The 72,089-nt window shown below is 40.9% G+C and overlaps 2 protein-coding genes across 3 annotated transcripts; both read left to right on the plus strand.

Annotated features, from left to right (window-relative positions):
* The first annotated feature begins 1,420 nt into the window (after window positions 1-1,420).
* On the plus strand, window positions 1,421-58,903 carry LOC139472333 (LIM/homeobox protein Lhx5-like). 2 transcript variants are annotated; one of them, XM_071254786.1, is made up of 6 exons: window positions 1,421-1,927; window positions 2,952-3,154; window positions 15,639-16,237; window positions 34,488-34,656; window positions 49,706-49,846; window positions 56,370-58,903. In XM_071254786.1, the coding sequence occupies exons 1-6, from the start codon at window positions 1,758-1,760 to the stop codon at window positions 56,552-56,554; spliced, it is 1,467 nt and encodes a 488-aa protein (XP_071110887.1). In that variant the 5' UTR covers window positions 1,421-1,757; the 3' UTR covers window positions 56,555-58,903. The 2 variants fall into 2 exon arrangements, with proteins under 2 accessions (XP_071110887.1, XP_071110889.1); XM_071254788.1 differs by having other exon boundaries at window positions 49,706-49,804.
* Window positions 58,904-68,300: 9,397 nt separating this feature from the next.
* On the plus strand, window positions 68,301-71,859 carry LOC139472162 (cylicin-2-like). The gene is made up of 3 exons (XM_071254540.1): window positions 68,301-68,315; window positions 70,023-71,165; window positions 71,248-71,859. The coding sequence occupies exons 1-3, from the start codon at window positions 68,301-68,303 to the stop codon at window positions 71,857-71,859; spliced, it is 1,770 nt and encodes a 589-aa protein (XP_071110641.1).
* The last annotated feature ends 230 nt before the right edge of the window (window positions 71,860-72,089 follow it).

Genomic DNA, 72,089 nt, shown 5'->3' on the forward strand with positions numbered 1-72,089 from the left:
GCAGTTTTGCTAGCTTTAACCACATTTTGTAGATAGCGCTTGAATTATACAATTCATTAATTTTCTGTTTCAAGTTGATACAATGTGCATAATTAAACCATCAGTCCACAAATGCACAGTTTTAGATTGGAAATATTTGATCTTATTTAACTAAATGTTAAATATTTCTGAAATTTATTTCAACAAATACATAGATATTAAAATTGCGCCATGTTAGATAGCTTGTGAAACATCTGTCTCCGTTGTTTGTGGATTTTGTTGCAAGGGTCGCGTCAGTTCTTGACAAGTTTTGCTGTATCCGGATTACACGTCGTTGACACTTAGCAGATACAAACATGGCGGGAGAAGTGGTCAACTCACGTGGTCACCAGCGTGCAGTGAGCCAGCACGAGATGACCATCTGCCAGCTGACACCCGGAAACTACCCACACTGAGACTTGGGGTGGGTGACCAATGGTCACCCTGCTTACTTCGAAATGTCAAAGACGTCATTTGTAGCAATCAGACCGAGTGATATGATTCACAATGATAATAATAAATTTGTTTCTCTCTCTTCCAAGGCGATACTTATTCTTGAAGACAATTTATTTTTTAAACTGAATGATATTTATATTACTGCCAATAATATTATAAGTTTATAACACATGTGCAGCCTACGGAAGTATCTTTGATTTGATTTCTCTCGTTCGAGTAAGATGCGTTTAGTGTCCGTAGTGTACTTTTTTAAATTGAAACTGTAATAGGGTTACAAACGTTTACAAGTGGACGTTATGTAAATGAGGGTACGAGAAACGCTCCCAGCCACCGCGACAATGGGGTAACTGTTTATATTAAAGCTATACTAATGGCCGGTACAAACGTATGTGAAATGGAATCTGCATTAACTTGCTTTTAACAGGGTTTTGATCACAGCCATGTAACGAATGTTGCACTTTGAATTTGTAGGAGATTCTCACTAAAACAGCACTTCCATACTGAAATGTTTGCTTGGGGATTTATGGGTAAATATTTCGTTTTCAGCAGTGCGTTGGAAATCCGATCCCGGTTCTTCAAGAATATATATACAATGACGCGAGAGTGAGAATGTACATGCTGCATAAGCCCTACTCATGACACTACTGAGGGTAGGGTGTCGAGGGGTCTGTCTGCCGCAGGGGACAGGCTCACTACTACCCTATGAGAGATCCTTGTTCAATCTCTAAGAGCTCGCTCAGTGAGTGGCTGGTGCAGCGATCGCCTGTCACAACAATGCTGAGCTCTGATTGGTCGATGCATGTGAGTGTGGCGTGTTCAATGGGCGATCAGCGTGAGGGTTTCTATGGAGACTGTGAAGGTGATTGGCAGGTATTGGCTCCGCCCCTTCAGCGTGTCATGATGTTATGGTACACGAAAACTTTCAGCACATATTCCGAATAAGAGGACGGGGGATCGTGTGTGGAGTTTCAGGGGCAGACATGCAAACCCGGACGTGAATGAACAATATAGGATTCTACCCTAATCTTCGGACGTGCGTTACATGTTATAGGGATAGTCTAACACAAGACGGGACCTAGTACCACAGCCAACAGCCTGACATTCGGATTGCAGTACCTCTCGCTGTGTGTAAGTGGTATACCCGCTACACATTTTTATCTTTGGCGTACTTGTAAGTTAAAAGGCTGGCACTGTCAGTTGACCCGCGGGCTTTGATCCCGACCCTCAAGTTGGAGCCTGTGTCACGGCCCGTGGGGTGCGTCAGTGATTGTGAGGGTGGAGCGATGGTTCAGTGCGCTGGGTGTGACCGACCCATCTTGGACAGATTTCTATTGAATGTTTTGGACCGAGCGTGGCATGCCAAATGTGTTCAGTGCAGCGACTGCAAAAGTAATTTGACAGAAAAATGTTTCTATAGGGACGGGAAGTTGTACTGCAGAACAGATTTTTTCAGGTAAGAAACTGTATTATAGTAACAGTAAATTCTATTGGACTGACACGGCAATATTGATAGGTATTGCCGGCGGTCGGCTGTCGTATTACGTGACATATATTAACACATTAAAGTTCAAAATTGTGTGAACTTTACATAGCTATTTGATGTAATTTCAACGGCTTCGCGTGTCAATAATGCCATGACTACAGTTGATCATCACCCACTCACGTTGTCGTGATGAAACGGCTTAAACATAAACACAGTGTCTGTTAAAAATAATTGTCAATATCTTCAGTTTATCTTTGTTCTATAACTCTGTTACAGTTTTTAAACACTCAAAAATATTTCATCAAAGTTAAATTGAACTGGTACTTAAGTTTTTAATTTCAAGCTCGAGTGGCGCCGAGAGATAGCTATTTGAAATAGTCTTAATTACACATGTGGGCTATTTGTATTTTCAATAGAGTAGATTAATTATTTAGCCAGGTCTATTGGGAGTTTATCCATAACCTGTTATAACTCAACGGGGTCATTTCCTCAAAGGTGAGATGTGGAAACATCGCCGTGATCGATGCTCTGGTTAGACCACCTTAAATTACTTTTACACAGGTGAAACACGGTAGGTATATAGGCATGACAAGATACATATGTATATCTAATTAACGTTCATTTCACAGAATATGTACTTATAAAATAACGTTCTTGTTGAATTTACATGTTCAATGGGAATGTAAGTGTTAAACAAGAATTCTCGATAGAACAACACATACAGATGTTAGATTTTACTCTAATACAAACTACACAAAAGCGGACTTTTTCGATAAAAAAAGAACATGTCAGTCAATCGTATTAAAACATTTCCTTGTTTAATAACAAATCATCAGACCTTTGTCCACATACCAAGGAGGAACATTTGAGAGCCTATACAATTGTACAATACAATGTGAACGTATAACAACAAGGAAACTGTTCATCTAATATTTGTTTTCAATACAACGCCCAGTTTGTCATTAAATAATTGTTTAATTTTTATTTTTTTCAGACGATACGGAACAAAGTGTGCCGGGTGTACTCAAGGTATATCTCCTAACGATCTTGTTCGCAGGGCGAGAAACAAGGTGTTTCATTTAAAGTGTTTTACGTGCATGGTGTGTCGAAAACAGTTATCTACAGGAGAGGAACTCTATATATTAGATGAGAATAAATTCATCTGCAAGGACGATTACATCAACAGCAAGTTTTCAGGTAAGAGAGAGAACACGGTTTATGTTTTTGCATACCTTAATACCAAGTTTTACCAATAATACAAACTATTTGCACATTGAAGACCCCTCCCTAACAAAGCATCCCTTTAAGAAATATTTATTTCAGCCGTCTCTGTATTTTGCCACTTTAGCATCCCCCTCATACATAACCCCCACAGCCGTTTGATACAAATTGCCGGTAACCGGATTGTTTGTCAGAAGTTCTCGCAAATTAACTTAATTTTATTCTAGGCGATAATCGGCTCACATTTTAGCATGCGGTCTTCGTAAACCTGTATCTCTCGTGCTAATTGGCTCGTGTTTAAAAGCCGGATAGACCGGCGCGTGCCGAAACCATTAAATTCGATCAGCGCCTCGTCAAATAGATAAGTGCCTATATTCACGATTCAAGTGGGGATTGTATACATACCAAATAAATAAACAATCTGACCCGATATCTGTCTTATTACTAAAGATTAGTCGTATGTTTGTTGTGTTGAAACATAAACCCTAATATTCTTATTGTTAGGGTTGTGAGTACATGAATAAGACCGTATTCAAATACAACAACATAGAACACGATAGTGGTATGACGAACCTCACTTAAACTCGCATATACTCATATTTCTCAAGCGCTGAGCGCTTCAATATGAATAGTTCTCAACATTTTTTTAAATTTTATCTTTGAAGCCTTTTTCTAAAGGAATTCTTGTCATGCACAAGTCAAGCTATATTGTTGCTTAGAAGGATGATCAAAGCTGTCTATATCCTCAAGGTTGCGGTAATGACACAGAACATCTCGCTGATGTAATACACTCTCCTCCGTCGGATCCCAATCTATGTAAGGCACTGTGGTACGCTCACTTACAATGCCTGAAATATTTTTCATAGCCTTGTTGAAATCAAGATGCTAAAACACATTGCGCTGACTCGATATCAGATTAAACGGGGTGGCGAATAGGGGTTAGTTCGTCTGGGTGTTAAAAATGATGACTTTATAACAAATTCAAACAGTAAGATGTATTTCGCTTTGGTCCGTAATTCAAGAGACCTTGGAAATAAGTCTCGATATTGTATATAATAACATAATTACCTTCTTTAGTTCGTTTGTTTACTTTGGGTGACGTACATCTTTAATTTGAAATAAAACGGCAAATGATTCTTCTTTTTATATTGATTTAAATATTGATAACATTTTCGAAACTTTGGAGAATTAGGAGTTCATCATTATAGTTAAATGCAAAACAATACTTGGTTGATATCCCCCGCGAACGCGGCAGACAATGTTACACTGTGTCTCCTCGTTGTTCCGACGTCTAACTCGATGTGACGGTGCCGGGGAGAGGCGAGGAACTGTGACACCAACAGATCCCTCGCCCCTCCTTACAGGCGCGGTGACACCGACGATCGAACTGAAGAACTTGCAACAATAGGACTTGTGTCGACAATGTACTCTGAGCCCCTACAATAGCAAGTGGGGCGGACTTCTGTTAGATTCTTTGGTCAAGTGCTTCCATCGATTGAATCTATTCTGAAATCAGAAAGCAGGACTACCCAGAGGCACTGTCTGAATATCTAAACGTACAAAATGTCGAGAGTCGTTCCTGGCATGCTGTTACTCTGCACCGTTTCTAAACTATCCCTCAATCTTGCCCCGATATGCTATCATATTAAGGCTGCGCATGGAAAAGCGTTTAGAAATATTTGACGATTTTTTTTCTAAATATCATTCCCCCATTTTGAAAACTGCGTCCCATTCACGGCATCCGTCGGTCACATTGCGTGGTCGTGAATAAGCATTTACTCTGCGGCGACAATGCCCGTATAGAAACATCCCCGGCCATCAACGTCCGTATCGCCAACAATGAGGTACATTGATAACTCATTGGCATATTGAACGCCAAATGGATTATATCACTGATAAGGGAAACGCTAAGATAACATCGCCACGGTCTGGTGGATGTCACTACTTTCTCTATGTTCCGTCAACACAGCATAATAGTCACATCGAATAACGCGGACTGCTCGCCTGATGAGAAATCGAATCTGTTTTAGCTATCAATCAGATATGTTTCTGTTTGGTTTAGTGGAAAATACTTGAGAAAAATACTAGGATGTGCTTGCAGTGTTTTAACATTCACTGAATAAACAATGCGAGCTGGAATTGTTTAGGAGTGGACATATCTGATGTCACTTATACTGATAGCAGTTTGAATATAATCACCGTCGCCGTGTTCCGTGCAAATCTTGCGTCATAACAATAGGGGCTGGGAAAAAAGGGTAATCGTTTAAACTTTAGTCTTTGACATGTTTCATAAATAATGTGACACGTACAAAATTGTATTGAGATGTCTGCAGCGGGGAAAAATAATTGTTTTTTAACGAGATTTCTGAAACATTTATTCCGGAACAATAGCGTCAAAAATTAGTGGATTGCAAATCGTTTAACTCGGAGAATGGTTCAGCTTAGAAAGTATAGGTATCGTGGGGAGATGAATTTAGATCCTGTTGAATTATAGCGTTCTGTGTTTAGACCAAAGGATACCAAACCCTTCAAGCTTATTTTCAAAACAAACCACAGGCTAGTAGAACAAGGTGGTCATTGAACACATGGATGTACGTGGAGCCCCATCCACGCTAAAGCCTGGTAAAGGTGCCATGCGGTAGTACGATAAACAACATAAATATTCCCCATCAGCTGCTCGTGTGAGTTTGATGCCGTTGTACACATAGGGGCCCAGTCTACGGGTGGTATCCCTAGCCCTTTTAAGTTGCCCCTCTCACAGCGTTTGTGAACGGGAAACATGTATATGGGGCTTTTACAACTGCAGTGAACGTGTCCGGCATTGTTGCATTATGGCCGAGCGACAAATTTACCCGTGTTTTCGCCTTAGCGTTCTCTGTCCGCTTCTTTTTAAGCACCGAACCAAGAACGAATAAAACTTTACGACATCTGCGTACAAGTTCGGACAAAGAGATGCATCTATGTCGAGAGTTTAGTTCCTAAACGTTTATGTTACTTCTAGAACGCAAGGGGGTACACTCTATAGACAACCCATTGCTTCTCATAAAGAAATCACAGAGGAGTTTATACCACTGAAAACAATACAGTTGCGCTAGATAAAAGCGAAGTCTGTGAGATGGTACGTATTTTTAATGAATCGAGAAATTTTGGGCCTCTAAATAACACCGAAATCTTGAACACAAACGATGTGCCGCTTCGGCGGTTCCTCTAACAACCGGAGCACGTAAACAAGGAAATAAAAGTTATGTTCATTGAATAAACTTTTAGAAATTTATTAAAGGAAGCTTGTGCAATGGTAGATAATTTTACTTTGATCTCGGGCTATTTGAAAACATACATGCTGAGACTGAAACTCGCTATCTGTGCGGATTGTTGTGTTGAACATGTGCTTCGGGCCATTTGCCGTATGAATATCGATGCATGGCTGGGATCGATGCGTGATATACCTAGATGCACAACCAGGGTTCTGAGACATACATAGTGGTCCACCACGAATATTTCACATGTAGAATTGAAAGATGTAAATATGTATATCATTATCAATACAAGTTCCTGAAAATCTGTGATATATATTTTATTTTGTGATGTTTATTTAATTATTGTTTACGGTAATCTGTTTTATTACACTTCAATGAATTGATCGGAAATAAATATACGATTTAAAAATGTTAATTCAACCGAGTTGCCATTTCGTTATAATACGCGCGTGAAAATATACCCATAAATGATATTTAACAAGAATGATAAGCACAAAAGAATTGAACCGATGCAGGCATTGTGATAGCTGTCAACAAACGCGTAAACGGTTATGGCAGAAATGCGAAATTCTGGCTTATTAAAACACTCACCTGTCTGATGTCCTAACCAGCGAACACGGAGTTAGCCCCATCAAACTACTCGCCCTATGATGAACGAGGGGAGAAGAGATGTTCTCATCAAACAAGTGACTTGGGAATATTTTCCAAATATCCTTCCCTAACAGAATTTTAATGACCGTAGTTGAGGGGTTCCCCCATCCCCTGAAGCGGCTGGCTTGCCGTTTAGCTGCCCGAGAACGGGTTTACAGAATTGATGAGTGAAAAGTGCCATTTACTGCGAGTTTTAGCACTAAACACATTTATTTTCCCGACTGGTGAAAGTACTTATGTAAATATAGGCCACAAATAGCGAGTCTCGTGCAGCATTTTCATCACGTGTCAACTTATCGTTTTCCGTTTTTTGAACGTTCCGTCTTTTCTTTTTTCCATTACTATCGCAGATATACCGCATGTATATTTTTGTTTAATATAACGCTCAATGAGCTGATCATTATCAGAAGTTTCATTTTAATGTTTTGCGGGATTTCATGTTTTTAATGTGATGGAAATTATCACGTTAACATGTTTAATGACGTATAATTCCTACATTTGCCTCGCATTACTGTTTTATTGAACAGGTTTTAAAAATACCCACAAACAAACTCCGACGTGAGTTCAGTAACTGATGAGTGATGCGAGAAAAGAACCACCTAATTGGATATTTCAGTAGTTAAAATACGAAAATTAGTGCAAAATGTCTTTGAAAAATTCATGAGTATTTCGCCATAGTTGTGTGAAATATGGGCAGAGAGAAGATAGCACGTGCAAATTGTCACATTTCTCGCGGATGATCAAACGTTGTCAGTCTGTTAGTCCTGTTCGTGCTCGAATCTCTTTCACAACACACTTAACACTCATTTAATAAAATTAACTTACACAACTCAATCCTCCCATCTGTAATGTAAATTTAATTGGCACTGTAAATTGATGCGCGCGTTTAGAATCGTAATCAGATTGAATGCACCTTGTCACCAAAAGCGCTCTAATGTGTACTCCGTCTGATTCCTAGCGCGTGCATTGTAACGCGCCGTGGCACGTGCGAAAAACGCTATCTTTGCTTCAAATTGTTCATACGTGTATGGAGTTTCATTTCAAATTTCCACTATGACAGACGAAACGATTTAGTTGAATTGTTGTCATTAGGAAACATAGGGGATTCGCGACTATTGATAACAATCAGCCTAGTGACACCTCTCCTACCATAGGTTACTGTGTAGAGAGCAATAGTTTTTATTTCCTTTACATCGATCGATCTGTCGGTGATACTTGATGTCTTTGTTTTGTATAATATTTGAAAATCATATTTCAAAACCGATCGACCGAAATGAACCCTAGATAGTTAGGTCGTTGCTTGTCAATGTTTCTGTTTATGATTCCACATTTTATATACACCATTTTTATGAAACAACAATATTTAATTGATTATCATTCCATCTTTTCACCAACTTTTCAATCAATATGTACATTAATATGCAAATATTAGAAACAGTATAACCGAACTATTATATGGCTCACAACCATCTAAAACGTGCGCTTGTTTGGTTTAACTACCTATTTCCCTATCTGTTCATAAATTAATGTAATCCAAGCAGTGGTTTTCTTATCGCTAACAGCAGAGTGTTCACTTGTCCAATGCAGGCAAACTTAATGTTTGTTGGAATGGCATTTAAGTTTGAGTTATTTTGGGTTATTTCCCGAGGAATCATGCCCCCACGAACGCGACCGTAATTCCTATTTTACGTCCCTCGCCCCGGCCCGGGGTTGTGGCGTATGTGCGGTCTCCTAGAGGCAGCAACTCTATCGAACTGGAGCGAGGCACACCGTATTCTGTGAGATGTCGAGCGAGAGTCTTTGAAAGAAATTAAAGATCAAGTTTAAAGAATTCAAAGAAAAAGACAAGGGTTTGTTCGGTGAAGGCTTTGGAGTCAAAATCGTCCTAGGAATGGATTTTCTGATTGATTTCCCATTGAAAAAGGAGCGTCTCACGCGAGCGGGACTTGTTATCGAATTTGATAGGGGAATTGTCTTCCGATATTGGACGGGCCGGACCTGATTTACGCCAACATGGGCCCCTGTTTGCTTTAACCTCTCACGTTTGTTTGTCGTATTAAATTGTCGATTCGTGTCAAGTAGATAATACAAAATCAATGGGTCCATAATGGCCCTGCCTCCGAATTTGTGAGCCTCAATCCCCTCCCCTGCCCACAAGGCCCTGATCAGTCGTGTCCAAGACGTCTCCTGGACATGTGACTTGGACCACGAATCTAATTACAGGGGGGTGTTCACACTCGCCCGACCGGAGGCATTGTTAGCCCTGTGGGGGTTAAACTAACTTGGCCCAAGACACCTTGTTCAACGTCCTTGGTGCTAGGAACAGATTGAGAGTACAAATGTCAAGTTTAAAGTTGGTTTAAGCACAAGACCTGCATACTTCATGAATGTGGAGGTGTCGGGGTTTATGGGGCGGGTGGGGTGTATGGGGCGGGTGGGGACACGGTGTCTATGAGAGGACATAAAGCGGACACGGGAGGACATAGGGATCTTGGGATCAAATCGCTGGATTGTGCGTGGGTGTAACAAATCATAATAAAGTGTTATATAAAGGGTATATAATTTATATTCATGAGACGCAAATTAAAAAATAATCAAAAAGAAATTACATTATCAAAATGCATCATTTCTAATTCACCGAATCGCTACGAAGCTTAAGAATGCTACTCACTCACTCACTCATACATTGAAACTTACGTGTCTCATTCCCATCTATCTGATTCTGATTGAACCAATTTAACAGATTTGTTATTGGCGAAGCTCTTTGCAAAGCTGTTATCTAATATGGCGTAATGGCCGTGTTTCGGCAGTTAAGTAAATGAATGGATCTCGAATGTTTAATTACACATTATATGAATGAAGCTCTAATAATAGTCATGTATAGGTAATGGCTGATGTGCAATGTCCATCAAATACGGCTAGCCGGCTCCCAATAGGTGTGTATTTACATTCAAATACACAATCACAGGTAACGTATCCATTAACAGACGTGCCACGTGCGGCCATATTGACAATACACACAGAACTCTCCTGCGATTGTCCCACCGTTTTATCTATATAAATATTTGTCTAGTACAGTTTTACCCTAGTGTCCTTCCCAAATGCGTAGAGAGCCTGCCTGCGATAGACTGTTTGCATTGCCTCGCCATTTAGGCGATAATCTGATCATGTTTGCTTGTCATAGTTGTTGAATGAAACTGAATACTTGAATCGGACGCTTGCAGATGGTTTAATTGGTAATTCAAGAAGTTATTGTGAAAATTGTACGTTGTTATTATTGTAGATAATATCAGTTGGTTGTGATGTAATATTTCTAAAATTACAAAGTCAATTTTAAAGTCAGTTTGACCTGACAGATTTTACCGACTTTTGAAATATAAACTTCCATAGGATACTTCTGGAAATGAGTGTGAATATTTTATTGGGAATGATAACTACGGGGGTACTCGTGAATATTTCACTATTCTCCTCTTCTGTGTGTTGACAGTCGTGTTTCCTCACGTGAATATTTAATTCGTCTCAATATTTTCTTTATTGACCAATTATTGTTATTTGGTTCCGTGACTTCTGCTTTGGGATGCGTCTGCGGTCCTGTGTTTGTTTTCCAGTTCCGGTGAGGGTTTTATTCAAATTCTGTCCCTTAAGACGGAACGGGAATATTTTTCTTTGAGCCTCGGACGACAGCAATGGCGTGCTACAGAGGAAATATTGACTACTCCTGGAGAAGCGGCCCGTCTGTCGGACCGGGATCTCCCGATTTGAATGGCGGACTCTCCCTGTCGACTTTCTGACTCATCCACTTCTTTGTTTCGTCGTCATGTTAAACCTTTGTCAAAGGACGAAAAGAAGATCAAAATAACGCCCGTGTTGCCTCATTTCAAAGGCTACTGCTCTGGACTAAAAGAAACTAGGCAAACAAACTGTATCTTACTTTCCCGCCTTTTTCAAAATGTCGTCTGCCCAAATCTCGACCCTTCCCTCGTCTCTATCCAATTATTCTTCCAATCTTATGACATTTGGCTGGTCGGTTTGTACGTTATTCAATTTACAGCATCACTTAAAGACAATCATTCATAGGGGACTCGGTCTTCATTCAATAACACATCGGCCCCTTGGTTCCAGCCGTAGGCAGAAGCCCTGTGGGGTCCTCGCTTCAACCGTCATCAGGCTAACCAAATCTGTGCAGCACCCCGGGGCAGCAGCTACCATCTTGTCAAACTCCATCTGTCGCCATCCCTGTCACAGATTTATAAACAAACTTGCATGTTCTGCATAGTGCAACTCATCGATCCTAAATACATTCCAGTCGTCAGTGTGATATAACGTGAAGATACGACCACTAATGCTTGTATGTCAGTGTGATATGACGTGAAGATACGATAACTAATGCTTGTATGTCAGTGTGATATGACGTGAAGATACGACCACTAAGGCTTGTATGTCAGTGTGATATAACGTGAAGATACGACCACTAAGGCGTGTAAGTCAGTGTGATATAACGTGAAGATACGACCACTAATGCTTGTATGTCAGTGTGATATGACGTGAAGATACGACCACTAATGCTTGTATGTCAGTGTGATATGACGTGAAGATACGACCACAAATGCTTGTATGTTAATACATAATCCTCCTACAACTTGATATACCTTTATAATATCTTAAGGACATGAGTCTAACATAAGTCGTCTCAAAGGATTCGATAGTACGAACATGTATCTTGGTTATTACGCTATTTATCATTACTTGGACAGATCCACGGTATATATGTATAACTATATTTACTAAACATTGCCTGTTTACTCCAGTGTATAACAGTAGGTTATGTGAGCGACACTTCTGGCAATGGTTTATAACCTAGATGGTGAATTTACATGCATTACGATCAACAAACCATTCGCTTTTTTAAGATTAACACCCTTTTCGCTTTTTTAAAGATTAACACCCCATTCCCCCTCGTTAAAGCTGAGCTGGGTGTCCATCAGTCACGGAGTAGGATAAAACCGAAATCGCTGTGCGAACTGTTGGATAAAGCTAGATACACAAATTCGCTGCGTTTATTTCATGCTAACTAATTTCCCATTAACAAACCATTGTTTCATCCCACAATGGTGCTTAAGCATAAATAATTGAACAGATTTAAAAAGATATTCCGTGTTTTAGTGACAACTCGCAAGTCCGGAGAGGCGAGGCCAGAGCCGATTGCCTTGTCCACGTGTTTCCTCATTGTCATTCTCACACAATTACTTAAGCGACGATGGTAAACTGTGGTTTGGGGACACTGAGACAATAATTTGTGACTAATTTGTCAAATCGTGGACACCGATAACTGGATTTGGGCACGATACTGCTCTCAATTCGTCCCAAATTGAACACCTTGGGGGCTCGGTAATCGCGTTAGCTCGTAACAAGCATTTCATCCATAGCGCTGGGCCTCACCAAGCGACTAGACAATATATAGCGAACAAGTCAGCTATTTTACTGGGGGTTTATCAGTCAATTTCCGTTCGTTTCTCTTCCTTCTGAAGCTTTTGATACTGTTGTTTGATGCCGCAATCGCTAACGTCATTCCTGTAATTTCGTTTCGTTTTATTTTCCTTGTGATGAACGCATAATATGCAGTATTACCCCATTTGCGCTTCTGTGTTGTTGCAAAAGTGATCACGATTTTCTAAATTGATATAAAAACGAATTATGATTTAATGTTGCGCTTATTGAGAACGAAAATTGAACGCCATGTTTTTCACGGATATTATTGCGTTCGGTGCAAAGCTGACAATTCTGAAGACACAAAATCGTATTTGACAAGTACTGTGAACCCAAACCTACAGTTTTAATGACCATTTCAGTCCCATGGGTAGAATCACCACACGGTTAATGAACATAACTGTTATGTTCACGAAGTAGTTTATAACAAACACTTTGAAGTCAGACTTCTCTGAAACTAACAAATTATTAACTTGAATGTCGCAGACGAAAAAAAACAAAACCCGTAGTGAACCGAGAATTTCCGATTGACTGATGTTTAAATGTATATAACGCTACTGTTTATGCTTGTTTTCAGCGAGCGATCGATGTTTTCGTTTATATTTTTTCTCATCAACAATGCTATTGGCCTACTTCATTAAAACTTCATGGATCTCATTAAAACTAACTGATATCCAATTTGGCCCTCTCAAAGGATGAGACTCGGTCGACACGGGTGAAACTCTCGGACAATACGGACAAAACGATATTTCAAGATTGGCTTTGATTTGTCTCGTTGAGGGAGAGTTTACGTTAAGTTGTTGTGACACGCTTCTTATTTATTATGTATGGGTTGTTTCAACTGTCTCGTAGTGCTCCGCTGGTAGGGGCCTTGATTTATTCAAACACGTATATCAAAGACACATTTTCTTTAATGCTGCACATTGAATTAAACCAGTGACCTGATCGGTATGACGACAGTCTCAGTTGATTTACAACGAAATCAAATTTATAGGCATTTGTACGAAATTAATAAATTATGGGATTTGCATAATTTATCATTTCACTACATGTGAGATTTAACCTGGCTATCATCAATAAACAGTTGTATGAAACTGAAAGAAAAATATTTTTTTAATAATTTAAAAAACCCGCTAATGCTTCTCATACTGGAATCAGTAGCAATCAGCTACAGTAGCGTTATCATGATTATGTGTGTAACGATAATAACAATAATTATTTGTTAGCATATTTACTAAATCGACATCGTTTCATGCTGTTTTAATTGTCTGTAATCTCCATTCAACCACAGCCTTCATTTGTGGTGTACACGGACACATAGTCACACTAAACATTGGCTTTGTCCACAGCTACCCCTTTATTTGTAAACTCGCCGATTAGCCAAGGGAACCAAGTATCAAGCTGGAATAGCCCACTTAGGGGGTCTACCATTAACTTTCCGTCAAACGCAAAGTGAGAAAAAATATCATACTTCGTTTAAGAAATTCAATAGAAATTCGAAAATTGGAATTCGTTTTGAATAGATAGCACACTGTTAGTGTTATATTTTGTTAAATTTGCGAAAAGCACGTGTTCACGATGCGTAGTGGCCTGTGAGAGATAATCACCTAACAGTTGGTTATGCGATATTTTGATTACACTTTCTCTTCCCTGTGATTATCCTTTGTGGCAAATCACCTAAAATGTATCGATCTTGTTCAATCATAATTTCCTTCCTTCCTGAACCAACCCGTTCATAATCATGTTTTTTCCTAATTAATAATTAATTTACTCCTGGGATTTTTTTCATGTCATAAAACAGCGGGATTTTATTGATTTTTTTATAGATATTAGCCACTAAAAACAAACTATTATATTATCCTTTCAAGCTTCCTAAAAACACTTTTCCTTTTCGTGTTTTTTTTATACGCAGGCATTGCATTCTGGATTTGTTTCCTCGGTTTTCTCGTCATAACTGGTATGCGAGCGTCGTTGTTAAGATACGCCGTTAGCCCCACATACTCAATTCAAGCATTAAAGAAAACAAACTTTGAGGAAAGAATTCGCGATACTTTGAGAGTGATATAGTGGAGGCGAGAGAATGCTTTTTACCGAATCCTTCGCCATATTTCACTTTCCGCATCAGCTGGTGCCTGTATCTGTGACAGGCTGCAACCGAGCAGCATCGTGTTCGGCTACTAAAACACCGTCATTGGGGAATAAGTAACATTTTTTTACCAGTCCAACAAAACGCATCAACAATCCGTCCCCGCGATGTTGTATATTGTGACGTTGACACAGTAGGGTTGGCCACTTTCTCTCCATCACACTGACTAACGACAAAAGTATGTGAATCATCGCCCACGGATTGTTTGCGTGATGTGGTCGAATGGATTCAACATGACTTGATTTCCCGTCGTGTGCGCTGGCCCATTTTAATTTCTATAAAGCTGTGATTTAATATTAAATATATGACACGTCTCTTGTCAAGTAGTATGCATTCCTTAAATGTTTGGACTGCGATGTTTCAGCTTGGAAGGATGAAGATGGCTATACGTATTTAATATACGCTGGGTTTTTTCAATTACAGCGACACTGTTTAGACACCTGTACTGCTGATTAACGGTCGTGTGTATTTATTAATGCCAAATGGGATTTGAAGGCGCTGTTAGAGCTATTTAAAAAAGTGTTTAATAAAAGGCTATGCTTGTGTGATTTTACATATTTCAATACACTCCAGCATATAAATCAATAAAAACAGGTTAACGTTATGATGTGTTTTTTAAAGTGTGATGGAATTTGCGGTTTGTTCAGAACAGAATTATCATTCGTCGGGAATTTTGGAATTCCATTAATTTGGGGAAGCTGAATATTAACGAATATTATATTCAGATCTTTAGGCAGAGGCTAGAGGTATTACTGATAATAAATAATAACATTCAATTCAGTGGGTGTAGAGTAGTTGCAGTTTGGGGCTCAGCATTGAGAAACTGCTGCTGTGCTAACGCGAAATATCATACTGTTGGTGTTGGTGTTGCTGTTGGTGTTGAAGAGGTTCAGATTAACAATTCCTTCTGTTGTTTCAGGTTCAGACGGCGAGGACGAGGGCGACCCTGACAGCGGCATCGACACACAGGGCAACATCTCCGACAAAGACTTCGCTCTAGAAACCGATAATAGCAAAGAAGAGAAAGAAAATATCATGTCGGGTATTGGGAATAATAACAACACTAACTTCATGAACAATAACAACAGCAGCAGCATCGGGTCCAACCCCGTGTTGTCTCCGACCCTAAATAGCCCAGCGCCTATTAAGGAGGAACCTCTACGGCCGGACAGCTGTCCTCTGGACGCTAGTCCAGCATCTGTGGACTCCAATGCGTCTGTGGGTTCGAATCTTGGACTAGACACATCCAGTGGTAATATTAAATGTAACGAAAGTACAGGAAGCGGAAGTCCTCAGAGCGGTACCCAGGGGAGTGGGGGGCTCGGGGGGTCGACCGGATCCGGAAATGGCGGTGGCGGAAACACACAGGTTGGGGCAAAAAGACGGGGCCCAAGAACCACCATTAAGGCGAAGCAGTTGGAGACTCTTAAAGCAGCATTCGCTGCCACCCCAAAACCTACCCGGCATATACGTGAACAGCTTGCTCAAGAGACAGGGCTCAACATGAGGGTGATTCAGGTAAGAGTAGGTCTTGCATTAATCTCTGACTACGATCTTTGTATTCCAGAAAGGCCTCGAGTCGCTCAATTCGGGGGTGACGGGCTTGGCATTGTCAGCGCTATTGTCGCGAGTGTCAGCTGAATTGAGGGTGTCTCGGTCTACCGTAGTGGCCCCGGGGTTGGGGGCAAGAAACGACCTTCTGTGCCATCCTGGGGGACATGCTTAGATGTCACATCTCGTCACGCCTTGGTTCACGGGACTCGTTTCTATACGAAGATACACTGGTTATTTTGATAAGAAAAAAAAATCAAAGCTATTCCAAATAGTAAACCCTGTAACCAAATTTCTTTGACCAGTATTTGTGTTGGAAGTGTCGTCACTATGCGAAAGGCTTGAGTCTATCACAGGCCAATCCGCAGTTTCCTTTAGTGCTTTTAATAATGTCACTTTTCAAGTGCATTGTCGGACTTTCTATTGCTTTTGTGGGCTGAAGGGTATCACGAATTTCGAGTGATTGTACGCTTATTCCTTGCCTGCTACATGTATGTGTGCCCACTGTCTCTTTTATCACGATAATACCTTATAATTTGTAATCCCATTTCCATTTCGCTCCCAGTATTGTCCTACTGAAGGGCTTGGATGTAAGAATGATAAACCAGATGTATAGACATACAGATTCTCTTTATAACCTCTTGACGCTCGAGAACTCACACCTCTGTTGAGACTTTTAAGGTGAAGAGCCCAGCGCCTCTTTCAAATTTTTCACGCGAGGGTGTTCAACAAAAGCTTACACTCCTTTTTGAATTTTATGGTAGAAGCTACGCCAGTCTTTTCAACCTTCTTTCTTCGAGAGTGAGAAAGGGGAGAGTATCGCGTCATATTGTAACCTTGTAATCATTTTTTCCTAAGGTCGCGGCCCGCTGCATAAATGTTTGTGAATATTCCGAGATTAGCAGAAACAGTACCGCGAAGCGTACACGTTGTTTCATTTTAGGGTGTCAGGTTTCCCCCTCACTCGGTTTGCTGTTGAGCTACATCCTACACTGTCGTAAAAGCCGTTTCTAACGCGATTTCACCTCCTCGCGGAGACGATACGAATTAAGAAAACGGTCATTCTGCTAGAAACCGGCCGAACTCATTAACCCTAAATATAAACTCCGTTTGATGTAAACTTATGTCGTCTAAGGAAAGAATTCTTTCCAAATGTTCCGTTTCTTTTTGGACCTCTCGGGGCTTTTAATATGAGTTGCCCTCTGGGTGGTATAGTTGGTAGATTGCTAGAGCCGAGGTTCTTTAGCATAACCTACACCGGGCTTTGTTTTCGTACAAAGACACGCGTACAAGTCTTGTTCACGGAGAAATCAGCGCGGAAATTACATCAAATTTTATGACGGTGATTCTGCTGTAAGATAGGTTTTATTGTCTCCCTTGGCTTGTTTATTTTCCGTTACAATGCCTGTAGGGATGGCAGGCATATACCGACATTGTGTAGTCTGCTAGGGGATATCAAAGTGTCTCCATGCGAGTTCAAGTGAAGGAGCCCTCTTCGGTTGTACAATAGAATGTATGTCTAATGCATGTAAAATGAGATCAAAGAAAACAACTCTGTGGCAAGTTATGGCAAGGCAAAGTCCTGAAAGAAGTTAGATACTAGTTTTTAGACTCCATACATTTTTAAGTTTCATATTGACGTCCCGCACATCTTGCTATTTGGGTGGGCTGGGTGCAAGACATGGTTTATATCATAGCATTTTCTCTGTTAAATAGAACTTTTTATACCTGCCTGTGTATGTCTGGTGTTCTAGCAAAGTTGCCAAACCCGGAATATCATGGTTGTTTTTATTAATTATTTGATCACTGCTCCATAATATCATCTGGAGTGTTTAGGGAAAATATTTTTAATCTAAATTGAAACTTATTCGAAGAACATGGTTACAATTCATAGAAGAAATACCAATTCAATTGCGTACAATGATGTTTGAGTACATGGGTTACAATGATGTTTGAGTACATGGGTTACAATGGTGTTTGAGTATGTGGATTACAATGGTGTTTGAGTATGTGGATTACAATGATTTAACACGTAATAAGAATCAAACTACAATACAATGTATAGTAGGAGGTGGGAATGCTGTAGTGGGGGCTCTTCATGGTCTGATCTCGGCTTGATTACCGAACAACGGAGAATCAAAAGCGCTTGAGTTGATTTCCAATTCCAAGACTTCCTTTCCAGCGAGCGGTGGCGGCCTGTGTTTGAGCATTCTAGCAAGATTGTTTAATTTCATCGCCCCAGGCGTGATGTATGAAGAGGGAAGGCGATATGTTTTTCGAATCAAAGGAAATGGGGAAAATTTGGTCCTATTTATGGTACGAGCGATGTGTATGACAACCATTTCCTTTAGGGACGCACACGAGAAGCCATACACATAGACTCCGTTTCGCGGACGCGCAAATTCGGAATCCGCACGTTCGGCCCTAATGGCGGACTGAATGTGAGCAGGCGAGGGATCGTGGCTCGTCGTTGGCCAATAGACTTTGAAAAACGATCTGGAAAACAGGACAGAGACTTTATTTGCGTTAATTACTGTCAAACGTTTTGTGTGAGGCGAGCTAACAGTCTTGAGTTAACGGTATGGCACGCACCAGTAGGCCCTAGTTTCATGAGTGCTGTTAATTGCAACTATTAATCACCAATGGTTCGATAAGGTCGCCAATTAGGGAACAAAAATCGCGCTACTTTCACTTGTGGTGTGTTCTTCTTTCGATTAGGTCAAGTATTCTTAATTTACGGACGTATGGCAGCAGATTAGTGTAAACTCCCCGTCATCATCAATCTGTCCTCGCCCCGACTCTCCCTCTAAACACGCTGAGAGATTAAATGAATCTCTGACAACAATCCTAAAGATACGGGAAGGAAGCCACCATTACGATAATTTGTCTTTTCGGCCGATACCATGGCAGGATAATGGTGCCATTAACTCTGCAAGGATCTCTGGGTTCCAGAGAGGATGCAGACCCTTGTCTGGATCAGACTGTAAAAGATCATCGGGTTTACTGTTAAGACAGCGTGATGTATATCTTTAATATTGTACAAATGGACATTTTGTAGATAGCGTATTGTCAACACACATTTGGCTGCATATTGTTGCTTAATTTCGTGAGGTTAAGATGTGCATGTTATCTTGAATTGATAGAGTGGTTTTCTCACAGGAAGGTTAATAGTTTCTCAGTTTCTTAGTTTCTGTGATAAGGGGTATGTTTTGTCGGTTTATCTTGAACGAATAATGGATGAAATACGACCATCCATACTATTCCGACGACATCATAAGTATGTGTTTATGAATCACTATCCAGTCGATGATACCAGGTGTTCACGAAAAGTTAAGCGCATCCTGCCCCACCGGCGGCACCTGTCACAAACACATGCAGAGGCAAGTCAAGCATTCAGAACAAACAAGGGGACACATGGTACAGGTTATAGATTCTGAATTTCGCAATGAAGGCTATGAACCTGTTTCTTTAACGTGAGAATGATAGAACGATAAAGGTTGTGAAAAGTTAGCACACGTGATATTAAAAGGAGTGACGAAGAATGGCACTAAACATGGGCTATTTTAGAAACTATATGTCAATGAAAAAACTGAGATGTCGCTGCGTCTAGTCATGGGGCGAGATGCTGGCTAAGTGGGGCATAAACATGTCACTGTTTTGGGGGAATTAAACATACTACATGATGACAGAGCAGTCGAAGTCAAGACTGTGGAGGCGACGATTCCCACACTCAAAACTCGATAACTGTCCACTCGTGAAAACGTAGCGGAGAGTATAGACACAGTGCGCATTTGTGGAAAATAAGATATAAATAACCGTCTCAAGTTAAATTGGGGGGAAAGGCAGATAGGAGATAGGCAAGATATCCCTAAGCCTTGTTGCAGGGTCCACCAGTAACTACGGTTTATCTCACACTGTAAACAAATGCCGGCGATAGTCCACGCCAGGCTTTCATGTCGTCTCATGTGAATCGACCAAGGTCATCCAAGTTAAAAATCATAAATTTGAGAGTTTTGGCGTATAACACCATTGGTACGTAGTCTTGATGGAATCGCGGAGCGATACCTCGGTGATACGGCCAAAGATAGTGCGCGTAACGCTGTTTGCCGTCCCATTACTGCTGCCCTCCGCGCGGAGAGATACGTAAATTTGACTCGCGGAGGGTCTCATGGGAATAGGCCTATCTTGGTTCCAACGAGGCTATCTCAGTGCGAATATCATAGAAGGAAACAATAATCGCTTGTTCTTTCACACCATGTGGCAAGAAAAGGATATTTATGAGAGATAAGGGTGGAGTTGAATTTCGGCGAAGCTCGAATTTAACACACGAATGTGATCTATGCTTCGACACATTGACTAAGACAAAGGCAGGGGTACTAAAGCATACCCCTGCCAACGCCCCCTTCACACGCTGATCCCCTTTGTCCCTTATTAAGTGTCCTCGTACCCCCTTTCATCAGCGACTGCTATAATGACCGCATACTCCCTATCGCTTTAAACGCTGGGCGAATTACATAGTGGACAAATTGATCTTCAATGGAACGTGTAAATGGCGGAAGCTTTAAATCACCGCGGATGAAAGGGATGGGGTGGAAGTACGGCGTTCTCTTCTCGTATTCAGGTCGACTTTTCACACATACTTAACCCAGGCTATATATTTCGACATGAAGTGACTATTCTCTTATCCTAAATGTTCTTAGATTAGGGGGATGATGGCGTTAATCTTTCCATATATTTCGCATTATATACTCAAGTGAACTACAGTACCAGGTGTAGAAACATCAGTGTAAACATAGGAGACACGTGTGTGTGCGCTTAAGTATTATTTATCAAGAGGACGAGGATCACTATGCGGGTTAAACTGTAATACATATCTCACATATAAGTGAGTATTGTTTTATACCGCTTTTTGCACTGTCCAGCAGTATCACGACTTCCACACATTAACAAGCTCCAGTCGTACACGAGGGCTGTATCTGAAAGGGGTTTAATTTTACTAAATAAAAACATGGCTCACTTTGTAGGATGATTGTAACATATATTGATATCCCTATCAGTACAGGAAACAATTTGCGTCTCTTATAAAACCAACTGTAAAGAAACTAGATGGTCGTGCAGGGACATCAGTATACGAAGCAAGTTACCGCGAGGATTGCCCTGTGAGTTGTAGGGTTGTGTGCAGGGTAGGTAAATACACGTCGCGGGGATTCTAACGTGACGGGTCATTCAGTTTACTCCGCGACGTAGAACCTGACCCCTGACCCCTGACCTTCAAACTATGTCCTCTGTTGACACAAACCGACATACGTACACGAGTTCTAGGCAAATACGGATGATGTTTGCAGATTGTATGCTTGTACCATTTGCTATCGATTTCCCTCAATGCAACCATACACACGGAAGCTGACACGGTGCTCTAATACAATGCGCATTTCTCTTGTCAGAATTTTAGTTTGAAACTTATCAATCAGATTTTGATAGAAATGACTTCACAATGAAAAACCTCAAAAAATGGATTAAACGTTTAATGCCAATGGGTGCTGAAGTCATCTTAAATAGTGTTGGTGAAAGGAAAAACGCTGTGCGCTAACCGACGAAAACTCAAACATCATTTCCGTACCTTTAAGAAATAAATGTTAAAACTGAATGTATTCATCCACATTAAACTTTATGATACATACATTGCCTGTTAAAATAAATAGAGCTTTATACTATTTTGTTAGAATTACATACTTCGCCAGTTGTGTACACAATTTTGTCTAGCCAGGGAAGAAAGCTAGTTATGTCATGGTTTGTTATTTATACATTAAATAGGTTCGCGTGTTCTTCAAAGCGTCAAAAATTAAACATAATATCGTAAAATGATATTAAAGTGTGGTTTTGTCTAATTAACTTATTGAGGCTTTGATCAGCTGCTTTATGGGCGGTATATCTGTTCTGTCGGGTTAGGTATCGCATTAACATACACTTATACACGGAGGTTACACACGTTTATGACGTCTACGGGTACAGATGTCAGTGGAAGGCACCCGAGCATGGTATATAATCTGTCGCAAACAGTTCACCCGACAGATCGACAGAGCAAGCAGTCAAGCACAGCTTTGCCGAGACCTTTGATTCGGAACAAAGATCATCGATGTGTCAAACTCACCTGAAGATATGTCGGCCAATTTGAGAGGCGCGGACTGTGATATTCTAATCACTGAATAATTGTAAATTATCAATTTACTGAATCATAAATATGGTTTATTATGAATATATTATTGACAGGAACGGACAAGTTATTTCTCGTTTCGATCATGTTGAGTTTGTTGGTTTAATTTATTTACATTTGAAAGCGAATGGTGATGATGATTAAGATACATTTTCTTAAAATATTACCTGGTGATGCAAACAGTTTTATGACACAAACATAAACGAATTCTTAGAGAAAGTACAACCAAATTTGTTCTGTAAATCCATAATATAGTATCAAATATGCTAAAATTGTGTTTTGTGGAAAAAGGTGAGAAGTGAATGCTTGTTTCGGCTATCGAGGAGCCGTGTTTCGATCGATCTGGAGAGTTTACTCTCAGTCGCACACTGTAAAACACACCTGTTGTAATCTCGGATTCAAAAGCTCAACCAAAAAAACTCCAGGCAGGGCTTGCACTTCTATTTCCCCCCAAACGATTACCACCAATGCAAGTTCAATTTTCAAGTGACTTGATCCGACTTGACGAAGGCTCAACAATCTTAGAAGAGGCTTTGTGTGAATGTCGAAAATCACGTGACTCCTTCACGTGCATTGATTTGCGCATGCGCGGCTATTTCCGACATCGATTCTGGCGCTGATGGTGTCAAACTTTAATTGATTTGAATTGGAAGTTTTCGAAATTCGATCAGAGCCGTCCAGAGCGAAGTGAACAGTATCTTATCAAGTTTTCTTTCGGGTCTGATTTGTTCACCTCGATGTTCTGTAGAAATCATGTCCTTTTCACCCGATGGTATTTTCTAAACGAATATATAGTTTCGATATGGATTTTTGCAAAATGAATATACCCTCACTTATGAAGGTTCTGGTTTATAAAGGTCATTAATTCACATTTGTAAAGTACAGCGTCCAGTATTGTACAATATAGTTTATAACAAGATGCCAAGAGATGAAGATTGAAACGCATGCCTATTAACGTACATTTTTAATGTAGCGAAGTTACCATGGGTTGAATAAACAATATGATTTCTATTCTTCTCCCAGCGCGAGTCGTACGGGGTCACCCCGGGATCAGACGAGGTGTGGCAATCGTTTGTTTAATGCTTGTAGAGCCAATTCTATTTATTGAAATATTAACTAGAAGTTTATTGTATTCACTGCAGAATAGGATTTCAAGGAGTAGTGATTTTTTAAATTATTCACTGGGATTCTTTTGTAGGGTTAAATGTGAAAGTATTTTGAATGTGAATCTGACTGAAGCGTTCACGGTCATGCCTGCTTACATCTTTTGTGTTTCTAATACTTTGGCAGATTTATTAATTGCTTACGGAGTTATCACTGACGTTAATGATGTCAGGACCTAATGAAATATCTCCTTTAAAATAGACCACGTCCGTTTTATAATTCCATTAATTATTTCTATGTATTATGGAAACAGTTCTGAATGCAACAGAACTGAAATGTTTCACGCAATGATTTTGAAAAAAATAGTTCCTGTCGTTGTGGAAGTCATTATGGCAAATAGAAAACCAATCAACCAGTTTGACGCACCGAAATCCTGCCACCATGGCCCGTACATACCTCCATGTGAAACATCGAACATGTTTACGACATCTAGACCCCTTTACGGCATGTGTATGCGGATAACGCCGTTTCAACGCCGTCTCAGGGCAAGGTTGTATGGCCGTCTGCAGTTTCCACATACCACATGGGTATATGCAGAAACATATATATTTAGTTTGCAAGGTACATACGACCAGAGCAGAGGAATACTATGCGTTATAAATCAGACCTGCGCTTCCGAACGACTCGGAACGGCGATTGAAACATCGTGTATTCCCGTCTTGGCCCTTTGATGTCCTTTTTAGAATGTGTGCGAATATGTTTGTGTTGTTTTACGGCAAGATTCCCAACACTGGATAGGCATGCACGGGTTTGCACTACAACCGGCGTCAACGTAACTTCACGCCTTGCACGTGCGTTACGCGAGGTCCGTGCCGACTCTCGTGCACGAGGCGAGTGTGACATATGGACCCAAAGGCTGTTGTATATTTCCTATCAAATTGCCTCTGGTCATTGTCTCGCATCCCTGGCTCACAAGCTCCGCTCTTGCTTCAAAGCCCTCAACACTAACACACGCTTCAACATTTTTAAACAGAGTTTGGTTTCTGTAAACCGTTCCTACTGCACAGCGGAAACGTGTTATAATCCTGCCAGCCTCGTAGTCACAGCTGTGGTAGAGCTCGGGTCTCTTCCAACGTTTGTGCATGACTTGATGAAAAGGGATGTGGTCTCTGGTCGAAGCGATTCACTCTCAGCCCTCCATCTTTTGTCGTAAGTATACGGCGTTACAGAATCGTTTAGCGGATTCGCATCCCTGTGTGATATAGAGATGTCCAATATAGGGTGTCGCTTACTCCACCAGGGGTATTAAAATACCGGCAACCCGCCGTTGACAGTTCGCGAGGGTGTTGGGTAGCTCCACATCTTGTCACAGTTGCAACTGGGGTGTTGAGAAAGGGATCTTTTCTTGACGCATTCAACTTTTTAGGAGGAGAATTTCAAGTATTTTCATGAAAAGCACGAATTGCTTGTACTGCCGTCGTATTGTCACAACTCGGGTCAGCGAATGCGCGGCGTTTGCGGTAACGATGTCCGACGTTCAAATATGTTGTTTATCATATAAGAATTTTTTTTAAAAGTCAAATTATATTTTTTTTAAACTGTAATTGTGAATGTAACATTGTTTGGAATAAAAAAATGAAATATAACTGATGTATCACAGGATATATTTAAGATCAAATATATTGCTCTTGGGTTGAAGCTGTAGTCTGGTTCCCAGTTGCATGGACTGACAGGGTGACTGTGCTGTGTGAGGGGTCGAACTGGTAAAAGTTATTCAACGATAAATGGGGTATGGACTCCACCGATCCTGTCCTACTGGTGAACGTCACAGGGGGATCCTTCACTTCATGAATGTATTGTTAGCTGGAGTTTGTCATTGAGAGAGCCCCGTGTGTTTGCTAATGAAGGGACAATGCATGTCTGTTGCCTTGTAAGCGGGACGGACGAACTCGACTGTTGGAACCATCCAGCGAAAAATCGAATTATTCCCCTCGAGACAACGGTCATACTATTGTCGCCATGGCAACACTGAAACGAATGACACCCCTTTGACCGGACAGTCTGTCATGGAAAAAGTAGCTGACATTCCATGTCGAAATTGCTAATTTGCAAATAAAATATGTTCTCATCTTTTGCCCTTTAGAATAAAGCCCTTTGGTTTTAGCTTGTGTACGTCACTCGAAGATATCTGATGTTACGTTCCTGGGCAGGTTATGTGAAAGTTTTACAGAAATCTAGTTCTTGTCTGTTCTGCTTCAGTTACAAACATCATTTCCAGTCTAATACTTTAGCGCTGACACAGATTCCAAAATAATGACTCGTTTAAACAGCAAATCACGAACATAGTTGAGTTATCCCCCCTTCCCAGAGAATTGTAGAGATTCGATTAGCTTCTACCCTGCGGCGGTCGAGCAGAGCTGACGTGAGACAGTCGGTCTCGTACGGGTTCGATCCCCATATGCCCTTGGGAGGGAAATCGCATTTATGTGTCTTCTCTCTGATCGCGCTGGTCACCGCTAGAGGGGTTTCTTTCAAATAGTCGTGTTTTTTCTTCTGTGGAGAAACAAGAATTGACGTTTTTGACCTTTTGGCCTTCAAATAAATCAATGTTTTCTCTTTTGAGTCGAGGGTTTGAAGGGCGGGAACGGGATAAGGTAAAATATTGATGGAACTGAACCTATTCAAGAGATTTCATTAAAGTGGCCAGATCAGCCTGAGCGGAGGAAACTATAATTAATGCAATATAAATGCAATTAGAAAAATATACAATTTTTTCAGTTTCAATTGAACTTGGTGTCATGGAAATGAGCAGAATGCATCATCATGTAAATTTCACTGACTTTGAAATATTTTCCTGAATAATATTTTCTAGTTCTTCTATTATTCCATCGCAGTCGCTGTTCTCCAATCGTCATATCGCATGATGAAAGACGGAAAGTCCATCGGAGCATATCTGCTTGTAGGCGGCCGCCATCTTTGTTTTTCAAATTACCTCAGTTCGATGTCGCCTTAAATTCTCTTGAGGGGTCAATGAACAAAAATATTTTTTAGAAAATGTGTTAGAACACGATTCCCGTGGCTACCTCCCGGACAAAGGCTAGATACAGGATCCATCATTGGCTATGCAACATGAGACTTGAGCGTGCCGAACAGACGACATCTTTGACCTTTCCCGCCATTTCTTGCTCTCTCCTCTCCACTAACGGCCTGTTTACAAGACCGTGTCTTATTCGGTTTCCAGATCCGGTTGTGACTTGCCATCATGTCAGTTACCATTGTTTTCCGTATTAATCATGATATTTTCATTGCTAAGGTTTCTGATGAACATCTTGCAGCGTGTCCAAATGTGAAAATTATTCATATATTTTGAAATAATACCATGTCTTTCTCCTTTATCAACGAATGACCTTAACGAGTGGTTGTCAGATGTTTGCGGATTGTTCAACACATAATTTCCAGTATAAATGGTGTTGTACTTGATGTCAATTTTATTTATAACTCAAACACGAGAATTGGATTTGAAGCGGTTGAGACCAAAAAACTTTCGCATTAGTATCTTTTTCTCAGATTTTCTAACAGCAATTATCCTGGTTTCGAATAGGTGAACTTCAGTAATGTCCAAAGACTGTTTTAAATTGAGATGCCGCCAAGGTGTCTTAAAACCTTAAAGCTCTTTCCTTTTCTATTTTCGTTTTAACACTTCTTAAAGAGCAGAGCCTCATTTGCATATTTCCAATCAGAACGTTGTTTGAAGTGGTGATAGAGTATTGATTGGCTGGACCGGACGAGTGTTATCTCATGCACAATCGAACGGACTGCCTATGTTTTCTGAGTAGAACAGTGTGTCAGTCTCTTTAAGGCAATTCGCAATTAAAAAGCAGTTGATTTCTCTTGTGTGGAGAAATTACCAACACAGAACTACTTAGGCGGAGCGTTTTCCGGCGTAGAGGAGTAAATCGCCGTACGCGTGCGCATTTGTCTATCAATTACAGCCATTCCCCTTTGAAAGGCGACGACAGAACCTCCATAATAGAATTGCCGTTCGTCAACAAACTACAAACACGTAGGTAACAGAATTGGCAAGTTTGAAGCGTAATGGCCGGCTGATTTGGTTTCCAGGCATAACATTGCCACAACGTTTGCCGACGGTTCGGCCAGAGCTGCGAGATCGTTAATAAATGGTTTTCTAACGCTACTGGTCCCACTCGCGTGGAAGCTGAGACCGCGCGGTTTGGTCCCCAGGGTCTCTAGTTCTCATTTCACCAGTAACTGAAGCATTTAGGACACTTAATTCCCAGCATCTGAGTCCGCTTACTCGACGCCGGTGAGCGTCTGTCGTACTGAATATGAATGTGTCTTTAGCTGGCGTTTGTGAGCGGGACCCTGATCCGTCAAGGCAGTTAGTTAATCCTCCAGATCTGAGACGGGAGGGGGAAGGGAAACTTTTGCATTTCCCCTAAGATCGCCATTTGAATATTCCGTGTATGATAACTACAATGTCTGGTTCGTGACGTCAGCGTTCTCATACCGTGTAAAAAATAAATAAAAGTGGGTAAAAAAATCAAACTGAGCTCCATACTTTAAAGAACGTTTTCATTTCGGAGTAATTTGATATCTTGATTTAGCTAGCCATAACATCAAACATCAGCTTACCAGCGGAACAAAAAACGTCAACACTGACCCATTTTGCCAAAGTAGGTCACGGCGGAGCAACGTCAAGAGGCTTGACTATTTCTCAATCTTACCGGTAGGACATGTGTACAAATCCCATCTGAACATTTTACCATGTGAAACAGGGTCAACTTTCTCTTTGAAGCGTCACACATCTTCAGATACTTTTATTCTTCCGCTGGAACTACTTTGCCCCTTGTTCTCGGGATTTCCTCACCTTTTCAACTCGAACGCTCCCTCCTGCTCCCCCTCCTCATCCCCTGTCACCGCTCTCACGGTGTTATCGCCAGATATATTCCTTCCAGCTTTGATCTCAGCCCTCCTCAAAGAGAAGGGCCTAGAATCATGGGTCTCCCACTTGTCTTTGTTTTGTAATCCTACGCCTAGCGTTGCTAGCCTTTCACGCATGCAATGGTTCTCCTAACCACGGCTGCAAGATGCGAATAAGGTTTCACCTTTTCGGATACGAAACCATAACATAAATACAGAGGTGGAGAAGTTTCGTCGGTAGAGGCACTCCTTAGTATAACGAAGTGCTGTTTGCAGCCATTTGGAATGTATCAGCGAACAGGGAAGGTCCACGTATGGAAAAAAAGAACTTCTTCGGATTAAATTTAACGATACATCGCGTTAATTTAGTTTAAGATCGAAATTGAGAATTAAACATTGTGGATTTATGTTCGTAAAATGTGTATTTGGTAAATATGTTAATTTTATTACTATTTTACACATCGGCTTTACACATTCAGACACAAAATAAACAAGAAAACGTGACGGGTAATAAATATGATATCTCGAAAAGACGATGAACCTTTTTGAATTTTGAGAATGTTACGCAGGGCGGAAAAGAAACTGAAGAGGGCATGTTGGATGTAGTTATATAGGGGTAACAAGTTTGTTTCCAAGGATGCAAAGACTTAACAGAAAGATGCAAGAGACATCTATTGCCGACCCGTGCACTGAAAATGTCCCCCACCGAGTTGAGGTCTATTGGCACATTTAGAAACCCCACCCCTCCTCCCGGAGTCTCCCCAGGGGCCATTGTGGTTCCCGACAGGGGGTGCGAGATGCGAAGACAGGGGTAAAACGACCCCGAAAACCGAGCCAGACTGCCACACACGATCTCGACAAATAATGTACCTTCACATCGCACTTTAAACAACTGGATCTTGAGTTAGACTACTCCGGGCTGAGAACAGTGGCGGTGGTGAGGGGCTATCTTTGTTATGTGTCGTTTTCAATTTGAAGCTTTGATGTACAAAGAGGAAGCGAAATGGTTCTCTCCATCACGGGGGTACATTCAAAGACCCCCTCCTGCTGGAGCAGCAGCCGTAGCCTGCCACATACTAGTCCCCCGCCACCTACCGCGGGCAGTGTATCTGCCTTAACTCACTGGCGCGGATCACACCTCGGTCCTAATCCACCTTGTTTAACATGATCAACTCCCCTATATGGAATTGGAATTTAATGAATTTCACAAATGAATTAATAGTTTTTGTGCGAAATCTTTTTAAATGTCAATCACTCAAAAATAATACACCCCCCAGAAAATGATATGCCAATCAACAGTGCCAAACAATTGCAAATTATTGGCTAACCTATATATTAATTCTGTTGGTTCGAATTTGTTTCTCAGAATGATACAATTGTTGACTTACCTATTCTAAAAGGTGTTTTTTTTAATTATTGTCAACATTTAATTTCACGAAATATTGTCAATAACGAACTTAATGATAATAAATAGTAGATATAATGGTAATGTTTCATGAAAGGCATTGATTGTAAAGATCACTGATCATATAACAGTTATATACCCTTCAGAAAGGGTATATGACAATGTTGAACCCATTATCCCTCTTGCATTAGGCGGTATATAGCAATGCCCCAATGATGCCCTATAGTTCATGCTTAAACCCCAGTGTTAAATCTGTATTGATATCTGTCTTAAACCCCATTTCACAGCGTATTGATATTCGATATAATCATGCTGTTGTCCTGATATTTGTTTTAAACAACTAAAACGTATCACCTATTAAAGACAGAGGATATTATTTGCTAGCGGGGAATTAACACTACGGGATTGTTGAGATCAAAGCAATCGTTTCTGAGCAGCTCATAATGTTAAAAGGTCTTCAATACGATTTATGATTCTTAAACCAACTTTTATCGCTTGATTCTGCTACCCTACTGCTAGTTTTAAGCCTAACCCGGGAGGGGGCTGGGAGAAGGGGATGCGACAGGGGGGATGAGCGTTAATTTTACTGATTAGCCGTTTAATACTTTGCCAAGCGCTGCAACTGTCGCCTAGTGTAGGCCTGATTTAAGACAAGGGCTGGCAAGAGGGGTTCGTAGTGGGTAGCTTGCTGAACAAATACCCCCAAGGCATATCCAGGCAGAAATAATTCCGTGGTGGAGCCATTCTATAACCTCAACTCACACACGCACTGGCGGGGGTTTGTTCTTGTAGAATCGCCCTAGGGAGCGTTCCGTGGTGTAGGGAGACCCTTTCCCCCTTTTCTTCAACTGTAGAAAGCTGAACGAGCAACAATGGCAGCAGGATGACAATCGCGGGTTTGGCTCATGGCCTATGCCAATTCAGCTGCTCTCTCTCGCAGAGAGAATCGCAAGGAAATTCTATCTGGGAAACTGCGACAATGGGCTGAGAGAGTGTAAATATGTTATTCTTGGGATTAACGCTGTCGAAACAGGTCTCGGCTATGAAACCGAGCCAACATGGCCCCTAGGAAAGTGCTGGTCAGTGTTACATGTTTGTAACTCGAGATGACTGCAAAGAAAAGGCAAATTTGTATTGTGAATTGACGCTCCAGCCGGGAGCTCATTCCACACGTGACGGAGTGGCATGACACTTTAAAGATGTAGTTGGAAGCATGTCGTGGGTGGGGGAACTCAATAATTGATCGGGAATCGCAGGATAACTGTCATTAACCAAATAGACACCAATAGCTGCTCTGATAAACCCTTTCCTCTCATCTTCAGAAAGGCTTTTGTCTAAGAATTACATTTATTTGATATTTAAACCTGTCTTCATTACACGGCCCGGTGAGCATGTATGCCGGCTTGGCACGGTAATACCTGGTTATGACATACAGGGTTCGTAAACATAGGGCTGCTAATTTTCACTCCCATAAACATTCAATTCAGAGGTATTACAAAAGATTTGAAATCACGGATGCTACGTGAGCAGGATCGGCAGATTCCGGGTACGGAGTTCAGATCAGTTGTTATGCTTCACCCTTGTCTTGGTCCAATCTGTAGTCATCTCTGATTGCCGGCATGAATAGACTTTGGTAATGTAGTGATTGAAAACGATCTGAATGGGAAGTCAACTGTTTTGTACAGGGCAGTTCAGCAGTTTAACTGTTGAAAGGACCTGTAATTGGCAGTAGTTGTGTGTGAAAGGGTCGGCCTAGGTGACACCGGGTAACGGTGTAATGATAGACTTTGGATATTACAATCCCCGTTAAACTGTCTCCTCTCCTGTCTTCCCTGTGATAAGCCTGCGAGTCCTGTCTCAGTTTCGTGGTCGTGGTGGCTGGGGACATCTACAGCTGTAGAGTCATCAGAAAGCCTGACTTTGCTGCAACATATACATTATCTGCAATGCTTCAACGTGGTCGAACTGTAATTACATTGAGAGAACATTCCTTCACCAAACCGTGAAGTCTGTGCCTGCCCTTTACGTGTAATTAGGAGTCAGTTCATCTTGCACAGTTCCAGAGAGGCAATTTGGCGAACCAGCAGGCTGACGTGTTCTTGTCCCAGGGGTGGAATGAGAGATGGGAAAATTACCCTGAAATTTTCAGTTATCTTGGAATCGGAACATATATCCATGGATCTATATCCCCGTGTTATAACTAATACGCTTTGAACACAGGGGCCATGGAACCACTACAGTCTAAATTACTTGGGTCGGGGTTTTTCGACTGAATTGAAACGTAGCTCTGACGGTCAGTGATAAGAAAGATGACGGGTTCTTTGTCAATGAGTCTTTGGGGGTCAGTGTCTTAGGGTGGAGGGACAATTGTTGAGGGGCAGATGTGTGGTCAAGATCGGGCGAGGGGGAAAGGGGTAGGGACAAGTAGGTGTGGAGAGGGGACACGGTTTGTCGAGGAGGGGACGAGAGGGTAGGGCGAGAAAGGAACAGGGGGTCGAAAGATAATAATAGTGGAAGACGATGTGAGAATATCGGCTTCCATTGTTACCTAGTTGATATTCGAACAAACGGCACGGGGATGCCGACAAGATTATGGTCAATTGATGTGAGAAGTTTTATAGTTGCATTGTTGAGACTTTTATGGACATTTAGATCGAATAGCTTTGAAATAGGTCTTTATATTATATTATTCACAAACGATCATTCATGCACTGTGTGTCTGTCCAAGCGTGAGACTAGCCAAGCGATCCAACTCTCGCTAGTATATTACACTGACGGTTCAGCCTAACCCGGAGTGACGGTAATTACAAAGTCCGTCTGAAACGCCTGCAATATATGCATACGGACTCCGTTAACGAAACATATTTGGTAGAGCTTTTGATGTGTTTTTAAAATTATTTTTAATATGTTAAAAGTGCAGTGGTTCACTACTTTGGCAATTTTGGTTTGAAAAACTTCTTGTGTGTAAATAGGAACTTTATATGACTATCCAGCATGTTTTAAAAACTTTTTTTTTCAATAGATCTTTAACTGTATTAGTGTTTGACATCAAATATCTTATAACAACCTGAAGAAATGTTTGGAACAAAGATATATTTCGTGTTCATCCAACATCTAGTGACTGTCGTACCAGCCAGCACGTAATTATGACACCGAATTCCAAATTAACAAATGATGATTTTACCAATTTATGTTAAGAATGGCGAATACTGCAGCCAAATGACAAGTTCTTAGCCATCTGTTCGGCGTCACAAAAACACCTGTTGTTGCATGCGTCAGTTCATGTCAAGAAGGCGATTGCGTTCAATAATTAACTCTGTGTCAAAGAGGCTCCTGCACAATCCTTTGCAGATAAAAATAACATGAGTTTTTATATTGCCCAATCAAGGCAGTTCATTTCACTCTGACTAGCGCACCTGGTTGTTGCATTGTCACAAAAGTTGTGCGGTTTTCTGATAGTTACACCACGCCGATTACGACAACGTTTCCAAAGACGGTGACGTGGAGTGGACAATCTTGAGTACCGGGATAACGCCACAACAGGCGTGTATTTTCTCAGGGATCATACTGTTTTTCTTTAATTTTGTCTCATTTGTTTGGCCGACTCTTCTTCTACCTAGACTCCTGAACGCGGGTCGTATTACGAGGGGACCCGGCACGTTTCACCGTCGATTTTACCTCTGCCCTAGCTCACTCCACACGTTCCTTGAATCAACATGAAAAATCAATTGTATTTGTTTTAGTAATTCGTTAAATCATATCTTCCTTATGTAAATACATCTTGTTGATGCATGAAACCGACAGGGTTAGACTCGCCATGTATTACAGACTGTGAACGGTTCGATGAAATGAACGATATCACGCATGGTTTTAATTTGTGTGGATTTCCCTGGAAGCGTGTTGTATATTTGCTTCTCCGTCATCGCCGATTTTCATAACACTAACAAAACATGTTTTTCGACACCAAAACACTTATGTATTTTGTGACTTCATTTGTATCACTTCCTGAAGGTGACTTGAATCGCCGATCAATTTAGACGTACTTGTATCCGAATAACACATTAACGATCTAACATTAGTTATTCAGTCATGCATAATTCTACTTACGAGATTTTTTGAATGCGTTTACATGTTGGAAAATTATTATTGAGCCATTGAAATTGTAGAAAAAATATCTCAGTTCAAAATATCAATATACTCTTAAGCCTTGCATTATGTCGAAACCGTTTTCATTTGTAATTTCAAAGAGCTATTAATAATTCTGAAAATAGTATATATATTATATTATATTATATTATATTATATTATATTATATTATATTATATTATATTATATTATATTATATTATATTATATTATATTATATTATATTATATTATATTATATATAATGAAGGGAACAGATTATGAAAGCTATTGTTGCGTTGCCTCTTTGAATCTTTGAAAATACAAATGCTTTTGTATGTAGTAAAGAATAGGTATGGGCGTCTGTATAGTATAACACCCCAGGTAGAGAAAGAGACAAAGATTTTAATTTGCCATTTTTGCTTTTCAGGTTTGGTTCCAGAACCGGAGGTCAAAGGAACGGCGCATGAAACAGTTGAGCGCCTTGGGTGCGCGACGACATTTCTTCCGTAACCCGCGGCGCATGCGTTTACGTCCCGGCGAGGACATGGCGGACAGCCCGGATATGATGGGGGCCCCGGGATTCGGCTACATGGCAGGTAGGCATCCCCCGGACTCCATGGATAGTTACATGTACCTCGACCACCCTGAGTACGTCCAGCCCGACTTCGACCCCATGGAATACAGTCATAATGAATATAACGAATATTCTAACCATTCCGAAATGGTTTGGAATCAGGGGGGATTTGGCGCGTACGGTGGTTATACTGACGAAACCTATGTGATGTGATGCGTGACTGCTGGACTACCGTACAGAGAGCAGTTGTTGTTTATTCCTATTGCGTATTTAACAGACATTCTGTGAAATGTTGAAGAATTTATCAGGATGGTGCCCAGTTTATGTTTTAGCATAATGTTTCAGTGCATATTGTGTCCAACTTAATGTGGTGTACATATTACTTCTGTGTATTTATGAAATTGTGCATATGTTGTATATTGTGAAATGTTGCCAAGAATGACTAGAAATATCGCTGAATTTATACAGGGGGACCTGTTGAAAAGACTGATATTTGCGATATTGAAAAATTGCATATTGTGAAAGCTGTTGTTACCTACAAAAATTGGAATAACTCCATTGGCAATAAAAAATATATATGAGGAATACATGACTATTGTTCACATTTATTTTGATTCTCTTGAGGCTTTATCACGGAGTGAAATTCACGTAGGACATGGAATTGTTGCGAGTTTGAGACTAATAGTACCATTGAAAATTTGTTAAGCACTGAAGAAGGGTTCCAAAAATATACTACAGAGAAATCAATTTTGGTCGTATGAATATTGATAAACCTTTGACAAGAAACAAATTACAACTGTAGGGAGTACTTTTCCGACTTGGAACGAAATGTATTTTCTTTGAAAACATATTAATTTCAATTACCTTATCTTAAAATGTCTTACATACGACATTTCGTTCCGAGAAAATATTGTGAACGCGACACAAGGCGTAAAGCATTCAACTGTTATAATTTACAAAATGATATTAATTACCATATGTATCATTGTATTTACCTCGGAGTGAAAATACACAAGTTCATGTGTAATTGCTGCACGTGTTTGTCGAGGAGCTGTATGGGAGGTTGCTTGGATTTGACATTGTTCTAATTTCAACGAAATTATTGAAATGTTCACGTAATACTTCCCAATCCCTACTGTGTTACAACTCGGGAGTATCTCGCCAAAATCAGCCAACATGTCGGGGGGATATGTAGTTGAAGTAGTCGGCTATGTAACAAGCAATGTTTATGACGACATTATTCATATTTTGTGACTGTTTAAAATTTATTATGAGAGACTATGTTGGGAGGAAGGTATTAAACTGCACTTATCACAGGTTTTCTCTAGGGTGGGCTTCTCGAACGATGCACCCCCAATAGAGCGGAAACGGCTTCAAAGAAACTATTCAAAATAACACCCATTATAATTACATTAAGTTCTAATGAAAACTTTTAAGCCATGTTTATTGCAAATGCAAAGTTTGAACTCTATCTTTTCTGTGATTGGTCACGTGTCTCTTTTAGTTCGTTTGGTTTTACTGCTGGATAAAAGGAGTTGGTTCATAATGGCTCTGAATGAAAATTTGCATATTTTTATCTTTTCATTTTTAAATATTTTGAAATATTCATCAAGCTTGGTTGCATCTGTTCGAGGAAGTAAATGACAATTTTATGATTTCAGAAAGTTATGGGTCTTCGGTATAACTAATATCTTACGTTTTAGTACTTCAGGATCACAGAACCACACGCATTCATTTACGCGCAAAAGAACGCAATATATAGACATTTATCAACACAACAAAACTGTAGCATACGATACACGCAAAGATAACAGTTATTCATAACTAATATTAGTAGTTCTGTCAAATATGACAGTTAATGTTAACTCTGATTAATAGTTAATACCGTTGCTTAGTGACGCGTTATTATTCTCTATCAAAATATGAACTTGAAAAACATTTAGTCTATTCACGGACGCTTGTTCTGGAACAGATTTATACAAACATTTTGTTTCCAAGCGTTTATTTAATTATTAAGGCAATAATTTTGCAAATACGACTATTGGTCCAATGATTGCAATAGTAACAATTAATTCATGTTCTAGGGCTAGAGGATTGTTTGCCATATACGACATGCACATCCCTGCAAACAGAAACAAATAACATCTGTCGTTTTTTATTCAAAATATTCTTTTTCAATTTTTTAATGAAACATGAATACTTCCAATTACTTGGTCACACAAATAATACAAAATATGTCTTTGTGTACAGCTCATTTTGTGACTACACCTATAAGGACGAGGCTGGTACTTGGTACTGGCACCACGGACTTATAGCAACTGTTTGAAATAGTTTTTTCATAGACCTGTATTCAACCTCGTAAATGTATGATTTTATCAGACATATTATGACATTGTTTGTTGAGGTTTTTTTTGTAAATCAAACATGCGTATGCAAGCAATAAATATGTTTGATTAAAAATTCATGATAACCTTTCCAGGTTGATTTTTCGTGGTGGTGCCGCAAGCGATTATGTGAAAAACACAAGTTTCCCCTATACCTTGAGGAAATGTGAATTATTAAAGATGAATTCGAGTCAGTGACTGTAGTCAGACCGCTATTGTTTAAACATGTTAATCTATATTTTATCATTTCATTTTGTTTCTCGGGAAGTTTTTTTAGGTTTTTTAGAACAGACCTACAATCTTCATGCTATTAAAAAAGCTTCGTGAAAAAATAAACCTGTTAGGAAAATACAAAATTCATTGTAGAGGATGGATGTTGACGCAGTTTGCGATACGCCTACCTGTTGATAGAGGTAAACTCCTTGCGCATATAGGTATTAATTATATAAAAATTATTCAGAATAGGATATTTTTCAAAAGAAAGATATTTACAGGAGATATACAAAAAGTCGTCTTTATTTAGAATGGATATGTATATGTACGTCCCATTTCAGGAACCTGGCATAGGATAGTTAACTGCATAACAAGAATACGTTTTGGAGACGATTTAACTTTTAAAACTTATCTCCAATGCATTGGTCTCCCGACAATAAAATATGTTTAAAACAAGATACATAAATTAATATCTTATCATTAAACCAACATCGATATAATTTCGATAGATTTTCATGGACAGTTGGAATACGGCAATACCAGGGAGGAATGTTTCAGTATCATGGGCTCATTGCTTTTAGTTATCTGCAATTATCGTTCTGGGGGTGACAATGCGAGAGGGTACATCGTCCTTACAAATCTCTATCAATACGAACAAGGAGAGGGCCGATAGGGCGTTCTGTGGGTCGCCCACCAGCACATTGACGATATTAGGGGACGGGGGACACAAGACTAGCCACGAATTTCTGTACGGATTCCACCGCGCGGCACAATGGAGAGGCGTTGGATTTAGGATCCGATGCTTAGTCTAGTATATATGATACAATTTTGTGTTTAGTTTGTAAGCTGATTTCCGTGTTTTTCTTATTGTCCATAGTAAGAGCGTTCAACGTCTTCAATATACGGCCTACCCAGCATAACCTCCCATGCTTTGTATGAGATTTACAATGGGGGCTTTGTAGAGTAGTTGGGTTCTTGCTTAGATTGCGCCAAGGCGCTAAGACTACCATACCACCTCAGGGGCGGAACAAAGGTTAGTTTGCGGGAGGGGGGCCTAGGCGTTCTGACCCTCCCGGGGAGGGGGAGAGGTAGAAGACATTTGGGGTGTACCCCACATACAGGTGCGTGCTAGTGACTAGACCGAGCGTTCGTCTTTTGAAAACATCTCAATGTGGTCTGGTTGTCGCCCAGCATGAAATGGACGATTCAGCCTAACATTTTATCAAGGACATATTCTTCGGCGCATTTTGCCAGCGTCATGTGGGGAGCTGTTGTTATTCTCGCCGACTCTCTTCACGGTAAAATTTCAAAACCGAAATAATCGTCACTATGCAACAAAAGCAGAGCGGCAATATTGACCAGCAGCCTCCAGCTGATTGTCAGAGGCCCTGCGTTCCATTCCTCTGGGCTTAATGATCAGTTATCGATCTCCCTCCAACGTAATTATTTTCAATTGTATCCAAACCCAGGTGTTCTGTGATCTCTACGTTCTAAATAGGAATTGTAAACATGGTTTGGTAAACAACGGCATTATCAGGTAGGTGAACGAGGTTTAACAAATACCCCAAGCAACATATTATGACAACAACGCTTCAACTTCAATCATATGCACCGCTATACTAGTCTAGGATGTAATAATAATGATAATAATAATAATAATAATAATAATAATAATAATAATAATAATAATTTTGTGTCACATGTACATTTGATTGCAACTCCATTTATTTTTTTTAAGATTCTATACACCTGGCCAAAGTTTGCCCGAAAGTCACCATTTATATTTTTACATGATCTGAATACATTATAAAATATACGTAGATATACATACTTTAAAATATACCAGTTTCTACAATCTGCTGAGAGCATACATATACACGCACGCACGCACGCACGCACGCACGCACGCACGCACGCACATTTATCTATATAACAATATGCTAATATATACTACGGGTAGGTGTCAATCAAAACACTAGTGGTATGTACACAGCCAATTTCCATCCCCCATGATATACCATCGCTATGAAACCACACAGTCAAGTAGCCCTTACATAACGGTATTGCGCTACCATGATACACAGTCAAGTAAGCCTTACATAACGGCATAGCGCTACTGTCGCTGTGTCAACACCGTCGAGATTCTATCGATGTAGATTCACATTTTGCCTGATCAAATATCACCTGTGCATAAATGCGGATTTTTTTCCTCCGTGGAAAAGATTGATATATGCTCCCCTGATGATCAAACATAACCAAGAGACTGTTTAACAATCTGGTATGCTAGGGCCGTCACACGTTCATCCACCCTACTCTGTCCTCGGGCGGCCTCCGAATCTTATCCCCCCGTCTACCTGTTCCGTTTGATCGTAAAGAAATGTCTTGCGAGTCTCCTTCCCAAATTCCTATACCCTAGCTATTGTTCCGAAGCAAAAGCAATACTTTTGTCGCTTTGAACTGATATGTTTGTCGATGTTGTAAGATAGTGTTTTTATAACCACGACTCATAGGATGGCCTGTTTTCCCATCACAAACTTATGAATGGCTCTATGTTGAAGCTCTGTTCCCGGCGGTATAACTCTCTTTGAAGCTGTGCAAGTCAGAGTTGATAAAAATATCTTATAATTTCTATAAGACTCGAGAACGCTCTCGCTATTTCCTGTTTAATGGAGTAATAACAATACTGCGATGGGAACTAGCTTCACCACCATCAACGACTTGAACGGCAACCTTCTCTGTATGACGTCACATTCGGACGGGGAGGTATGCTATAAAATTCTAATCACAACGTTCCGGAACGACGGTTGGCTATAGTGAACCATTTGTTAGGTTAGCAATGGCGTCGACTTGGGGCTGGCACGAGCAGGGCCCGACACCTGGAACATAGGCTACTCTACACCCCAGTTCTAAACACACCGGTATTTACGCGGGTATTTGCCAAGGAGAAAAGGAATTAAATTTACATCATGGGATTAAGATGTGGGATGAGGACAGTGATGATTTACGAGCAGTGATGAAGGCATTACTGTTAGCGTTTCCCCCGACTGGCGGGTGGGCAACTGAACGAAACACCGTGCCACGTTAAGCTTTAAAATACTGTCAAAATTACCTCATTGATTACAGGGGAATGGTCTTACTTTCTATGGGTATCATCATATGCATCCACTATATTCAAATTCAGTGCATAATTCTTATTGGAATGAGGAGCCGCCGTTTCGCCGAATGATTCCTGAGTAAGGACGTGATAAAATGTTATATAACACCTGGGTCGTGTTCTTGTTGTGGTATATGCTTTTATACTTTTATTGCATTTAAAACGATTATGTTTGATGCAACAGGGTAGGGAATATCATTTAATCTTAGCAACATCAATGGTGGGATTTCCAAGGTTGGGGTAGTCAGGTTTTTCAGACATCAGCAGATGGAGGTTGTTTTGTACGTTGTGTTAAGTGAAGTCGGACTATGGGAAAACACCTCCTTAACGTCATGGCGATAAATAGTTTTGTAAAGAAAGAGATTGGCTTCTAACTTAAATTGTTACCGGTGTAGGTGGTACGTCATTTTAGAAATTTATTTTGTATATAAATCATATTTTATGAGTGTTAAAAATTAGAGAGATCATAATCCGGTTTAATATACACATTAAGAAAACACTTGTATTGAGTCAGCGAAGCTTAACAGGGTTGATGTTTTTTACAAAAGCCATTTAGATGCCTTTTAACAGGACAACACTGAAATCTGTACATTTGGTTGAAAAAAAGTAAATGTGCCATTTCGATCCTTTGAAAGATCTGAAACTGCAGGGGATGTGTGAATATATCTTGCAAATATTAAGAGTATCTATAGTATAATTTGATACCCATTTAAACCATCGCTAAACTCAAAATAGAACTATGATATTGCAGTACAACCCGATCAACGTGTTAATTGTTATCCAATGAAACAATGTCAATCACTTAACTCCGTGACACCGATCACTGGCTGACCAATCACATTCGTGATTGACTGCGCTTTCCGGAATGAGCATTCTTGAGTCAGACCCTGTAGAAGTGACACTTGGAGTTGCTTATGTAATCTAATAGCCATGGGCATGGGATGGGCAAATATTGCCCGTGGCATATTATCCTAGGACCGTTGTATCACGGAGATGTTTACTCTTCGCACCGGGTCATTGTCGCCATTGTTACTTTGTATTATAGGAAAATCATGACTTTCCTCAATAGAATTTAAGAATTGTTAGGAATTTTATCGTTTGTTCAAATGTCACACTGACCCAGAGCAAATATTATCAATACAATTGAATTTTGAACAGTGTTGGTTTAATTTTGGATGACATATGGATACTGTTATTTAGTCCGATTTTGTAGCTGTGAAAGTTTGAATTTTATTCTCTCGGGAAATCTTATATTCCCCATTATGCGATAAAATTGAATTAAGAGTTCATCGTAGACTAGGATGTGACATGGTATCGTTTCATTAGGATGTTTTCCGTGTTGTGTAAATGGACTCTCAGCGGGGCTGAGGTTCACAATATGTTTCCGATATTGGGCCCGGAGATATGCTGTTATTTATCTACATCCATTAAGAGATGGTGTCAACTTGCGGGCAGTCAGTTCACTGACACCAAATTTGTGATTTGTTTCTGTACATTGTGTTGTGTAGCACCGACAAGAGACAAGCGGCAGCGTGTTGTCCACGGATGGGAGGTTATGATTAATGTGGTTCCGAGTGGCTCGTCTTTCACAGGGCCTGGCTCACTTGTTAGGGGCACCTAGGGGTTCCAACTGCCGCAGACAAAGACTAAACCTTTACCCTGATTCTAGGAGTCAAATGTGGAAGGACGGGTGGATCTGCTGACATTACCACCACCCCCACCCCGGTCCCCCTTCCCCACCCCCCACCCCACCCCCATTGGGATTAGAAAGGGGAGGGCATTTAGACGAGGGTAGATCTGCAGATGTTACCCCCGGACTTTGTAGAGGGGAGGGACATATGGGCAAGGTAGTTCTAGTGTCAGTATACTTTCTCTCCCCCCCCCCCCCCCCGATCAAGGGGAAGGGCGCCTGTGCTAGGGTGGTTCCAGCGACATTAACCCCACCCCACTTAAGTGTGTCAAGGGGAGGGGCACTTGTGCTAGGGTAAATCGGCTGACGTTAACCCCACACTTTGGGAAGGAGGGACAATTGTGCTAGGGTAAATCGGCTGACGTTAACCCCACACTTTGGGAAGGAGGGACACTTGTGCTAGGGTAAATCTGCTGACGTTAACCCCACACTTTGGGAAGGAGGGACACTTGTGCTAGGGTAAATCTGCTGACGTTAACCCCACACTTTGGGAAGGAGGGACACTTGTGCTAGGGTAAATCTGCTGACGTTAACCCCACACTTTGGGGAGTAGGGACACTTGTGCTAGGGTAAATCTGCTGACGTTAACCCCACACTTTGGGAAGGAGGGACACTTGTGCTAGGGTAAATCTGCTGACGTTAACCCCACACTTTGGGAAGGAGGGACACTTGTGCTAGGGTAAATCTGCTGACGTTAACCCCACACTTTGGGGGGTAGGGACACTTGTGCTAGGGTGGTTCTGGTGACCTTACAACCCATGCATCCACCTCAAATACCCCCTTCAGTATCAAGGGGGAGGGGCGGAGGGGGTAGAGGCAAGGGCTCTTGAGCTAGGGTAGTTCTAGTGACATTACCCCCAGGCTTTCCAAAGGGGTAGGGTGGCGTCTCAGGTACACCTACCAAGGGCGGGTGGGTGGTTGGGAGGGTGGGTGGGTGGTATAACCCCCGTATGGCAGGTTTCGTTTTCCTTTCGATTTCGCCCCTGTTCCCTGACACCTTAGAGGTCAACCCGTAGTGTCATTGTGTTAAGGGTGATCTAGTGTTAGTGTAGTGTCAAGGATGATCTAGTTTAGTGTGGTGTTAAATTAACCTAGTGTAGTGTGGTGTTACAGATGGTCTTAGAGAGAATATAGTGTTAGTGTAGTGTCAAGGATGATCTAGTTAGTATAGTGTTAAAGATAATCTAGTTTAGTGTCGTGTTAAAGATAATCTAGTTTAGTGTAGTGTTAAGGATGATCTCGTTTAGTGTGGTGTTAAAGATGATCTAGTGTTGGTTTCAGTGATGATATAGTGTTAGTGTAGTGTTAAGAACGGTCAGGTGGTTATGCTGGGAGTGTTCATGTCCGAGTGTTGGGGAACTTGTCTCGGCTCCTGTGAAACTGAGGACCGAGCCATTATGTCCAGGACTATCCGTGACGAAGCCAAAACCCAGAAGCACAATATCAGCTGTCTCACACTGGGAACTTGGGGAAACTTTAGACAAGTTCAAATAGAATTATGCCGGGAATGTCACACCTTGGAGATCATGCTATCCACCGACGCTCGACGGCCACAGGTGTTGCAGTGGAGAACGGGGTGCGAAATAAGTGATCGGGTGGGAAACGCTGTTCTCATAATTACCCATCGTTGTGAATATCTAGCAGTGCAAAGACCAACAGCTTTAGGAATACAACACAACGACTGTACACATGACAGCATGGAGCTAGGTATGTGTGTATGTGCTCATTATTCCATATGAAAATATTGAAATGAGCCAAAAGAATCCATTCAGTTTCTGAAGCTGAAAAAAATCTAGACTTCAAAGACTAAAAAGGCTTAAATCTAGACTTGCCAAAGAATTGTAGACTTGCTTGGGAAGAATTTTCGGGTGGTGCTATTCAGGGTCTGTACGGGACTCTGATAATTCGACATAGGGAAGGGTAGGATTGCTCATTTCAAAGACTTTAGTATAAGTTTCCATATTGGTTTAATTGTCATATATCACACATACGGCGATATGGTTTGATATATATTTTTTTAACAGAGGGGGACATATAGGGTATAATATTCCATGCTTATACCCGAATACAGCAGGATATATTTCATCAACAAGCACGTGTTATTATTTGGCATAGATCTCGTCTATTTAACATATGTTGACTTCGGGGCAGTTGTAGCAGATACACATATTTCCTACGGTTGTGGCATGATGAGTTACGAAAATACATTCGCCATATAAATGATAAATGGTGATAATTGTATATGTTTTTTGTGAGCACCAAACCAACTAAGAATTCAGTAGGCAGGCATCTTGCTGTTCAGGGTAGCCGTGTTCCTGGTTATCTGCAGTTGGTTTTGAACCCAACAACCTCATCTAGCTGACAAACCTCTCATCGTCACGTGATAACGTCAATGATAAGTGCTTATCGGCGCTGAGAGAAACGATGAAAGTTACCGCAGAGTGGTCTTTGGTTTGTCATCGAAACACCACAGGGCACTCGAGCGAGGAGGTGTGAAAATGAGATGGGAAAAGCTGACGAAATGACTCTTCATGTAGCTTCGTATAAAACATGGATTTGGGAAGAGGATACATTATTACGAAATATGACTATAATCATAAAAATCATAGATTTGGGAATAGGATGAATTAATCCGAAAAAAAGAATATGTTTGAAATATCACACAATTTGTTTATAATAATTTTCAATGTTATAGTACCAGTGTGTTCACACTTTCCATCGTATCGATGTATTCCTCGTGGTTCTTTTGTGTTGAGTACACTCCAGCGACGTTTTACAAAGGAGACTCGGAGCTTTCTCTTGTTAAAGACCATTTGGCAGGACAGAATTTATGTATTATGTATGAGTTAAGTGCTAATGTAGCATAAATTTCAAAAAGGGCATTTTTGTTAAGAAAAAATAGCAAATTCTTCTGTCAAGAATTAACATGATAGACACATTACTGTCAAGCAGTTTGTGATAATATTCAATAGTATCGCCCTAGTCAAGCTGAATGTGGATACGGGTTAGAATTACGTACGCATGTAGCTTTCAATGGCCCCCAAATCGCCGTATTATTGCGCGGTGAGGAGAACATCTGTCCGCGATTCCACATCTGACAGCAGGGGGCAAAAAAAATGGCTTACCTAGACCTAAATTATAGATAATAAATCATAGAAAACTGTGCTTTGACGACAATCCCAAGATTAGATATAGGCATAGAGAACGCACATGAAAGGCGAACTCACCAACACTGGGAGGAAGGTCGCGTGAAATCTCGCGATATTCCGTGTTACTTTCCAAGCTTACATATGCGATATGTTTAACAATTAGTAAAACAGTTTATCCACGCACTATCGTACACGGTCCGATTGCTTTGTTTGGTGAGAATTGATTACTATGTTCATTCATTCACATGCACGACACCGTTGTATAAAACGCAGTTTATTTTAAAATAGTAATAAAAATTTATAATGATAATCAATAATAATAATAATAATAATAATAATAATAATAATAATAATAATAATAATAATAATGCGTCATTGGATCAGTGTGCTCTCGATTTTCACGCTCAACTCCCTGGGAAGTATGCGATATATGATTAAACCTATTTCCCTTTTTAATACTCGTCCAACCTGACAAGGGAATAATTAAAATTATATATTATAAAATGATATATTTGGGGAAATGATATGCAAATAGTCGTGTTACAATAATACAATACTGGAAGTGTGAAAAATTGTTCCTTCTTAACCACTGAATGACATCCCTCGGTAATGCGAGGAGATGTAACCTCACCTCAACCCTACAGTATTCTAACCCCATAGAAGTGCGCTGTATACAAATGTAGATACGGACCGGCTATCGCAGCGTAGCTCCGCCCATTTGAATAAATTACACGAGACTTGACTGGCTTGTGAGGCGGTTTATAGCGTACTGAACGAGGCGAATGTTGTATGCTTCGCGAAAGTCACCTCGCCCCCAATAGGATCACTTGGGCATTGTACCACATAGCCTTGTATATCATAAATCGTATACCTACTAATCGATCCGCAACATGTGTCAAATCTGCTCTCAGTGTCAAACATATTTTTCTGTTCAAAAATCAATGTTTCCCATATCGCTGGTACGTTCGTGAGGCTGTGCGAGAGGTAGTTTGATGTAATTATATTAAGTAGGTCAGAGCATTTTAGGCATTAATTATCTTTCTGCAGTGTTGTAGTGTGATTTTTGTTGTAACGTAAATAGACAGGTTGAACGTGTTTTAGGCCATATGTTTTCTACGTGCCAGCAATTTACTCGTCAAAGCACAGCTCGCCTTCGTCATTAAACAGGTTGAACCTAGCCATCCAACCGAACACAACCATCTGATCCGCCACCCGAGACAGCCCCCAGACACGCGGGTCTGTCGCAATTGAACATTCAGATTTGACGCTTCATTGGTATCAGTTCATCTCTAAAAAAAAGTATTAGTACAATAAAAGGCTTATTATTCTACATCGCGCTGAATCGGCTGTGATTTCCTTGATATGGCAGCGCGACGTCACCTACAAGAGTGCGCGGCTACAGCGAGATGGTTATCATTCTCCGGCTTTCAACAGTTTCCTAGCTTTGTCTTACACCCGTCTGACTGTCAGCTGGACGTTAAGGCAGACTTGTCAGTCTGTCATACTTGCCACCCGCATCCCCACTCCGAAGACGGCGACCACCCTCACGTGATTGTTCACACCCCACCCTATAAGGCAGGGAGGCCACCCAGGGCCACTCTCCTGGTTCACGCTCTACCCCACGGGACAGAGACACCCCCCCCCCCCCCCCCGACACATACACACACATCCACCCTGTGATCGTACACGCCCTACCCCACGAGACACAGAGATGAGACCCATACTACCACCCCAAACCCCCCACCCCCCACCCCCACACACTTACTCCACGAGACAGAGATCACCACACCCTCATCCCTTTGGCTAAACACACCCAACCCTATCTTTATTTTTTGTTGTACATTATGTGTTAGAGAAACCACCCCTCCGCCCATCCCAAAACTCAATTATTTGTACACATCTGGCCCTTGCAATCTCCATTTTAAACAATACAGTTATTTAAATAAATGTAAATAATATCTCACATAACTGTAAACAAGTAAACACGAAAATTGAATTTTTTTTCTTTTGAAACATTGTTCCTGTAGGATTCCAGAGGTTTTGCCCCCTTACATACAAAAGATCCTTTAATCATACTTTAAATTCATATTGGAAATAGGACAGGATTCGATCCCTTAAACGGGTATATACCACTGTAACCCTTAAATCAGTCAGTACAAAAACACTGCTCGTGGCGTTACAAAATAATTTGGTGTTATGTCATATTTTATCTCACATATGATTATTGTTTTTTAACCTGTAAATAAAGACGTCTTGTTGCCAAGCCCATATACAAATGGTAGACTAACACCTTGTCTATGAAATGAACATAATTCACAGAAAAAACAGTTGTTGAATTATAGATATAAAATATAATAAAAAGGAGCCCAGAGACTTTCCTCATTTTCAGATACTGATACTGCAGTAATCTAGACTTGCCAAACATTATAGACTTGCATGGGCTGTATTGGATATATTTGTTTCAGGGTCTGTTTGAGAGACTAATACAGATGGTTAAACTTCATTTTGAATTACATATGCAAGCTGTCATAAAAATATTAATTTGCACATGAAGAATCAAAGACAATGTATTGACATAAACTAAGGATAATAGCGTGATTCGTCACATCAGACCATGGGGTGCTGGACTGCTCTCGGTGAGTTGTTTGTTAATACATGTCGGTATATCGACAACACATGTCGGAGAATAGTTATAGAAAATCACTCATATAAACACATTATTAGTTCCGGAACTACACACAGGAATAGAGTTAACAAGTTCACATGAAGGAAACAAATTGAATCCATGAAACGAAACATGCACTGGATCCCTCCATCGCTTGTGCGTCACTTAATAGTTGGCGGGTGAGTCGGTATGACTGCAAAGCCAGTGAACTCTACAATAATTATTTCTGTGTGCATTAATATGAACGAATATATTTGCATTTGTCATCAACGGAATTTGTATACTTGTATTGGATTTATTACAATTTTATAAATGATATGTTTCTGAAAATATATTGATACTTCAGAGATGGGGATATAAAGGTAACGGTATATATCTGTAACTGTCACTGTGCATTGAAACCCCGGTAATCCGGACACTGTTAATCTGGACTTCTCTTTATGGAGAAATACTGTTATACTCTATAAAACTGGAGCGATGAAACGATATTGCAGTATACGTTTGTTAATCTGGACATTTCGTCAATCCGGACAATCTCACCCGGACCGATAACGTCAGGAATAACACGGTTGTCTGGGGAGTCTTCACATTCTCCGAAAAGTTCTGAGTGGGTTTGACAAGGCAGCGCTTCCTGGGAAAAGTCCCATTCGCTGTCTGGGCTACGTGTAGAGGGGGCAAGGGCCCTGAGCTGATGATGAGCCTAACCAGCGTGACTGTGCCAGGATCACCCAAACCCTCTTTGCTGAATTTTTAATTTTAATAATAAAAATAAATAATAAAAAATAAATAAATAAAAATAATGATAATAATATGTGTTACGACACCCACGTATCCAAATACCGAATATGATGTAGAAACACATGTTAATTATTTTATTGAAATGCATGAAAATGTGCACATATTGTACTAAGTATGATCATCGAGCTAGTTATTAAACACCATGATGCATGAAATCATGGTGGTGGTAAATATATGTTACATACGAATACATTAAACATACACCAGCACATGCGTCTGAATACACTTTTATATGCTGTCGTGTGATTAACACCACCACGTGGCTGTTCATAAAACTGACATGAATAGCAATAAGCACGTATATAAATCCATTCTAAATCTTGTTGAATTTCAAGCCTCAATATGAACGGGATGGTTTGCTGATGGTAGTGACGGGTCGCGCATCTGTGTCCTTCATCTTCGGCAAGGTGTAAGTGACGCTGCAACAGACTGTCCGCTCACCTCGTATCTCGCGACTCTATCGTTACTGTGCTTCATAATGGATCATCGGATTTCATTGTTAATGTATTTGCGACCTGGTGCTAAGTTCTCCCGACTGTTTTAACGGTTTCACGAATCTAGTATCTATTAATATTGAATTGTAAATTGAAATTGATAAGCTCTCATAAAACATATTTCTATGATTTTTGATCATGTATTTATATTGCCTATGCTGTTCGGTGCTAATGCTGTGTATTTTGATGAGTTTTTTTATGATTGTAACTGGGATATATGATATATTCGACTAATGTGTTTTGCATTTATTCCATTAGAAACAGACTGAAATTATCACATATGTCCTTCATTTACAAGAACTTGGATATATGACACGATATGGTATCATAAATCTTCTGATATAAAAACATAAAATATTTGATTTGTCGATGGCTGTTAACGTTCTACACGTATATATTTACAGCTTGATATATTGTGCTTAGTCAGCAAGATTTCTAAATATCCCATTCACTTGTGTATGTTGATATGAAACATTACTATGCGGTAATATGCGGAAAATACAATTTCTTTTTATTATTTTCAGATAATGGACAGGAATTCTATCCTGGTTACCAAGGTTACAACGAGTTTTTCCTAGGACAAGGTCAAGACGGCAGTATTGGTTTTCTGCCCCCCTCGCAAGGTACCCCACCCCTGACATTAGATCCGTCAATGCCCCCGCCAGGTATGTTCAAGGGAGATAATCCCGGCATACCTGTTCCGTGTTCTCTTCAGAACAAACCCCGTCGAGAAACAACTGCACTGACATTATTCAATATTCTACAATAATTTCAAAATATTATGCATCACTTCATTAGTCTTACAAAAATTAAAAGTATGTTTGAATATATAAGGAATTGTTATTCATAATTGTGTCGGCGTTCAGGATAACTTTTACTCAAAATCGTGTCTTTGTTAACGTGATGCTGGTTTGGCTGGAAATGAACAAGTATTTTTTAAAGATAATTTGAAAAAGAAAACAGTGAACCGTTTCTCCCAAGGTTTTGCACGCTCCCCACCACTCGTATCTTGTGTTTTTTTTCTGTTTTTATGATAATGCAAACGGTCGGGTAGCCTGGTGATTAAATCGTTCGCTAGCCCGGGTTCGATTCCCTTGAACGATTGTAACCCCGCACCGTGTCTCCGCCGTGATATTGCTGGAATATTGCTTAAGGCGGCGTAAAACATCAACTCACTCACTCACGCTTATGAGAATAGCGATTACTTCAACTAAACACCTCTTGCTTGTAGTGCTGTGCCCGTACAACGACTTGCCTCTGTTTAAACTAATAACGCTTCAATAACTACCACGGCCTGTCAACCCCTGGTATATCAACTCTTTGAGCATCCGGGCGGGCTGGTTGTAATTAAGTGTGTTTGGTAACACAAGTCTGCGATAGTAACTTGTTAAGAATCGCCGACCAAGAAAGTAATTAGTCACCCATCAATATGCTAATAGAACTTGCGCAACCCAATAAGAAGCTCAGTGGTACTTGACAATTATTATGCAAGCTAGCGGTGTGTTTACAAACACTATTACAATGTTAAGGACATGGTGGCGGTAGACTCTCTCCATCTTCTCCTAGTGGAGCATATGGACAGCGGTCTCCTCCCTGTGACATGGAAGCTTTGTGCTCTTGCTTCCTTCTTCAACATTCAATAGTAATTAAGTCCTTCACAACAGAACCTCAGCGTTCTGCTTTTCGTTAGGTCATTAATTACGTCTGTGAAAAAGAAGTCCCAGAAAGGCCTTCCTGGTCGAGATTTGTGATAGACTAAACGAGACCGCCTTAGGCCCAGTAGAACTCTTCAGCGCAGGAAGTCCAAAAAGGACAAGTTCAATAGTTCTCCAGTCTTGAAGTCACAGAAGTTTGTGAACGGCACGAGTATGTAGCCTGTTCGAGCTACCACTGATTTATATCGCGAATCCCCGTGCTACCGGCCATTCTCTCACAAATATGAGCCGTGCCTTTAATTACAAAGGATGATTGCATAGATCGAGTGTTATGATATGCCGCGAGGGAGAGCGGGGCTTGAGCAAATGCCGCCATTCCAAGGAGTTATAGGAAATTTATCCGTAGAGTCTTGGAGATCATCTATCACCAAGTATCCCCCTTCCCCCTTCCCGTTATCTTCCCAAAGCCCGGGGGATTATGCTCAATCGATTATGTCCCTCACCCAGCTGACTCCAGACCGGCTGTATAGAGAGTGTGTTTTGACAGGCGCTTTTTATAATTATCTGTCGATTATGGTCGAAGGGCTCAACTCAATGGTTGTCTTCAGGGTCGGTACTTGCCACCCATGAAATAAAGACATCACTAGCCGGAAAGGAAAGATTAATATCGAAAGATTATGCAAAAGAATTCTTTGGACCGTTGACTTGATGTGCCCGGAAATATAAAAGAAAGAAAACTTTCTTCAGAAGAGCTGCTTGAAAAACTTGACTCATGCTTAATTAAGGATGAGCATGGTCATGCTTGGACCATAGTCACGTGATCTATTGGAGATTTATAAGTAAAAATAGTTTAGCTAACGGCGAATCTTTTCTTATTTAAATACATTGTTTTGGATTTATGAGCATACCGAAACACGCAGGAACCATAATCATTTCAATTATGCCACGACATAGGAGGTCGTGTTTAAGAACCCTTATGATCAGCTGAAGAGAAGCTTTCACTAACCTAGACCTACTTCACCCCGCTTCAAAAAGCCATCGGTCCCCTGAACACGAAGCATGGTGCGATTTTATCAGCTTATAATTCAAAACAGAATGTCGTTTTAGTGTTTTCGCCAACTTAAAAGGGTGCGTACGAGGTGCGTAAATGTAAGACACTTGCGCACGTGCATGCCAAGAGCGCACACGGCTCGGGGAAACATATATCCACGATGCGGACTTTAAATTCGTTTCGGCGCCCGCTCCATTCCGCAAATGTTCTACACTTGTGTCTGTCGCTCAGAGCCCCCTATCGGCAGCCCTCCTCGCAGTAGGTGAAGCGACCTCTGGTGGCAACGAAGGAAATCAATTAATTTCGTAAAGAGAACAACATTGTGTGAATATTTCCATACTCAGTGTTTTGCAGAAGCATCTGTTTGTATGTATTGAATGTACCTAACGGAATGAGGTCTCGGCCATGGGGATCGCTGGCCAACTGATTGCTTTCCATGACCTCCAACATGGGTTCAGACCTCCTGATAATTCTTAAAAGATCCGTGTCCACCGTAAATTATGCAATAAATAACCCTAGGCTTAGTGCCCCGTAAACATATATCTTCTAGTCCAGTTCGATGAGGTCGTTCTTGAAGCGAGGGACAAACTCGCCTTCATTCACAACGTTGTTCAGCAAGTTCACGCTGTCAATCAATCATTTCTGTAACATCTGTCCCTTTTTACAAACTTATATCTGGGAACGTCAATATACCTGCCGTGTTGTGTGAATGAAATTAGAAACAGAAACACGATTGGTTTCGTTTTAACTCAAGGCCAAGGGAACTGTTTAATCCTTTAAAATATATATTTCTAAAATTAAACAAGCCGTCAGATCATTTTTAAATCTAAACTTTAAATAGGGAGTATTTTATCCACGAGCGATGATAAAAATGTGTTTCAATTTAAGTGATCTCAATTGCTTCGAAAAAATCACAGTATAAAATATAATTATTACACATCGAGGGCAAGAACACGTTCTGGTATCAATCTATGCACGTGGTCGTGCATGCTGGTGCATAAGGCAAATAATTTGACAGATAATGCATATTAACACTGACACCTTGTGCTTACAACCCTACGAACAAGACATTGCCCATCAAACAGGAATAATGACGTCATCGCTAATATTGCCTCGCCCCAACAACGGAAGATTTAGATTTGTCACAACGCAGGAACTACATCCCCGTCGTGGTCGTCGTGTGGTATTTTTCTCAACATATCGGAAATGCTGTTTTGTAGATGAGGACGGCCATGTTCTGGCACATACGCTGTCCATAGTCAAATAGACATATGGTAATTCGAAAAGTATTCTCAACTGCCTAATTAACACTCCAAACACTCCGGCTTTGCTGGGCCGTGAGGGAGAATAATTTCTCGCACTTGGCGGCTGCCAGCGACATTTTAGCTTCAAATGGTTGCTATCTCCGTCTTTGTTCACTCCGAGCACGTGTTTGACTATCGATCTTCACGGATAGCAGGTCCGGGCTTACTTCCGGGATGGGGTCAAGTCTGCTCCATAGTCGCCCCTCTGCCATTTGTTGTGCAAACTTTGTCACGTCTTCTTTGAAAATAGTTCCGTCACGCTTGGCGTTATCTGGACACTTCACAACGCACTTCCGGCCTTTCACACTCCTGATCTTTCAATCTGCCATGCATAATTGTTGGCATGTGAGGGGGCTACTTTTCGGCCATTGTGTAAAAATAGTGTCAAGAACTACATCGACTATGGCCACTACTACATAGCACTCTTGTTGTTATTACAACAACGACTACCTGTACTACTGCCTCTACTTCTACTGCCATCCAGATCATCTGACACTGAACGGCGTAAAACACTATATGGATTGGTACGTGTCGCAGAGGAAAAAACAACAGTTTCTTAATAGTACTTCTGCTAGCAAGACAGCTACTACTACTACTACTACCACCACTACTACTACTACTACTACTACTACTACTACTTATGGTATCCAGAAATATTTACCTTTCTGTGAATCCCGAATGGGGCTAAAACCTAAAAACGTGTAATCCAAAATATATACATTTGATGCTTTTTAAAAGGTGTATCCATCCTGGGCTTCATTCAACAAACCTAACGTTGGATTGATTACATTCTGACGTTAACTCGAGATTCTCTCTCTCTCTCTCTCCCCCCCCCCCCCCCCCTCCCTATACTATAAGCCTCCCCGAAACAGCGTCCCCGCCACCACGCCTGTTACCAACACAAACCGTGACACTCCGCTTTACGCCTTCGCCGACTGCTGCCCGACAACCATGACGACGACTGCAGTGACACACGCCGACAGACACAGCTGTTGCCAGGTCGCCTACCTATATCGACAGAGAGAATGCCCGACTGTCATTCACCATCCTTCTCACGTTCGTTCCACCCGTGCTGACAGAAAGTATTCCTCACGACGATGTTTGATTGTCAGATGGAGATGTTTCACTCATCAACGTACTTTCCCCCCTCTCGCCCCCCATTCCCAGCATGGGTGGTGTTTCGTTCACACATCCAGTCAGGGCAACGTAATACTGTACTCTACATATGTACAGACGCCTCGAAGCAATATCAGTTTTGAAGAAACTCCCATTTGCTATACGGATTAGGCGTAATATTAATCGCGCGGAGTCGATCTGTATTCAAGGTTCTCAAAACTCGGAATAGTCTCGGCTTACCAATTCAACTAAAATGCCAACATGGACACCGAAGGCTTTCGGGGGACCGCTCATTTTCATTTTGCAAAAGGAACATTTTACCATTTCCAATTGTATCTAAGACCCAGCGTATGCCGATAGATATGACCAAAAGTGCCTTTCCGGGAACCTTAAATCCCCCGGTCTTGAGATGAGGTATTTTTCTTGCCTTCATTCGGCTTCACGATTACCTAAATCGCCCCTCCTGTTCTTTTAGCTTCCTTCATATCGTTCCATCTCGTTTGAAACCCAGTGGCTGAGTTTTATGGCCATACACTGGCCATTTATGTCAAAAGAGGCAGAGAGGTTCTGGTTCCAGCAAGTTTGAAGGGGGCCATTGTTTGTCTCCTGTGTCTCGGAAGGTCCATAAAATGCCAGAAAAAGAATGTTTAACATGAGAATCAGCCAAACTTTTCACCAATGTTCGTGTTCTTCACGCCATGCATCTAGATACCGGCTTTAAACTTGATAAATGTCCGTTTGAGCCCGTGCGTGTGCCTTGAAGGCAGCGTGCGCGGAAGTTCTCAATACTTTACCCGCATCTTTATCCAAATCCGTGCATTCCATGCCATAAACGATTTTTATGACCCTCTCCCCAGACCGTTTTTGAGTTCTGACAACCTAGAATCGCAAGGCATGTGTTAGATATACCTTCTCCATGCACCGAGCAGCGAAATATTCAACAAAGCGGTACTAGATTTGTTGTGACTTGGCCTTTCTTTGACTAAATCACGACCCTTTGATTTCTCCAGAACGGTTTATCGTTGCCTAATTAGACGCATATGGCCACAGCGTGCAGCAGAGGAGGTTTCGAAGACGCTAGGAAAGATCTTATCGCTACAAGTCACCACTGCATTCCGTTGGTACAAAAAACGACCACTTCGTTGGTTGTTTCAACTGTCTACGCAGCGTTCCCAAAGTGCTTTAGGATTGTAAACTCCCAGCAATCTCTAGCTCATGGTTTATATGACGCCCAAACTGTCACCGGAATTTATCTTCAGGAAAATACTAGCATTTTGCCCATGTCCCTTCAATGGGTGTTGACAGCTCTAAGATTTTTGAAGTGAAATGATGATAAACAAACGACCCAAACAAAACTTAATAGGTTCCTTTAATGGCTCTGTCGTACATTTCCTCTGTGTTTTCCTCTTGATATGATCAGACGTTAAAACACTTGAATTACTGGACATGTCCTTACTTGTTTAGGTTTGTTTGTTTGGTGTTTAACGCCGCACTCAGCAAATTTGCAGGCGGTCTGTAAATAATCGAGTTTGGACCAGACAATCCAGTGATTGACATCATGAACATCGATCCATGCAATTGAGATACGATGACGTCAACCAAGTCAGCGAGCCTGACCACCCGATCCCGTTAGTCGCATTTTACGGCAAGCTTGGTTTGCTGAAGACCTAGTCAAACCCGGATCTTCACGGGTCTAGTTCTTTTAGGAATCTACCATAAATCTGTGGATGTTTGTTTGGATGCCACGTTTGTGTTTGGGTGTCGTGAAACACGTCGCCGATAACGATACATACTCATCGTATCACCGCAAATAATTGTCAAGCCATGATAGTGGTGAAGAGACGTTTATGACCAGGCTTATCTGCTGATGCATATCTCAAATTAGGCGTTACCAAATTTGGAATATGATGCTTTGAAGCCAGTAGGAAATATTTGTTCATTATACGAAATATGTCTTTCCTTATTTTTATGTCCGATTTAAGATGAGATGCTGTACATTGTTTTTGTTTTTTTCACAAGAAATATGTGAATATGTTTTAACAAAGATGTTATTTATTTTCAGTGTTGGGACAGGAGGGTCAGTTTCTACCTGGAGATATCCTTCCGCCAGCATCCACACCCGAGCCAATGCCGCTTCACGGACATGACGGTTCGTTTATTCCGCGCTCAATTCCTGGGACTCCTTTCAGCCAGTCTCTTTCCCAGTCTCTCAGTCACCATCACCCGGAAATGTCTGAAGCATGGTGACAGTGAATTTGCCGTGCGCAGTGAAGATGCGCAAACACATCACGGGTCAAACCTTAAAGTACTGGGACGGTACAGAACTACTAGAGAGTGTCCGAGATGACTGTGGCACGTGTAGACAAGGCTTGGAAATGTGTGCTGAATTGTGATTAATGGCTGTCCACATTCGGGCAATTGGATGACGCAACTTCCTGTACACTGAATTCTGGGAAAAACGACTGGACAGCGACGCGTGTGCGGAAGCGCTACGTTTCACTCAAACAACATGTCTCGTGTGTATTAAGGATCGATGCATCTCGAGGGCAGGCTTCCCCTAATGTGCCATGGACACAGTGTAGCTCGACCTTCGAGATATCCGGACTAAATGTACATTTGGTAAAACAGATGTTGATTTTACATAATATTGAAGCATAATTTAAATTTGTACATAATTCGTCATTTTTCGTGACAAGCATAATGTCTGTCCTCTGTCTGTGTGTATTTTGTTCAATGTCTGCCATCATCTGCCACCGTGTAGGAGGTATATTTAAGATGAACTTCGTAAGACCCTACGACCCTTAGCTGTAACCTAGATGTAAAGAAGTCCCTAATTTATGCTGGAAAACTGCAGTCGCTCGTTTAAGCTTAACACAGTCCTAAAACTGTTTACCCAAGCGCGTGGCTCGAATAACGGCCGGGGTGAAAGGGTACACGTACCCGGTACTGCGTACGAACTGTCTACGCAGACCACGTAACTACTCATCCAGTTAAGCCCCATGTTGACTGCAGTTGAAAGCACAAAGCCAGTACATGTACAATGTTTTATCTCATTTGACTTCAATTATCTCCCTTCTTCGCGACTAAACGTTTGAAGCTCGCGACAATGTCCTTGCGCGTCCGCCATGCCCTCCGTCCTTTTCTATCCCGTATTCGTTTGAAACAAATGGGTAAGAGCTATGTCAATCTACCGCCATAAATGCCCCATAGAAAGGTTTGCAGAATGGTTGGAACAATTTGGCTTTGAAACCTAAACTAAGTTAGTCTCGGCTCCATTTTCTGAGTAAACATGCTTTAGGTTTTGAAATAAAATGGAAGGTCTCTGAGGACAGTCACGTGACGCATACACGCACGAGATTCCAAAGCCGTCAGGTCTCAAGGGGAGCGCTATTACAAAGGTAAACTTGCTTCCCGCGACGAGGAATGAAATTTTAATGGATAATCCGTTAGCGATTTAATACCTCGGCGGCAACTGAGAGCTTTTAATTCTTCCTCTGTTGTTCGATGCGGGCTGAGATTTGATATTCGCTCAAATACCAAACATATCGTAATTGTGTGCGATGTTTACCTGGCGTACTTGTGTAGGGGCCGTTGCAAGGGGAGGAAATCACATCAACTCTAAGCAGTCTTGCATATTAAATTAAAGAGGTCTTTATTCATCTGCCTCAACGCGACAATAACGTTATGAATCGCTCGGCTGGAATTACTGTTTATTTTCGGAGGGGACCTTCACTAACCGTTATAATTTACATTCAAACGGTAACCTACAAAATCCATTACCAGCCTCATCGTCAGAAAACACACACAACAATCGCTTTGGAATCATTTGTATCCATATAATCATGCGAAACAATGGCTGAAATAGCTGTACTCAACGTACGAAACAACGGTTTAACAGGGTGATTGACTTCGTATGTTTCCAATTCAATATGGTGGCTCCTTGTGTTCAATGTTCTCTGTTTTATCCTCGTCACAATGTAGTGCTCCTGTGTCATGGATGTGTTTCACCTCAGGTACTTGGTGCAAAGTCCCGTATGAGCTTGGTGTGTCAGGTGTTTTCTCGCCCCGTATGAGCACCAAAAAACAAACGTTCTAAATTATGGGCAACAGATGCGAGTTTTTTAAATAAATTTACGACCTTTTTCCAAAAAATCGGAATCACAACTGTTAAGCGTTATGACTGACAGTACCGACGTAGAAATTTAGATCTACAATGTTGCATCGCGGTTTATTCTGAAATAATTATATTAGATCAATACCCAAAAATATGACAATCGTCACCATCAGAAGTGCTATTCTTCGAATATTTATTTTCAGAATTTTAATTTTATAATTGATACCATCTCCTTTGACAAATCCATTCACAATAGCAATGGTGCTCACAGTATTATGGAGAAAATACACTGCAGAAATATCAGCTCATACGAATGGATTTTCACCCTCAACAAATTTCGTAAACGATAATTTCCAAACGAATCCTCCAAATTTTGAATGTGAATACCACAACCACTTGCTGTGGTGTTCCGACTGTCGAGCGTTACCGCAGTGAGGACCGCATCAGGCCCAACAGTATAATCCCAAACAAATAAAATGAAATTCCACACCAATTGGTTTTATTTACGTGTTTGTTCAGAACAACCTGGGTCCCAGCAGGACGACAGCCTAAAGGGTTTCCAGTAGTAGTTGCAGGTCCTGAGCTTGTTGTTGGGGACGAGGAGATGGAGAGTCGGCTCAATGCAATATGAGGTCCAGATGGGGGATAATAGCTCACTCGAGATTCTGCAATGTTCACACGTTGAAACGGAACAAGGGGATGAAAAAGGTTGAAACACGTTGGAGAAAATATGTCCATCTCTATCGTGTTTATCATAGACAATTGGGCCTTCGGTTGTGTACAGAAAATGACGTTTTAAGCTCTAAGATGTGTTGGTATACAACGTATATTGTTTATTGTTTACGGAGCTCGCCAAGATTGGTCTATCATTGACACCATGCAACATTTCACTTGGTTTCCTAAATATGATATACATGAGAATCAAACGATGATATACACAACATACATCTGGTCCATCTTACCCAGTTCAGACGATATACATGACTGATATTAAATTATATACGTACTAATTATCAGATGATATATGTGATAAATATCAACAAATCATCAAATAATATACGTGACAATCATTATCAGATATACATAACTCAGTTACTGATATACACGGCCAACCAAGATGATATACACGACAAAATAAATATATACATCACGATTATCTGATGATATACATGATAATTTTCACATAATAATCATTACAAGTTTCAGATGATATACATGGCAATTATTAGATGATATACATGACAATTCTCAGATGATATACGTGACAATTGTTAGGAGATATACATTGCCATTATTGGGTGATATACATGTCATTTCTCAGATGATAAACATGACTGTGCACATATGATATACGTGGCATGTATTAGAAGATACACATTACATTAGCAAGGCCATATATCCTAACAATTATAAGATATATACTTGAAAGTTATACAATGATATACAACCACAAGATCTTATATGACAATGTACAGTAAAGAGTTACATATTGTTCAGGTGAACAATTGACTTGCCTTTTCGTGTGTTTGTGACGGGTGCCACCGGCGGGGCAGGGTACGCCCACCTTTTTGCGAACACATGGTATCATCACAATTTGATAGTGTTTCATAAACACAGGCTCATGATACAGTCTGCTGAAGACGCATGAAAACAACCTTGGTGTATCACAAGTTTATATACACGACTTCTTCTGATAACCTCCCGCGTCTGCAGTGTTTTTTACGATTTATGACAAAGTTTACAGTCCGTATGATTTATTTATTAAAGTAGCATATACACAGACAGTAGGGTCCTGGCAAAGATAACATTACACAGTTGAAATGTAGAACAGTCCCATCATGTGTACGTGGGACATTGTTATTTAGATATAGTATTTTTTATATAAACTCACAGGGATATATACAAGAACTTTGAATAATTAAAAAAGGAAGACTTATTCATATCGATATATGCGGCACAGAGTATATGACCTGAAGCTTCTATGACCATATATACAACTGGAATAGGTTAAGTAACGCTTCTGATATATTTCGAAATGACAGCCATTTTAAAGGAGAATTGGATCCTGTAATAATTTGTTGAAATACATTTTTTCGTATTTTTTTAAACCACCGATGATATGCTTTATAATTGTTCCACGGCAATTTTTTTTCGACTCCTTCGCGGCTAATAATATGACCCATCTGGGCAAACAGTATGTTCTTGTTCTTGTTCTTGTTCCAAAATATCACAGGTGCCGTTGGTATCATTGATACAATTTAAAACGATGTCTTATTAATTAATTCCTAAAGATACATGTAATGTCGGGATATATGTAGCTAAAGAAGGGTTGTGATTAACTTTGTTCTTGATGTACATAGACTCAGCCAATTGCTGCAAGACCCATCACACGATTACCACACAACAACCCATACAGTACCTGCAGGTACTTAACTTACCACGCAAATTTATCTCTGCTTATCGAAGACTGACATGTTATATTAGAACTAAATACACTCCCCGGGGAGATATTTCGAATTCCCCGGAAACCTCCGGAAATCACCGGAACGAAAAATGAGCATCTGCGATGTAACCGAAACTGTCAATTACGTCATCGCCACCCAAGGCGCGGACACTTTATATACTTGACCATCTGCCGGACAGTTGTTGGTGTCCATCTGCTCCGACTGACCACACGGGGGCGTGGTTAACATGCCCCACGTGGATTTAAATAGACACACGCGAGTCTAATACTTCCCCTGGCAGCTAAAGATAATAGTCACATTGTACGCCGAGTAGCTCCAACACGGATTAGACAGGGATCGTCTCCACCTTTGAACTACCGCCAGTCGATATCACATTATGCTGGACATTATGAAGGGGTGTTTACATGCGACTGCAGGCTTAGACCCTGCGGATGTGAATGAGTAATTACTCAAATCAGGTTTTGTTTAACTCACAGTTATCATGTACGATGGAACCAGTTGGTAAAATAGGGAAAGTGTGAATACCTTTTCGGACAGTATGAATCTTGGAGTGGGGTGGGGGGAGGGTGGGGAGTGGGGTGGGAGGAGGATGGGGAGTGAGGTGTACCGACCATTTACTATTCATGGAGTGGGGTGGGGTTGGGAGTTGGGTGGGTGAGTAGTCCTGCACCATGACCGGGGAATATATTTATTTTATGAAAAAAAATAATCTAGAAATGCATACAAAAGCAAGTCTAGCCAGCTCCAGCTAGCTCTATTCTTAAATCAGCATAGGGAGTCAAGAAGGATATTGTGTAATATAAGATTTCAGAGACTTAGTCTGAAATCAGCATAGGGAATTTTTTATATATTTTTAGAGTCAAGAAGGATATTGTGTAATATAAGATTTCAGAGACTAAATGTTAGTCTAGGTGGGTGGGGAGAGGGTTTGGTTCATGTGACTGGACAAGAATATGTTTACGGTCACTGCTGCACAACAAACAATACCAAACAATACCAAACAATTAGCAAACAAATCAGTTTTCCAAACATCCAGCATGGACAGTGGACCATTTATTTTGGGGCGTAAAACTGAGGTCAAATTATTTGTGTTCAGTATTTTCAGGAAAAGTTTTTTGTGTTAAAAAAATCCAAGGCACCCGCCAGAATATCAAAGGGATGTTCCTTGGATAAAAAGTTGGAGTCGTGGAGCCTAATCATACACCTTCATGTTGATAAATAAATGTCAAGGGACACATACATGTCTGCCTTTTCTTTGTATCCCTTTCCTGGCTGTCAATATTCGACCATATTCTCTTGTAGTCAGTTGCAAAAAGGTCAAGTAATTTATATCAGCATTTGACGACTATTGGCCACGTTGCTATCCTGACGTTTTACATGGCTATTCTTGTGGGCGAAATTCCGTTTATGTAGACTCGATGGCACCTGTGTATTCCCAGTATATGTATACTGAAACAGGGAGATGTATGTGTATGTCCCACAGAGACGAGCGTGGGCCGGATCGCGGTATCCCTACACAGTAAAACCATTTTAATACGGACACCCCGTTAATCCCGCCTGTTAATCGGGACGTTTGTTTCTGTGGACGAAAGAACGGAGCCCCATGGTGCTGACCGGTCGTGAGTGTCCGTCTTGTGTCTGGGTTTTCACGATCGGTCAGCGTACCCGAATGGTCATTGAACTGACCAGGCCAGGTTCTATTTACACATATCGTGTACTTATGTCAAGGGGGTGATATCTAATGGGCATGATGGGCAGCTTACGGGTAATATATATCAAAATGAGTGAGTGAGTAGGGCTTTGCGCCGCTTTTAGCAATATTCCAGCAATATCACGGCGGGGGACACCAGAAATGGGCTTCACACATTGTACCCATGCCGGAATCGAACCCAGGTCTTCGGCGTGACGGGTCTGGACCAGCTAATCCAGTGATTGACATCATGAGCATCGATCTACCCAATGGGAATACAATGACATGCATCAACCAAGTCGGCAAGCCTGATCACCCTATCTTGTTAGTCGCCTCTGACGACAAGCATGGGTTGCTGAAGACCAATTCTAACCCGGATCTTCACGGGGGATATAACCCGGTACAACCCCACATGCATATGAAGAAGTTTGTTTTATTTGAGTGTCACGTATTGTACATAGTATGTATGTATACACATCCATTCCAAACAATTATTTACATATAAAAAACAATTAAAAACGCCGTTTCCTTGAATGTATTTATGGTATGTACGTACAGCAAAACCCCGTTTATCCAAACGGTTTCTTCCCGGCGATATCATGCGGATTAGCAAATGTCTGGAATAACGAGTCATTGTACTGAAAAATGTCCCTTTAATTGTACATAGACGTTCCCAGCAGCACTCGTCCGGATTAGCGAGGTTCCCCTGTGAGCATCACATGTGTAGGACATGGACGTTTCAGCATGAACTCTTCTATGTTTCTAAACTGCCGGACAGAAGAGAGTATACACCCGTGTTTGTTGGCATCTTCCCGAGGCAAGTGAGTTAACTGACTATAAAAGTCCAGTTTCCACCCTTGCCGAACTAGGCTGGTATTATGGAGTTATATTTTGGCTGGACTAACGAGTCTATGCATGGTCCAATCAAAATCGCGCAACGAATTCGAAATCCGGTTCGTAAATTGTCGTGCAGATTTCTGTCAATTGCGGGATTTGCATAGCATGTGCACCGCCAACTCGTTGTCAACAGATATTTTCTAAGTCTTTTCATGTTTTTTATCAAAGTGCTCACGTGATTTGATGCACTTCGCTATGTAAGACCCGTTTTATCACAATATAGATCTTGATTGTCGATCAGATCGTTTTGACTGGGCGCCGCCATTTGGTTTAAAGCAAATGCAAGTGATACGAGAGGTGGAATCTGATTGGTCCATATGAGAGGCTTAGAAGGGAAATAACTCGTAATAACCACTGGTGGCGCTACGGTCGAGCCCAGGAATTCCAGCCTAGTTCGGCAAGGGTGGAAACTGGACTTTTAAAGTCAGTTAACTCCTTCGCCTCGGGAAGATGGTTTGTTGTGGCTAAACTATCTGATGCGTGTGTCATAGTTGTGTTTTTGTACCGGAAGTTTCCATGGCTTCGACAACTGTTTGCAGCCTAGTAACGTTTTGATAATGTTTTGGTCAAATTTTCGAGTGAATGCTTCCTTATTGCCCGGCAAGTTATGTAAAATCAAGGGTAATGGCCGCCACGTGATATTTCTAGACGCCGGATGTATGCATTCTATCTGTGTCAAATGAAAGGCATCATTGTGGCAGAGAATAAGGTTTTGTTGATACATAAGCACGTTCATGTCACCAACATCATCATCATCATCAACACCATAAGCACCATCAGCACCCTCAACATCATCAACATCGTTATACTCCAACACGCCTTCAAATTGTTATAATGCGTTGTGCCTCCAACACGCCTTCACAATGTTACAATGTGTTGTGCCCCCAATACGCCTTCACAATGTTACAATACGTTGTACTCCCAAAACGCCTTCACAATGTTACAATACGTTTTAACCCAATACGCCTTCACAATGTTACAATACGTTGTACCCCCAATGCACCTTCACAATGTTACAATGCGTTGTGCCCCCAATACGCCTTCACAATGTTACAATACGTTGTACTCCCAAAACGCCTTCACAATGTTACAATACGCTTTACACCAATACGCCTTCACAATGTTACAATACGTTGTACCACCAATGCGCCGTCACAATGTTACAATGCGTTGTCCAACAACACGCCTTCACAAATTTACAATGCGTTGTACAACAACACGCCTTAACAATGTTACAATGTGTTGTGCTTCTAACACGTCTTCAAAATGTTACAATGCGTTGTTCCTCTAACACGCCTTAACAATGTCACAATGCGTTGTGCCACAACCCGCCTTAACAATGTTACAATGCGTTGTGCCTATAACACGCCTCAACAATGTTACAATACATTGTACCCGAACCCGCCTTCACAATGTTACAATGCCTTGTGCCCCCAACCCGCCTTCACAATGTTTCAATGTGTTGTGCCTCTAACACGCCTTCACAATGTTACAATGCGTTGTGCCTCTAACACGCTTCAACAATGTTACAATGCGTTGTGCCCCCAACCCGCCTTCACAATGTTACAATGCGTTGTGCCTCTAACACGCCTTCACAATGTTACAATGCGTTGTGCCTCTAACACGCCTTCACAATGTTACAGTGCGTTGTACAACGACACGCCTTAACAATATTACAATGCGTTGTGCCCCCAACCCGCCTTCACAATGTTACAATGCGTTGTGCCTCTAACACGCCTTCACAATGTTACAATGCGTTGTGCCTCCAACCCTCCTTCACAATGTTACAATGCGTTGTGCCTCTAACACGCCTTCGCAATGTCACAATGCGTTGTGCCTCCAACCCTCCTTCACAATGTTACAATACGTTTTCCCCAACCCTCCCTCACAATGTTACAATGCGTTGTGCACCCAACCCGCCTTCACAATGTTACAATGCGTTGTGCCTCTAACACGCCTCAACAATGTTGGAATGCGTTGTGCCCCCAACCCCCCTTCACAATGTTACAATGCGTGGTGCCTCTAACGCTCCTTCACAATGTTACAATGCGTTGAGCCTCTAACACGCCTCAACAATGTTACAATGCGCTGGGCCCCCAACCCGCCTTCGCAACGTTACAATGCGTTGTGCCTCTAACACGTCTTCACAATGTTACAATACGTTGTGTCTCCAACCCTCCTTCACAATGTTACAATGCGGTGTACAACAACCCTCCTTCACAATGTTACAATACGTTGTGCCTCCAACCCGCCTTCACAATGTTACAATGCGGTGTACAACAACACGCCTTCACAATGTTACAATGCGTTGTACCTCTAACACGCATCAACAATGTTACAATACGTTGTGCCTCAACCCTCCTTCACAATGTTACAATACGTTGTGCCCCAACCCTCCTTCACAATGTTACAATGCGTTGTGCCTCCAACCCGCCTTCACAATGTTACAATGCGTTGTGCCTCCAACCCGCCTTCACAATGTTACAATGCGTTGTACAACAACACACCTTCACAATGTTACAATGCGTTGTTCAACAACACGCCTCCACAATGTTACAATGCGTTGTACAACAACACGCCTTTACACTGTTACAATGTGTTGAAGGTGATCGCCTTATACCCAGCTGATAAGTTAACTATCTGAAACTTAAGATTAGATAAGTCCCGTTTTAATCACACTTTCAGCATTCTGAGAGGAGATAAGAGCAAATTATGAGCCTAGAAAACTACCTGAAAAAATCAGTTTATCTCGAAGAAGATATGCATGAATTACCAACTCGACGTATTACATCATAAAATGTGATGGATCGTTTTCTTTTCAGGAAATAAATTTTCTTTTTTCCTAACCTGTGTCTTGGTTTCGTGGGATTTTTAACGGTATATTGTTAATTGATATAACCAGATTGGGTTCATGTTACTGGTATCAAAGGAACTTGTGGGGTTTGCTTTGGAATTCATTACGTTTGGATGTCTTGGACTCTCCATTCAAGATTAATTTTGGCTATTTCAACCATGGTGATAAATTGTATTTTTTCATTGGGATTATCACTTCGCACACTCATAAATTCTTGGTTATGACGAAAATTATAAATTATGATTCATACGTTTCTCAATTTGATAAAAATCTCAGATAAAATCGCGAGGAATATGGCGGAGTTTTCCAACATATTGCCCTGATAATACATTTCGTACTGGACGGTAACTTATAATATCCCCGCGTTTCACATACACAGGACGAGGTAGAAACTGCACGAACCCGAACATATTCAGTTGTAGTTTGTTGGGAGGAAAATATATGAATAAAGCTTAACTGCCTGGCCATTAAATATACTTTTGAAAATTAACACTTTGCTTTTTGTATTTGTGTGTACTGTGACATTGCGACCCCATGTTGGTGGAGGCGTCATGTGCACGTCCAAAGTGGAGGAGGGATTAATTGATATGATGCATGTGATATCACCTATGGTACCCGTATTGAATACAGCACCATCGAATAACCATTTCTTACTTGTTTCATTTTAACTGCCATCAAACATGGTGTATACTTCTTTTGCCCGGCAGTGTAGATTATATTGCACATATGTAATTTTATTTACAACGAAATAAAACATGTGTATAAAAACGTAAATCTTAACAGTAATATATTTAATGTGAACATGAGTTGGTAGGACTTGTTGGCAACAAATCCTGGTTAGTGCATTTTTAAATATGATGCATGTTGTCATGCATTTATTGATTTGTTATGTGTTTTAAAATTCACTATTCAAAATTCTGATCAGCTGTTTACAGAATAAACTCGTTATAAGGCAAGGAGAGGTTGATCATATGGAATATTACCTTCAAAATAATCGAGGAGGGATGCCTGTATGTGTTGTGGGCTCTGACTTGAGTCTTTGTTTGTGTGAAGACGTTGCGGGTCTAGCATCTACTGATGCTGATACATCACAGATAACGTCTTCAGTATAAAGGAACCAACACCGAACCAGGCATTAACATTAAATTACAGTGTCCAGCTAATTAATTAATTGTCGTTTTATCAATATCCTCGCGTTATCGAGTTATTAGTATCACTGTGTACAAGGAAGGGCGACTTTTAACGCCACAGATCTGGAGATATATTGAACATAACTGAGATATGATTACATGGGTCTGCCCTGACTGTCTTGTAAACAAGAACAGTCTATTGTCCGGACAGTGCATTTGTGCGAATTAATTTAAAATATGAATAGACAGTTCTTTTAATTTAAAATATTCAAGCAGATACAAAAATATAGATACCAAGGATTTATAAACTATAAAACAATTTTGAAAAATGTTAAATGTAAACAGATATCGTAATGTATGTTCTAGAATGTTCTGCTCCCGTTGCTCTGGTCATGTTCTGTTCTGTCCAGAACACAATACCGAGAAGTTGATGTAGTATTGATTCGTCTATGAATTATGTGGTTTAGTATTGATCCGTATGTCTCGTCATTAAGTCTACAAATAGTACCCCCTCGCGGTTCAAACTCAGCTTTTAACGATTCTCCCCAAGGTATGTACCAGTGAGTCCCCCGGGACAGCCACACCGACCCCCATCGAGCTCCGTAATAACCGTATTACCTTGATGGGCGGGGTCAGCGCGGTGTCTATCCTTTTTACCATATTACTTTGTTTAATCTTTTTTTGATGTCCACTCTTCGTCCATGCTGTTGTATTTTGTCATTTATTTTCCATTTTCTATTTCACAAGCACAAACGACTTAGTGCAACCTTTAACCGTTACTGTCAGCGAAAAATGGATTTTCTATCTAAACCGTAGCACTAACGTGGTAATGAGACTCGTGCAATGACAGAACTGCCGGTAGAACAAAGCATCGCACAATCCCGCGAGATCCCACGAGACCGATTCCTACCGCGCGCACGTGAACGCACTTCTCTTTGAAATCATATTTCGCATTATATGCATAGCGGCCCATTAATTACAGTAATCCACAGATATTGGCGCGCGTATTAAGCTCCACAACAGCTCTTTTACAGATACCGACTCCATGATCTAACGGGTTAGGATCAAACGGGAGAACATCTTGTATGGTTGGGGGTTACAATTCTGGTTAAATGGGGGCTCCCGACGGATGGGGGTATTAAGCGGGGAAGGGGGGTGGGGTCCGGGGGAGTGACGGGTGGCTTGATGAGGAGGGAAAGCGGGTGTGGGTTATGGCAATGTTTTGATATCGCTATCAGTGCAGCTCACTGAACCAGGAAAGGACATGAGAGAATTGACGTTGTTACTAAAACGGTATCAGAATAAAGATAAATATATAAGTAAATATAAAACTACAAATACAGTAAACTACGTTTATAGGTAATACGCTTATAACAACTTACGTATATAGCGAACTCTTTCTGGTCCGTGCATTTGTTGCATATATGCTGTATATATGCTTATAACGAACTACGGATATAACAAACAAAATTAGTTTTCCTTTCGATTTCGTTTTAACCGTAGTTTACTGTATATCGATTGTTCTTTCGGTGTATCGGGTAAAACAGATGTATTACGTCAATGAACTAGTTGAGTTGATATCTACTATTGTAGGGGCGGTCGGGTAGCCTAGTGGATAAAGCGTTTGCTTGTGACGCCGATGACCCTGGTTCGATTCCCGACATGGGTACAATGTGTGAAGCCCATTACTGGTGTCCCCCGCCGTGATACTGCTGGAATATTGCTAACTCACTCACTCTACTAATGTAACCTACATACTCATTGGAATATCACTATTACCTTGACCTGTAACTTGTTGTCATTTTACATTTATTATTATTTATTAGTATTAAATTGCTGTGGTATCGTTTATTCAGTAAATATGGAACCTTGCTAGTGAGTGAGTGAGTGGGAGTTTAACGCCGCTTTCAACAGTATTCCGGTCATATCACGGCGTGTCGGAGTGAGGAGTCAGAAGTGATGCAGGTGTTAGATGTTGGCCACTTTGATGAAACCTAGGAAACAACCCGAGAAACAACCCGAGAAACAATCCGAGAAACAACCCGAGAAACAACCCGAGAAACAACCCGAGAAACAAAGCGAGAAACAATCCGAGAAACAACCCGAGAAACAATCCGAGAAACAACCCGAGAAACAACCCGAGAAACAATCCGAGAAACAACCCGAGAAACAACCCGAGAAACAACCCGAGAAAGAATCCCAGAAACAACCCGAGAAACAATCCGAGAAACAATACCGAGAAACAATCCGAGAAACAACCCGAGAAACAAAACGAGAAACAACCCGAGAAACAACCCGAGAAACAACCCGAGAAACAACCCGAGAAACAAAACGAGAAACAATCCGAGAAACAATCCGAGAAACAAAACGAGAAACAATCCGAGAAACAACCCGAGAAACAATCCGAGAAACAACCCGAGAAACAATCCGAGAAACAACCCGAGAAACAATCCGAGAAACAAAACGAGAAACAATCCGAGAAACAACCCGAGAAACAACCCGAGAAACAACCCGAGAAAGAATCCCAGAAACAACCCGAGAAACAATCCGAGAAACAATACCGAGAAACAATCCGAGAAACAACCCGAGAAACAAAACGAGAAACAACCCGAGAAACAACCCGAGAAACAACCCGAGAAACAACCCGAGAAACAAAACGAGAAACAACCCGAGAAACAACCCGAGAAACAAAACGAGAAACAATCCGAGAAACAACCCGAGAAACAATCCGAGAAACAACCCGAGAAACAATCCGAGAAACAAAACGAGAAACAATCCGAGAAACAACCCGAGAAACAATCCGAGAAACAAAACGAGAAACAATCCGAGAAACAACCCGAGAAACAACCCGAGAAACAAAACGAGAAACAATCCGAGAAACAACCCGAGAAACAAAACGAGAAACAACCCGAGAAACAACCCGAGAAACAACCCGAGAAACAACCCGAGAAACAAAACGAGAAACAATCCGAGAAACAACCCGAGAAACAACCCGAGAAACAAAACGAGAAACAATCCGAGAAACAACCCGAGAAACAATCCGAGAAACAACCCGAGAAACAATCCGAGAAACAACCCGAGAAACAATCCGAGAAACAAAACGAGAAACAATCCGAGAAACAACCCGAGAAACAATCCGAGAAACAAAACGAGAAACAATCCGAGAAACAACCCGAGAAACAACCCGAGAAACAAAACGAGAAACAATCCGAGAAACAACCCGAGAAACAATCCGAGAAACAATCCGAGAAACAATCCGAGAAACAATCCGAGAAACAACCCGAGAAACAATCCGAGAAACAATCCGAGAAACAAAACGAGAAACAAAACGAGAAACAATCCGAGAAACAACCCGAGAAACAATCCGAGAAACAAAACGAGAAACAATCCGAGAAACAACCCGAGAAACAACCCGAGAAACAAAACGAGAAACAATCCGAGAAACAACCCGAGAAACAATCCGAGAAACAATCCGAGAAACAATCCGAGAAACAACCCGAGAAACAAAACGAGAAACAAAACGAGAAACAATCCGAGAAACAACCCGAGAAACAATCCGAGAAACAACCCGAGAAACAATCCGAGAAACAACCCGAGAAACAATCCGAGAAACAACCCGAGAAACAATCCGAGAAACAATCCGAGAAACAAAACGAGAAACAACCCGAGAAACAATCCGAGAAAGAATCCGAGAAACAACCCGAGAAACAACCCGAGAAACAACCCGAGAAAGAATCCCAGAAACAACCCGAGAAACAATCCGAGAAACAATACCGAGAAACAATCCGAGAAACAACCCGAGAAACAAAACGAGAAACAAAACGAGAAACACCCCGAGAAACAACCCGAGAAACAACCCGAGAAACAAAACGAGAAACAACCCGAGAAACAAAACGAGAAACAATCCGAGAAACAACCCGAGAAACAATCCGAGAAACAATCCGAGAAACAATCCGAGAAACAACCCGAGAAACAACCCGAGAAACAATCCGAGAAACAATCCGAGAAACAACCCGAGAAACAATCCGAGAAACAATCCGAGAAACAATCCGAGAAACAACCCGAGAAACAATCCGAGAAACAATCCGAGAAACAACCCGAGAAACAACCCGAGAAACAACCCGAGAAACAACCCGAGAAACAACCCGAGAAACAACCCGAGAAACAATCCGAGAAACAACCCGAGAAACAACCCGAGAAACAACCCGAGAAACAACCCGAGAAACAATCCGAGAAACAATCCGAGAAACAACCCGAGAAACAATCCGAGAAACAATCATGGGAGTTCTGGAATTCGGACCCACACTGTGAAAACTGTGAATTAAAACCACAGAATGAAAACACATGTTTCGATCTAAATATGTTTAGGAATGGTTTAAATTCTAAACGGAATACACTTTAAGTGTGTTTTATCCTAACACATTTCGGATGTAAACACATAACATCATGCAAGTCAAATATCGATAACATGTATAATGATTACTTAAATTAGATTTTACAATATATTAGATAACAAATTATGAAATGATTTATTATGTTATGAAATATATTCATAATTAAACATTGTTTAATTATGAACTATTATTCAAATGATATTGTGTAAGAACATAATTCTGACGTTAATGTCGAACT

This window comes from Haliotis cracherodii, unplaced genomic scaffold, assembly GCF_022045235.1.
Source record: "Haliotis cracherodii isolate W230 unplaced genomic scaffold, xgHalCrac1.p SCAF_24, whole genome shotgun sequence".
NCBI lineage: Eukaryota > Metazoa > Mollusca > Gastropoda > Lepetellida > Haliotidae > Haliotis > Haliotis cracherodii.

Bases quoted from the DNA above. Each gene is read 5' to 3' on its own strand.
- LOC139472333 (XM_071254786.1), top strand. From the start codon at position 1,758: ATGGTTCAGTGCGCTGGGTGTGACCGACCCATCTTGGACAGATTTCTA. The intron at 1,928-2,951 runs GTAAGAAACTGT...TATTTTTTTCAG, and splicing joins TGCAGAACAGATTTTTTCAG to ACGATACGGAACAAAGTGTG. The intron at 49,847-56,369 runs GTATGTTCAAGG...ATTTATTTTCAG, and splicing joins TCCGTCAATGCCCCCGCCAG to TGTTGGGACAGGAGGGTCAG.
- LOC139472162 (XM_071254540.1), top strand. The intron at 71,166-71,247 runs CAACCCGAGAAA...AAACAATCCGAG, and splicing joins CCGAGAAACAACCCGAGAAA to AAACAACCCGAGAAACAAAA.